General features: G+C 35.0%; 1 protein-coding gene across 1 annotated transcript; it reads right to left on the bottom strand.

Annotated features, from left to right (window-relative positions):
- Positions 1-15,664: 15,664 nt before the first annotated feature.
- On the bottom strand, positions 15,665-40,740 carry LOC149821127 (uncharacterized). The gene is made up of 5 exons (XM_089983273.1): positions 40,578-40,740; positions 38,981-39,310; positions 16,810-17,046; positions 16,488-16,705; positions 15,665-16,330 (listed from the first exon to the last, which is right to left on the bottom strand). Exons 2-5 carry the CDS (start codon positions 39,230-39,232, stop codon positions 16,075-16,077), a joined length of 963 nt encoding a protein of 320 aa, XP_089839399.1. The 5' UTR covers positions 39,233-39,310; positions 40,578-40,740; the 3' UTR covers positions 15,665-16,074.
- Positions 40,741-72,089: the final 31,349 nt, after the last annotated feature.

The raw sequence follows: 72,089 nt of genomic DNA, 5'->3' as shown, positions 1-72,089 counted from the left end.
TTTGTGAAACTAAAATTTTATTTATTTCAACCTGGAGATATTTACATAATTTGTATACATATATTTACAAAAGAATTTAGACAAAATTTGGTTGTACAGTCTATAAAATTTGTTAGAAGTCGATGTACATCATATTACTCCTGGGGGGTTGCGTCGTTCATTGCCTTCTAGGTATTTTTATCGGTTGAGTTTTTTTCTCTTCCACAATTAGAAACTCCGTCAATTTTCTGCATAGTTCTGTGCAGAATCTAGGCATATCAACCTACAACAAAAATATAATGTGACACCAATATATATATATTAAGTCCCCAATAATAGAGGGTAATAAAGAGCATACAACGTCGATGTCAGATTCTCGTCTATTGTATATTGCTTCAATCTACTTCATTACAAATATGACACAATCAACGTCATTATTTTGTAAAAGAGCATTGTGTGCTGAGCGAAAGATCCACTCGCCAATGTCGACACCCAAAACGTCTTTGACGAATCCCACCTGTGGTTAATACAGAAGAAAGTAAATTCTTGGCCACCGTATATGATACGATACCCTTATAGATGGAAACTTACGAAATGCAAAATGTCACAATGTACACCATTGTGTAAGTCCAATGAATTGTAGCACCGTAGTTGTTTTTTATGTAAATCCATCACGTATAAGACCCAATGCTTTTCTGTTTGTCAGAGTGTAAGAATCAATATCTACAAATCGATAGTACAAATCGTATTAGGACTGTTATGCCTAAACCTTACACAAGAGGATTGTTCACTTACCTTTTCACTTGACCAAAAGTCTTTGCAATGATCATTGTTACCCCAATATGGTAGTCCATCTTGAAATCCAATGGAGTATGGCAATCGACGGACGATACTTTGTTGAACAAAACAGTGATAATAGTAATATTAAAACACGAAGCAACAAGAATAAATCAAAAAACAAAATAAACATAAAAGAGAACCGATATACCATGAAATAAGGGCTGACGATGCGTCTAGTATTGGTTGTTGTGTTGCTTTGAATATACTTGACGAAATCGGATATAGTCTATTTGCAACAAATATGAACTTGTGAACATACATACCCATGGCATACGTAAATATATAACTGATAGTGGTTTCATAAGTACAAAATTAATGATAGTGTTCCCTTTTGCATATTCGTTTTGCATCCGTTTGATGTTATCTTGGAGAGATTTGTTGAGTTTTGAGGCACCGCCTTTTGTGGTTGTTACACTAACATTAGCAGAATATTCAAGAAACAATATTGAAATTTTGTTATACAGTACACAATACAAATCGCATAAACGTCATAAAAGATACAAATTTTGAAGAAAATCGATATGATGTTTAGACAATATACTTCTGATTCGCCATCACTGGTTATGTACTTGTCGTCTTCTCCTTCCTTGTCTTCTTCATCGATATCGATACCCCCTTTGCGATGAAGCAGGATATATGTTTGATTCACGAACACGTCATTTATAAAGGAACTATCGGTTTGTTTGTTCTTTGTTCACGAAGCAAAGCGAAGCCACACCATCCAGAACTTATGCGACGTGTCATTCATATATAGAGGAAATTTCATTTCACAGACCACCAGTTTTCAAAAAAATAACCTCAGTTTTTAAAAAGCGTGAGAAAATAAATTGCATTGCGCATTAATTAAATTAAAAAATATCATTTCATCTACCTTTTTGCAAAACTAATCAACGTGATAGGACGTATCAGTCAAATCACGATAGCATGTCTCGTGTGAATTTATTTTTCAACCTCTTTTTTGTCTTTTATGTCATTGTGTAAATCGTGATAGGAAAATCGTTAACTTAGACAAAGCTCATTAAAACAAATCGTGATAGGATAAACCGTTGCAGCGAAATCGATTTACAACTTTGACTTAAATCGACATGAAGTTGTAAATTGTGATAGGATATATCGTTCACATAAACAAAGCTCGTCACCCTAAACCCTAAACGCTAAACCCTAAACCCTAAACCCTAAACCCTAAACCCTAAACCAAAAACCCATAAACCCAAAACACAAAGCTCGTCAATCTCGATATTATATATCGTTATCATTCATAAAGATAAACAAAGATATATCGTTGTCACGATAGCTTCTTAAATCCTAAAACCCTAAACACTAAACATTAAACCCTAGACACTAAACTCTAAACCCTAAACCCTACTACCTAAACCTTAAACCATAAACCCTACTACCTAAATCCTAAACCCTAAACCCTGCTACCTAAACCATAAACCCTAAACCCTACTACCTAAACTCTAAACCCTAAATCCTAAAACCTAAAACCTAAACCCTAACCCTAAACCCTAAACCCTAAAGCCTAAACCGCTTATGAAAGTTTTTGCATGAGTACAAAACGCTGTAAAAGTGCACGGTCAATGTTTGTACAAATTGTTTCAGCTGTTTTTGAATGTTTGTGCAAATCTTTCCAAACTTATATAAGCGCTTGCTCGATTTAAATTTACGAAGGCCGATCATTACAACGATTTGTTCAGTGACATTTGCGTGCTACACTTATAGAATGTCACGTTACAAAAAATAACTCGTTTCCACTGTTCACAATGCTAATCACTTATAGGATTTTCATTTACAAAGGACGAACATTAAAAGGCTTTGTTCACTATGCACAACGGTAATCGCTTTACAATTTTCATTTACGAAGGGTGAGCATTACAACAATTTCTTAACAGTGCACAACGGTAATTGTTGTTACGATTTTCATTAACGGATGGCGAACATTACACTGATTTGTTCACCGTACACATCACTAATCCCTTTTTCGGTTTTCATTTACAAAAAGAGAACATTACAATGATTTGTTCATATAGACAAACTTCACAAAAAGCAAATCACGATAGGACAAATACTATTTGCAAAATGACGTCTATGTCGGAGCCAACCTACGCATGGTATACTGAGACATAATGTCTTCTTTTTTTATAAACCACACTAATGGTCTGAAAGACTTCAGATTTCTCAAATTGTAAGTAGAGATACATGTACAGAGAGTAGTCATCTATAGAGGTGACAGATAAGAGTCTAACTTATTTGCGTGTTTAGTAAAATTAAAATTTTATTTCAACCCAGAGGGATTTACATAATTTCTATACAGTCTTATAAAATTTGTATACAAAATTTGGTATACATAGTCTACAAAATCTATTAGAAATCTTTGTACATCATATTAATCTTGGGGGAGTCGCGTCGTTCATTGCCTTATAAGTACTCTTGCCGGTTGAGTTTTTTTTCTTCTGCAATTAGAAACTTAGTCAATTTTTGACATAGTTCTGTGCAGAATCCAGGTATATTATCCTGTAACAAAAATGTAATGTGACACCAATATATAAATTGAGTCCCCAATAACAGAGGATAATAAAGAGCATACAACGTCGAAATCAGGTTCTCGTCCATTGTATATTGCTTCAATATACTTTATTACAAATACGCCATAATCGATACCATTATTTTATAAAGGAGCATGGTCTGTATAGAGCAAGCTCCACTCGCCAATGTTGACACCCAAAATGTCTTTTAGGAATCCCTCCTGTGGTTAATACAGAATAAAATAAAATCTAGGCCACCGTAAAAGATATGATACACTTATAGACAGAAACTTACCAAATGCATAATGTCATATTGTACACCAGTGTGAAAGTCCAATGAGTTGTAGCATCATACTTGTTTTGCTCGTAAATCCATTACGTATAAGACCTAATGCTCAACAGTTTGACAGAGTGTAGGAATCAATATCTGCGAATCGATACAATATCTTAGAAATCGATAGAAAAATCGTGTTAGGAATGTTAGGCCTAAACCTTGGACAAGTGGTTTGTTCACTTACCTTTTCACTTGACCAAAAGTCTCTGCAGTGATCATCGTTACCCCAGTATGGTAGTGCATCTTGAAATCCAATGGTGTATGGCTTTCGGTGGACGTAAGTCTGTTGAACGAAACAGTAATAATAGTAAGGTTAAAACACGAAGCAACAAGAGTAAATCAAAAAAGAAAATAAACAAATAAGAGAACCGAAATACCATGAAATAAGGGGTGATGATGCTCTAGTACTGCTTGTTGTGTTGCTTTTAATGTACATGACAAAATCGGATATAGTTTGTTTGTTAACATGCATACTCATGGCATACGTAAATATATAACTGATAGTGGTTTCATACGTACAAAATTACTGATAGTGTTCCTTTCTGCAAATTCATCTTGCAGCCGATTGATGTTCTCTTAGAGCTCTTTGTAGTGTTTTCGCCCACCTTTTTTGTGGATGTTTCATTGACATGAGTAGAATATTAAGTAAACGATATTAAAATTGTTTTCTATAGTATACTACACAAATCGAATATACGCTATAAAAGAGGCAAATATTGAAGAAATTAGTCATGAGGTTTAGACAATATACGCCTGAATTGCCATCGCTGGTCATGTTGTTGTGGTCATCTCCTTCATCATCATCACTGGTTGTGTAGCGGTCATCATCTTCTTCATCGACATCGTTGATCATGTAGTTGTCGTCGTCTCCTTCCTCGACATCGATACCCCCTTTACGATGAAGCAGGTTATATGTTCGTTTCACGAATACATCGTTTCTAAAGAAATCATCGGTTCATATGTTCCTTAATCATGAAGCAAAGCGAAGCAATACCCTCTTGAACTTGTGCGATGTGTCATTCATATATAAAGAAAACGTTGTTTCACCTACCACCCATTTTCAAAAACCGCATGCAAATTAATTACATTGCATATTAATTAAATAAAAAATATTGTTTCATCTGCCTTTTACAAAACTAGTCACCACGATAGGACATATCTAGACTGAACATTTGGTATCAAGTTGTAAAACGATTTGTGTTTATAAAGTTACCTCAATTTTACTTTATTTAGACTGAACATCATCTCGATTTGTTTATTGTTTTTCTTTTCTTTCATTTATGAATCAGTTATTGTGTAAATTGCGATAGAACATATCATTCATATTGACAAAGCCCATAACAACAAATCGCAATAGGACAAATATTGTTAAATTATGAAACTTAAAGTATTATGATTATAAGTTGAATTGTATTTATTAAGTTACCTAGATTTGTAGTTTACAAATAAACATCGTGGCGATTTGTACATCAATTTGTATTTATGAAGTTACCTTGATTTATAGTTTATCTAGTCTGAACAACATCTCGATTTGTGTGATGGGTTTAAGTAGAGGAGTGACCTGACCCATTGTCCAGGTCTAAAACCCTAATCTATTTAACCTCTCTTCCTCTTTTTTTTCTGTAGCAGAGCAACTTTTTCTTCTTTTTTCTCCTATGCCTTTGTCTTCTTCTTTTTCTTCTTCTTCTACCTTGTATTTTTCTTTCTTTTTTGTTTTTCTGTATTCCTTCTACCTGTGCTTGATGGATGGTGTTTGATGCTTATACCGTAGTTGTTTCATGTAGTGCAGAAAGATTTGTATAATCTTTGATGATGATTATAGTGGTTATCTTTTGTGGATATATCGATATATACATGACACATATGATTGTGACATATTTGTCGTAAAGTATATCGAAGCTTACGCAGAATATAATGACCATAATCATCCTCAATCTTTGCCGCCATACCGGAGCAAGCATAAATATTTTGCATGATAGACAGGTGGGTGTTGATGACTATCTATTTGATCTATTCCTATTGTTAGACTTGTAATCATTCGCAAACCATACTTTTTAGTTGGAAAAATATATGGCTACTCTTCGATATACTTCGTGACAAATATGCTAGTCATGCGGGCTGCATCTTCTCTGCCTGTTGGGATCCATACATTTATCTGCTGCCAATATACTTCATGAAAAAAAACTTGCAAACAGATAAAGACCTCCATTGGTAGATAGATTTGCCTTCAATTGTTCCAAGTGACTAGCGAAGGTCACTCAGTAAACTGAAGGTGCTGATGCTGATGATGATGTCTATTTCGAAGCACATCATTATTGGGACATGGGTTGATGCTGATGATAATGTTTGTTTTCTTTGATGATGATGATGGTCATGTATTGTATCTAAGTCAAACTATTGGTCATGATGTATTGGAACTAAATACTCATGTAAATAAATGTGGTTGTAATATATCATTAAAATTATTTATAATAACAAGTGCTAAATATCTTACGACTGTGACTAATAATGCTAACGATTACAACGACTTACACTAATGAAAGTTAAATGCTAAAGCAATAACAATTTGTACTAAGGAATACAAAATCCTGCAACGATCATTACTTAAGAATGCAAACGATTACAATGATTTACAGTATTGAAAGTTAAATGCTAAAGCGATAACGATTTATACTAACGAAAACAAAATCATGCAACGATGATTACTTAAGAATGCTAAACATTTCAACGATTTATACTACTGAATGATAAATGTTGAATTGTATGTAACCGATTTTAAACCATCTACCTCATTTAATTGCATATTATCTAAAATGAACTTAGCATTATTTTGCTTTACATTAATTCTAGCCCACCGACTGATCTTTGGAAAATCATAAATCACAGGGCCACACTAAGGTCGCAACGCGCTAATATGCTCTCACGCCCAGGCCTACAAAATCAATATATTAGTAAGACTATAACCTTCAACAATTTTTTCTTTCTACTTTTTGTTTTTTATCAGTCATTGTGTAATTTGTGATAAGACAAATCGTTGTACATGTATTGTATCTGAATCATTATACCATATATTGTCCCAGAGCGATATACACAATGATGTCTGTATCGATGAAGTTAACTTGATTTGTTCTTTACTAAGTCTAAACATCGTGTCGATTTGTTTATTTTTTTCCATCATTTTTTAATTTATTGTGTAAATCGCGATGGAATGTATTGTTCCCTAGGACAAAACTCGTGAAGGAAAATCGCAATAGGATATTCAAACAGATTTGGGTCGATTATTTGATGGGTTTAAGTGGGATGGTTGTACAGATCGTGATAGAACACCTTCTATAAAAAGCAAATTGTGATCTCTTATATACAACTGCTTGCAAGCCAATGGTGATCTCTTATAAAAAACAAATGCGATCACTTTTATTTATGAAGGCCGAACATTACAATAATTTGTTCAGTGGCACTTGTGTGTTACACTTATTAAAAAAAGAATTAAACAATTAAAGAATATTACGTTATAAAAAATAATTATAGAATTACAACAAAGAATTATAGAATTACAATAAATAATTATCGGGATAAAAAGAATCGCTATCATTTATTCAGTGGCACTTGATGACTCAGATGGACATTGACGACATACAAATTGTCTCTTTCTTTTACTTGGTAGACTCTCTATCCTCGATGGCCTCTTGGTTCCCTCGATCTTATTATAAACATTGGTCATCATCTTTATCAGTGACTGCATTTGTCTCCTTAAATTGCTCACCTCTTTTTGTAAGCCCTTATTCTCCCTCTCCAACATCTCGAACCTTGTGCTAAAGACTACATTCTTTTTTATGAGTTGTGTTTGCTGCTCATCGTGTACTGAAACTGAGATAATCGTTGTTGTAGCTGGAGGGAGATGAATGATGTGTTTTCTATGCTAGGATGCGACATGATGGGGGACAGGAGGGAGGTATGGGTTCTCAATATTCTCAATCTTCCAATTTCGATGCATGGGTTCCCAATATTTTTTGAAATAATTGGGATCATATTATTGTTCTTTATAATCATACGCTATGGCACAGACACCTCCTTTGTTTCAGTTATCTAATTGTTCCCTATAGCGTTTGTGTCAATTTACGTTCTTGCCCCCACCACTATTCATCTTCCTTCTGACTTCCACAGGCTTCTTTGGGATAGACTGTCCCAAGCCATATTATAGGAGAACTCGACTACCATGCTGCAACTCGGCTTTATAATTGCTAAACAGCCAAATATCGTGGTCAGACAGTCTCGCACCATCAACAACAAGTTCTTGGTCCTCGTCCTCCCCATCTCCATACGGTCTCCATACAACCTGTATATTGGAGATTATGGTTTAAGTATAGACAATTATTCATGCTAATGAATGCTAAATATTAAATTTTTTTATAATAACGAGTGCTAAATATATTACAACGACTGTTACTAAGAATGCAAATGATTACAACAATTTACAATACTGAAAGATAAATGCTAAAGCGATAACGATTTGTAGTAACGAAGACAAAATCCTACAGCGATGAATACTTAAGAATGCTAAACATTTCAATGATTTATACTACTGAATGATAAATACTGAAATGATTGTAAATAATTTTAAACCATTTACCTCATTTAGTTGCAGACCATCTAAAATGAACTTAGCATTATCCTCCTTGACATTTATTCTAGCCCACCGACCGATCTTTGGAAAACCACAAATCGCAGGGCCACACTGAGGACGCAACGCGATAATATGCTCCCACGCCCAGGCCTACAAAAATAATATATTAGTAACACTATAACCTTCAACGAGCTTAGTTTATAAATACTAAATATGTAATAAACAAATACCTGAACAAATGGCCAACACCCCCCGACGATTTTTGTACCCTTACTCGCACGGTAAAGTTGATTGTACAAGTGTGCGAGCATAGCAGCACCCTATGCCCAGTTGTCGACTTCATCTAAGTCTTCCAGGAACTGCAACCACAACTTATTTTCGAACCAGAACAATCAGAAAATAAAGTAAGACCAAAAAAATAAAAAAGAAAGTCGCGCAACTCTTAGTCAGCTCTTTCAGATGGACATGTAGTGGACCGACCTTCCCATTTATTACAGAAAGAAGAAACTTTCATCAATGTAGAATTGCTTCCACCAGAAATACATTGACTTCAGTCATCCATCGACATTCCTAGAAGGGTCGTGCACTTTTTTCTTGTGTTATAGTTTGAATCCCGTAATAGGATAGCACTTGCATGGCACTTAAGGCCAGTAATCTGTGTCACATCTTCTAGGGTCATGGTGATCCCAAAAGAATCAAACTAGAATGTGTTTGTCTGATGATTTTACTTATTTACCAGGTGGGTTATGGTGTTCCAGCACGTTTCAAAATAATGCTGGTCTAGAAAACCGCCGAAGTGCATATTTCATAATTGATGCTTCTGATATTCACTCAACTGTCCATACCACGATAGAACTACAGGCCACTGATACCGCCCTTCGAGCTTTTTACCTGGTGCTCTACTTCTCTTTTGACCTCCCTATAACACAAAATAACATATTATTTAAATCAATTATAAATTAGTCTCATTTATACTTCTACACCTCGATGTACACAGTAATCGCTATAAATAATAATCGTTGCACACATGCTATCACAGTAATCGCTAAGACAGTAATCGCTATACATAGTAATTGTTGTCACAGTAATCACTATACATAGTAATACCTATCATAGTAAATCATTCACATTAATCGTTATCACAGTAATCTTTTTACATTAATCACTATCACAATAATCGTTATACATAGTAATCGCTATCACAGTAGTACCTATCATAGTAAATCGTGACAGACAGGATTGATTTACGTACCTTGGTCACATTTTTCTCCTCTTCATCCCCTTCCTCCATCATCTACCTTTCTTGTTGCTCTACTGCCTCTCATTGCTTTTCTACTTCTTCCGTCCTTTGCTCCATCGCCTCTCTCCTCTGCTTTTCAATTTCTTCCTTCCTTTTCCTTTTCTTCTCTTCCTCTTCCTATTTTTTTCTTTCTCTTTCTTTCTTTTCCTCCTCCTGCTTCTTCCTTTCTCTTTCTTTATCTTCCTCATCCTCCTTCTCCTTCTTTTGCCTTTCCTTCTCTTTCTTATCCTCCTCATTACTTTGCCTTTCCTTCTCTTCCTTGTCTTCTCCTTCATTTGCATTTTCTTCTCTTCCTCATCATGATGCTTCTTCATTTGTCTTTCCTCTTTCATCTTCATCATTTGTTTTTCCTTCTCTTCCTTCTCCTCCTCCTTCTTCAATTGTCTTTCTCTCTCCTCTCCCTCCTCCTTATTCTTTTTTTGCCTTTCCCTCTCATCTGCCTCCTTCATGTGTTTTATCCTCCTTTGTTTTTCAAAATATTCCTGCTTTATCAATTACCTTTTCTTCTCTTCCTCCTCCTTCGTCTTCAATTGCCTTTCTCTCTCCTCCTCCTCCTTATTCTTTTTTTTTTCTTTTTCTCTCCTCATCCTCCCTCTTCATTTGCATTTTCTTCCTTTGCTTTTCATTCTCCTCCTCCTTCTTCATTTGCCTTTGCTTTCCATTCTTCTCCTTTTTCTTCCTTTGCTTTTTCTTATCTTTGTCATCATTCTTCTTCTTCATCATCTTTAATTCTTCCTCATTGTTCCTTTTGTCTTCAGCCTCAATATCTGATGGATAATCCTCTGCATAATACAATTCTAATGCTTTTTCCTTGTCTTTATTATTATCAATCTTCATTATATTTTGGTACCTTTCATAATGCTCATATAGATGGGACTGGCGGATAACTTCTCTAATATTCATCCCATAGAACGAAGGGGGATTTCTTGTCTGACAAGCTTTAGACATTGCTAACCTATACAACATATAAATTTAACTGCATCATTATATGTTACAACTGACTCCCCAAGTATATAATAATACAAATTATCTCATTCGTTACACAATCACAATATTTGACTTCATAAGTAAACATTGTTGTAAGATTTAGCAAACTTAAGTACAAATCGAGGTAACTTCATAAATACACATCGCTAGTGCTTTAAATGTATAAATTATTGTTGCTTCAAACTTGCAAATCGTTGTATAAATCGCAACCTTCATAAGTACATATCGTTGTAACATTTGGCTTCATACGTATACATTGTTGTACGATTTATCAAACTTAAGTACAAATCATGGTAGTTTCATTAAATCGTTATTGTTTCAAACGTATAAATTGTTGTTGCATTGAACGTAGAAATCGTTGTAGAAATTTAGCCTTCATAAGTACACATCATTGAAATATTTGGCCTTCATAAGAATAAATCATGCTAATTGTTTTTCGACGCCCAGAAAGTGGATAGGTACAAATTGATTTGTTTCAGTATAAAAATATGTGTTATTTAGCATGAATAGTAAAACCAGTTGTAAGATTTAACATTCATATTTACAAATCGATTTGTTTGCATAACGAAACATTGGTAATCCGATAGTGGAGGAGAAACACCTAGAAGGTAGACGTAGCCGATGGTGGCAACGATGTTGCCACTACGCAGTCGACGGCAAAGGATGCTCTGACGGCAGCAGACGACGGAAAAGGGTGTTCCAACAGCAGGAAGCGACGATAATGGATGCTCCGACGGCAGCAGACGATGGCAAAAGAGGGTCAGTTGGCAGCAGACGATAACAAAGTTTGTGTCGTCAAAGGGAGCTCCTGTTACAACAAATGGTGCAAAAGTTTACTGCTTAAGGCGAAAACGGAACGTTTGGACTTTAAAGAGTTAACATCATTCTCGAACTGTCGTTTCACTTTTTTAGATGGAGGATCTCGAACCGTCGTTTCTCTTTTTTTGAATGAAGGACATTTTTGTCATCTTTATGAACCGTCGTTTCATGGCAAGAATGGCGAGAAAGGGTACTTATGTCTTTGCAATCACACCGGATTACGATGCTAAGTGATGCCGACACACATGGGGATACAAGCCCCATGAGCTTATATATGTGGTGCTCATTGGGACCCCCGAACACGGACTGTGGCTAACGGTCGTCTTTGGGGGGGGGGCATATAACCTGCTTAGCTTTTTGCCTTATGCTGCTGAAACTATTATACTCAATTTGAAAAGGTTGGCATGTGTAACATATGGACATCAACACAGTATGCACTCTGTTGCTCCAAGATTAGATGTCTTTAGGTGTTCTCCTATTCCAACTGGTTTTCTTCAGAAGTCGAATCTTGTTTTTAGCCGTGCACCTTTCTTGTTGTGCTTGCGTTGGACCTCTGTATTTTCTAAGCAATATCCTGCTAAGGATGAACGTGTCTTGAGAATCTACATGTTTTTAGTGGGAACCGGCTTTTGCGTTGCCGGAATCTGGCCTATTTACAGGATTTTCTGTCGTGCAATAAAAAAACTTATTTTTTCATTGAAAAACATGATCCATGGGTTGATTGCCACTAAATTGATCATGCCTAACACATCTACAAAGTTAGATTCAGTCAAAACAGCTTGCATCATGAGATTCCAACTAGATTGTAGTTACAAATAACTGTTTTAAATATATACTCGAGAATAAAGCACCTGTTTTCTGTACTTTTCGTTGTCTAAAGAACTTTAACATTGTTTAATCGAGTTACTGGCATTTGAAATGCAGTGCTGATTATTTTTTCCAATTTGTTTTTGTGCTAACTTTCAGTTTCTACATCTACCTATGAATATTCAATTCATAGTTACCGAAAGCTAAACGGATACAATAAGTGATGCGTAAAGCGGAAGCAGGGAAGTGAGTATTAAAAAGTAATATGAAGCGAGATTCATTTTGGAAGCGATTGTGGAAGTGTTTTCAAAGCTAAAAAGAAAACGTAAAGGAAACCATGGGAAAACTAGCATACATATATATAATAACATGAAAAACACACACAGAACAAGGGAGAAACGATAAGTGAATGGGAAACGAAAAGAATCCGAGATGAAAACAATTTGGGAATTTAATGCTTCCCGTTTCGGAAGTGCGATTCAATCAATGCAGTTTAATTTTTGGGGACCAATTACAGGCTTTATATTATCACACCATCATGGTTTTAACGTTCTTCCAACATTATGCCTTCACAGACAGCATGTTTAACGCCGCACGTCACAGTGGACACTGTCACCAAGTAGCGTTTCAGAAACAACAGTCTATAGATAATATAACATGTATTGGTGTTTTTTTGGCTTCCTCAACATATAAGTATTTTCAAGTTGCTTTCTTAAAGGAGTCCTCCAAAGAACCTCTGGGGCATTCTTATTCTTCCATAAATTGCTCGCTGAGGAAAACTGGCTGCATTTATTAAAATTTATTCGTCAATGCATCACTAAATGATGCTTCCCTTGAATAGAAGTCGATTCCGTCTGACCTAACAATGCATTTTTAGTTCAGGCATTTGAGGCTTACCAGGCCTGTCTTTCATTCTTTAAGACATAAAGGAGCAGGGCCTTAACAAAGCTTCATGTCATCATGGATTTCATGTAACCCAGTTTCATATCATCAAGATCTAGATCCGACGCATTCTAAACAGCACAGAACATTAGGAAGAAGATGCATGTTACGCTACCTTGCCCACCATAAGGGCAAATCAGCAAGACCAACCACTCATTTTCACTCATGTGTGAATTATATAATATATATATAAGGACCAAAGAAAGGTCCAAAATCTACAACCAATGATAATTGATGTGTTTTTTTCCTAACGATAGAGCTTTTCATCCAATCAAGACTTTACATTAGATTTTTATCATTCATTCAATGAGTGACATGTTTTGGATTATGAATTTTTTTTATGTTTAGATACTTTTTTTATGTAAAGTTTTAAATGCATTGTGAGAGTCGATATTTCATGTTTCTAAAAGCATGCCTATATGTCGTAAAGTCTTCCTGTAAAGCATATTTTTTAATAAATTTTTAAAAACAAATATATGAATTTTGATCTATGAGATGCTCAAGCATTGGAGGAGAGTCATCTAATCGTCGTTGATTGTAGATTTTGGACCTACCTTTGCTTCGGCGGTCCCCCTTATATATATATATATATATATATATATATATATATATATATATATATATATATATATATATATATATATATATATATATATATATCGAGAGAGAGAGAGAGAGAGAGTAATGGGTCTATGCTAGGGGTGGCAATCGGGTCGAGTTGGCGGGTTGGCGTGTCAGCATACCTCAACCGGAACCCGACCCGTTTATTAAACGGGTCGGCTGTGGCAAACACGAACCCGACCCGTTTAATAAACGGGTAACCCGACACGACCCACCAACCCATTTAATAAATGGGTTGGGTCGGGTAAACGGGTTTTCAGGTTCGCGGGTCGGGTTGGCAGGTTGACGGATCGGGTTGGCAGGTAGACAGGTTGGCGGGTCAGGTTGACGGGTTGACGGGTCGGGTTGGCGGGTTGGCGGGTCGGGCAGACGGGTCGGGCAGACGGGTTGGCGGGTCGGGTTGGCGGGTTGGCATACCCCCAACCCGAACCCGACCTGTTTAATAAACGGGTTACACGGGTCGACTCGTTTATTAAACGGGTTGGCTTAAGCCCAACCCGAACCCGCCTAAGAGGCGGGTCGGGTTGGCGGGTCGTGTCAGAAATTGCCACCCCTAGTCTATGCTAAATGAAATATGCTATATAAAACTTGCTAAATGGGTTTTTATTCTCTTTTGGTGTGTTTTTTCTTGGCAGTTTCATTCCCATGACCCTATAAATGTATTGGGCATGGTCGATTCATGAGGAATGATCATATGTTTTCGATGACAAAAAATGATTTTTGGAGCTTGAAAATTTTACAAAGATTTTACACCCATGTATAGGAATCAAACACTTCAAAAGCTGATCCCTATAAAATCAAGTACATAGATCACATCTGTATGGTCAGGATTTAAAAATAAAATATAAAAAAAACCCTGAAAACTCATTTAGCAAGTACCACACATTATATATATATATATATATATATATATATATATATATAAGAGTAATGTGTTCCTTAGGCCCCCTTTTTCATTAGGTCTAGTTAAGTCCTTCAAAAATCACTTTTAAGTATTTTTTCTAGCTTTTAACACTGTAGATGTGATCTATAGGTTTTTTGTGGGGGAACCAGCTTTTGGATTGTCGGAATTTGACCAGAATATATATATATAGAGAGAGAGAGAGAGAGATGGGTCTATGATAAATAAAACTTGCTAAATGGGTTTTTATGCTCTTTTGGTGTTTTTTTTCGCAGTTTCATCCCCATGACCCTATAAATGTATTGGGCATGGTCGATTTATGAGGAATCCACACCTAGATCATGTGTTTTCGATGAAAAAAATGATTTTTAGAGCTTGAAAAATTTACAAAGATTTTGGACCATTGAATTTTCAAACATTATAAAAACCCACCCATGTATAGGAATCAAACACTTCAAAAACTGATCCCTATAAAATCAAGTACATAGATCACATCTGTACAGTCAGGATTTAAAAAGAAAACTGAAAACTCATTTAGCAAGTACCACACACACACACATAAGAGTAATGTGTTCCTTTTTTTGGGGGGAACCAGCTTTTAGATCATCGGAATTTGACCTGCATATAGGTTTTTTCAGTAATCCAAAATCAATAGCTACGAAGGTACCAGTTTTTTCCAGCTAAGAAAAAATGTTTTTTGTCGAAAAAAACATGATCCAAGAGTCAATTCTCACTAAATCGAGCATGCTAAACACATCTAATGGTTCAGATCTATCATAAAACACTTAAAACCTATGGGGCAGAACGAGAAATGGGGCCTAATATGTTCAGTTCTATATATATATATATATATATATATATATATATATATATATATATATATATATATATATATATATATATGAGAGAGAGGGAGAGAGAAAAATGGCAAGCAATACAATAAAAGAAAAAAGTAATAGACAGACGAAGAACATAGATGCTTGGATAACTTGTATTGAATTTCCTGTAATGAATTTGACTGTACAAAACTACAAACCAACTGGAGAAATACATGGCGAGTCATTAAAACCACATTTTTATAACCCTTTTCCTCTGTCACAATATTAGCAAGCTCTCAGCTCGCGAGAGATCACAATTCACCATCGGACTTCGCAGGTCGCCACCACAAACAGCTTACAAACTTCACCAGCACCCACATTGTGATTATTTGAATACTCTCAGAAGGTATAGGCCATTCCTACCATACAATGGTCAAACTATAAGAATATACCCTCATAAGCTACAGGACATTCTTACCATAAGATGGTCGGTCAGTCTATATGTATAATCTTGTGGGCACCCATTCTGTGTACATATGTAAAGAGTATCCATCATGAATCAGCTTGTTAAAATAAGCTACTGTGATGGAGATGGCATGTCCATGTTCTTCATCTCAACATGATCAACCGAAACGGCATGGCTGCAGGCATCCTCATCGCTATTGTATTTTTCTGTCTCCTTGAGATTGTTCAAAGCTCTCCTTCCATACACTGTGAAAGCAATGGTGGTGACAATGGCGATGATAAAAGAGAGAACGTTGTACACTATCTCAACAGGTGTCAATTTGAGATTGTTGTACTTCACGTCTGCTAAAGTTCTTATTAACCGGCCACTAAATCAAAAGGCCAAAGAAGCTGTTCAGAATCAGTCAAGCTCATCAGCATCCCAATAACAGGATGCTCTAATTCAACCTAAACCTTTTGGGCTAGTAATAGTTGAGAAAGAAAAACACAGGGAAATAAAAAGCAGATGATAGAGTGATAACTGACCTATATATATAAATGAAGGCTTCAGGTATCATTCCAGTGATTGAACCACATATATAAGGTCCGAATTTCATGTCTGTTACAACTACTGCATAGTTAAAAATTGTGTAAGGGAAAGGTGAGACCCTAAAGAGGGCAACAACTCTAAATTGATGGAACCAACTCCCTTGAGCAGCCAATCTAAGCACAGCAGCTTTATCAGGCCATCTGTTCAACCATCTCTGTATTGATCACATAACAAACTTTCAGAACAGATAAGAAAAATCATATCATCCAGCAAAAGTATCTACAGGCAAGAAAACCAAAATCAACTAGAAAAGCTCACATGGATGCGCTCACGAAATAGATAGCCTATGATGTATGGCAATGCCATGCCGATGGTTGTTCCTAACATGATTATCAAAAATCCAAAGCCATAACCAAATATCATTCCCGCCAACCACATAGGAGGTCCAGAAGGAATAAAAAAGACAGGGAATAATGCCATAGAGGCAACAAGCACAAGAGCAAGAACAGGCCGGCCAAAAGCTGTCGCTTCCCACTGCATAAGCGGCAAGAGAACCTGCAAAAGAGGATAGATAAATATGAGCCTTTCTTTATTGGGTTGTGACTTCATAAAGGACACCTAATGATATGAAGCACAAATTACCATCCTTTGATATAGTTTTCATCAATAATCAAATTCAAACAGTCACATTTTTATATGCAAAATATGCACAGTATCACTAGCTCTTACCTAGCAACTACAAGTGTATTCATAATACGATCATTTGCCATGTCAAGGTCTCCCATTAGTGACAGCGTCTGATATATCAAAATATACAATTTGCTAACACAATACTTTCAAGTTATTCAAACCCTCATAACAATATAAGAAATTGATTTGAAATAACACAATGCCTACTGTATTTTTGCTACACCATAAGAAGATCTAGTCTTATCAGTTATCCTTGCTATAAAAGTTGTCAGATAAGGAATCATACTCCATATGCCATATGATATTTACAAATGACCAAATTACAACATCGTGAGAAATTGAGGGCTTGTTTGGTGGCCCGTTCCCAGCGTGATTTGGGATGGCGCGGCCACAAATCACGCTGGGGCCACCAAACAAGAGACACGGCAGATGCGCGCAACCGCGTCTCTGGAACGGTGTTTCACCGTCCCCCACCCTTATTACGCCGAGAACAGGACAGGGGGAACATACATTAAAAAAAAGGGTGGAGGGGTCTCTCTCTCCTCCTGTGCAGTGGCTGACGACGAGGACGGCTCAGACGAGCCGCCGGCAGCGAGGCTAGAGGTGAGTTCTCTCCCTCTCTCCCCCTTTTCTTCTTTTTTCCCCTTCTACATTCCTCTCTCTCCTGTGCAGCGGCCGGTGGTGAGCTCTCTCTCCCCCTTTTTCTTCTTTATTCCCCTTTGTTCCTCTCTCTATCTCTCCCCATTCTTCTTTGTTCTTCATTCTTCTTCTAGTTTTTAGGGCTTTTGATTTTTTTTTATTAGGTTTGTTTTCCTTTGATTTTTATGGATTAGGGGATTTTTCCTTGATTGTCATTGATTAGGGTTTTTTTCTTTGATTTTCTTTGATTAGGGCTTTGGTTTTTCTTTGTTCTTAGGATTTTTTTAAATAATTAGGGTTTTTTCTTTTATTTTCATTGATTAGGATTTTTTCCTTTGACTTTTTTTTTATTAGGGGTTTTTTCTTTGATTGTCAATGATTAGGGTTTTTTTCTATGATTTTCTTTGATCCTTTCTTTGATTTTCTTTGATTAGGGCTTTCATTTTAATTTGATTTTTTCTTTGTTCTTCTTAGGTTTTTTCTTTGTTCTTTGATTTTCTTTTATTAGGGCTTTGATTTTCTTTTATTAGGGCTTTGATTTTTCTTTGATCTTCTTAGTGTTTTTTTAAAATAATTAGGATTTTTTCTTTGATTTTCATTGATTAGGGTTTTTTCTTTGATTTTCTTTTATTAGGGCTTTGATTTTTTCTTTGATCTTCTTAGGCTTTTTTTAAATAATTAGGGTTTTTCTTTGATTTTCAATGATTAGGGTTTTTTCCTTTGATTTTTATTGATTAGGGATTTTTCTTTGATTGTCATTGATTAGGGTTTTTTGCTTTGATTTTTTCTTTGATTTTTTTTGTTTATTTATGATTTATTTTCTTGCATGTTAGGGTTTTATGATTTATTTATGGTTTTTGCATTTGTATATAAAAAAATATGAATTCTTTTTTTTTCTCAAATTACCCAAAATTTAAACATTTTTTTCGTACTTGGATCAGTTTGAGATCCATATTTGGGGCTAAAATCCATAAATTTTTTATAAACTTTCATAATTAGATTCAATATGACACCGATTAAAGCATTTATATATTAATAAAATATCAATTTTTATTTTTTCTCAAATTACCCAAATTTTAAATATTTTTGAGATTTTAGATCCAATCCAAGATTCATATCCAAAGTTGAAATTCATAATAAACATGTTAAAACACTCGTATGGTTGGGCGGATCGAGTCGTACGACCCTAAACGAAGTTATCCGATCCATTATTTGTGTTCAAGCTGTCCGCACAACATAAAAACCAAATGTTGGACACAAAGAACACAACTTCTTGTCCGGTCAAAACTATCGTTGGATATAGTACAGTTGTTACAAAACAAAAAGAACATGTGTTAGGTTTGTTATGTTGTTTGTTCTATCTTGGACGAGCCAAACATACCCTGAATGTCAAAAGACACTAAACACCAATTCTCATTATTGGGACATTTCAAGATTGTCAAAGTTTTGACAAGAAACATGTCCTTGACTCAATTAGTGGAGGTTCTTCAACCTCTTATCAAATGAGTGTCTTCATCAACTGTAGTTGTTGTTTCATCATTCTCTAATCTCGATAAATCTCCTTGAATTCTTGACTCAATTGCCTCGGTTCATATGAGGCCAAATGTGATAGTTTATTTGAATATCATAACTCAAGCATGCCAAATGTGTTTACAACCGAAGGAACATCTCTTAAGATAAAAGGAATAAAATATTTCAAAATTCAGAAAAGATTTTTATTCCAAAAGTTAGATATATTCCTAAATTAAATTAAAAAATTTTGTTTGTTTCTCAAATATATGACCATGGATGTAATGTTTTCTTCTTCTCTGATGATTGTTGTATGCAAGATAGCCAGTTAGGAAAGCTGATTGGGAAAGGCCACAAAGGAGGCTTATACTTGAAAACACCAAAGAATATTTTTTGTTGTAATATTTAGAAATTAGATTTGGAATTATGATATAAAAAATTATTCATTCTAATGTATCCAAAATTCAATATTTTTCAAGTTTGAAAAAAAATTGTAATTATGAAAACTTTTTATTTTTGAAAAAATGAAGAGATTATAATTTCAATAAAGAACTTTTGTTTCTTCTAAACGGCTTGAGTTAATACATTAAGACGTTTTTGTTGATTTTTCTAAACATACTTGGATCTATTTCCTTAAACATAAATTTGATGTTTGTGAGCTGAGTCACGTTCGAGTTGGCTCGTTACGAAAGAAAATATATTTTTTTAATTAGATATAATAGAATTTGGACTCTAAAGTCTAAACTTACTTAGCCAAGCTCAAACTGACTCATTTACAAAATAAATACATTGTTTCAAAGATGTAAGCAATAAGATTGAACTCATCTTGTTGCTTATAAGCCAAACAATTAAACCATGTATTTTTTTATGTAAAATGTAGTAAAAACTCATTATTCGCGTTTGGCTTACATTTCTAAGTATTTCACAATTTGGTCAAAAATAAATTTAAAAATGATATTTCTATCTTTCGCACCGATTTAAAGAGATAATTTTTATCAAAAGAATTTAAAGATTACATAAACTTACATGACATCAGACACCAAAGATCTTGTCCTTACACTCTATAGCAAAATGGTTTGGCCGAAAAAAAACATAGGCATATTATAGAAACAATAAAAACCTTGCTTATAGCAAACAAGTACCAAAAGATTTTTGGGTTGAAACTACTTTGACTATTTTTTATCTCATCAACAGAATGTCATCCTCCTCGTAGCAAAATGTGTTACCAATTGATAGCAAAATGTATCCCCAGTTGAAAAACTTTTTAAATTAATCTCTGATTATTCTAGATTGAGATTTTTCTGGTGCAAATGTTTTGTCTTTACTGACAAAAATGATAAACTTTTTTTCGTAAATAATAATCTCATAATGATGAGATTAGAGAAGAGCAATCTTGTAAGGACCAAAACTGTAAACAATACTCTAGGCGTAGGGAAAACCCCCTGAAAATTGTCTTATATCTCTTTTTCATCTAAGTACTAAGCCTACATTGCATTAATATATTCCAATATAAAACTTGTTAGAAAATGACATATATATGTATACACTTGAATATATATATATATATATTTATATATATATATACTTTTCGTAATACAAGAGTATGTATATGTATATATATATATGTATATAACTATATATTTAAAGTATATACTTATACTTTTGTAATACTTTTTTATTTATTTATTTTTGTAATTTTATTTCTTTCTTATTTTTTGTCTTTTTGTCAAACAGTCATAATTGACTAGAGCTGTTGGACTGTCAAAACAGCCAACAGCCTTTTTGTCAGGTTCTGTCAAACAGTCAAAATGTTGACTGTTTGAATAGAGCTGTTGGGCTACTCCCAACGGCTCTAATTAGAGCTGTTGGGAGTATCCCAACAGCTATCCCAACAGCTATTTTAATAGCTCCTCTCATGTAACCTCTCTATAAATAAGGGCATGCTGCCCATTGTAATTTATATACAAAGGTAGAGGGTTTTACCTCTCACATATTCAGATTCAAGTGCATTTATGCACTATTCTTATGTTTGTGCTGTGGAGCATTTTGTATGCTATTTTGGTTTACCATATTGGGTGAATGTATGTTTTGTCAAGTTGTTTGTAGACTTGATTGTGTGAAAGACTCTTTACATGGTATCAGAGCTTGGTGTATGATCAACCGTGCATTGGTGAGCTGCCTCGTAAAGCGTGCCTTCTTTCTTTCGTGATTGGTGGTTCCTTTTTTTTCTTTGGATTCATCATGGGTGAATTTTTTCCGCACAATACAAGCAACTCCAACTTCATTCCGCCATTCAAACTTGAAGGAAGCAACTATAACATTTGGGCGGGACACTTGGAGACATTCATCAAGGGTCAAGGTTTGTGGGGATTTGTAAGAGGTACTATTCTTGAACCCACTCCCAAAATTACATTAGGTGAAAATGACGTTGAGACTAGTCTTGAAGAAAAAAACAAAGCCATGGTAGAATACTACAAAAAATTAGATGAATGGGAAATGAAAAATGCCAAAATTCTTTCATGGATGCTTAGTGGAGTTGAGACAAAAATTGCCTCAAACCTTTTGTGTTACAAAAAGGCAAATGAAGCATGGGAATATCTTAGAGGTATGTTTACCGAAAAAGATATGGCTCACAAGTATTATCTCCAAGAAAAAGTTAGAAACATTAAACAAGGAGATAAGAATATAAGAGATTATTTTATGGAGTTATCTTCCATTTGGACCCAACTTGCCCAATTTGAACCCAAATGGGAAGGAAAGTGTATAGAAATGCGGAGAGTTCAAGTTGAAGAAGAGAGACTTTTCGCTTTTCTCTATGGTTTGAGACCCGAGTTTGAACAAACAAGGGCCTCCTTGCTATCATTTTCATCACCTCCTCCTATTCATGAGATTCTCACTAAACTTAGTGGAGAAGAGACTAGGCTAAACATGAGTAAAAATGTTAGTGTGCTTGCTACTTCTAGCAATGGTCAAGAAGAGTATTGCGCACTTGCCGCATCAAAACCAGGACACTATATCAAGCCATATAAACCTCCTCATTTTAATAAGAATCGAGGAGAATCAAAAATCATTTGCCATAATTGTAATGAGCCCGGTCATATTAGGCCTCAATGTCCTAGATACAAATATAGGCCTCAAGAAAAGCGTGTTGCGGCTGCACCATCAAAACAAGATGAAGATACTTTGAATCTCAAAGACCTCACCAAATCATTATCTCAACTGACGGAGGCATTACAACCACTGCTTAAAGGATCTACCTCAGGAGCGGCCATTGCAACCTCTTCTACTCCTGGTATGTGCTCTTGGCTTCTTGATTCAGGAGCTTCTTTTCATATGACCCCACATAGATCTATACTATCCGAATGTCAACCTAATTCAAATGCATCATTTGTTTCCACTGCCGATGGTACTGCCTTGGAAATAGAGGGTGTTGGAATTTTTAAAAATGATTTGTCAAAACATAACTTTTATATTCCGAAAATAAGACTTATACCAAAACTTCATCTTAATCTACTTTCTGTTTCTCAAATCTCGGATCATGGATGTGATGTCATTTTCTCATCAAGTAAATGTTGGGTGCAGGATCGCCAGTCCGGGAAATTGATTGGGGAAGGTTCTAGGCAAGGAGATCTCTATTATATGGATTTCCTTTGTATTCCAAAGGAATCATTTTGCAACACTGCCCAAACAAAAGACATACGGACTTGGCATCATAGACTTGGGCATCCAAATATAAGAAAATTAAATTTTGTACCTATTACCAAGAATCTTTGCAAAGATAATTTTGAATGCAAAGAATGTTTACTTGGTAAAATGAAAGTCTTGCCTTATGGTCAAAGAACTTTTTACTCCTCAATGCCTTTTGAATTAGTTCATTCGGATGTATGGGGTCCTGCTCCTGTAGCCTCTAAAGGCGGATTATCCTACTATGTTGTGTTTATTGATGACTTCACTAGATATTGTTGGATTTACTTTCTTAAGTATAAATCAGATGTATTTGCAACCTTCAAAACATTCCATAACATGATTAAAAATCAATTTGAAAGTAAACTCAAAATTGTCAGAACTGACTCTGGAGGAGAATACTTGTCAAATGAGTTTAAACAATTTTTAGAAAATGAAGGAATTTTACATCAAAGATCATGTCCTAGAACCCCACAACAAAATGGAGTTTCAGAAAGGAAACACAGACATATTATGGAAACTACAAGAACTCTTCTTATTGCTAAAAATGTTCCAAAAAATCTTTGGGCTGAAGCTGCATTAACCTCAGTATATCTTATAAATAGGATGCCTTCCAAAACTTTATCTAATGAAATTCCTTTTGAAAAATTATTCAAATATCAACCTGACTATCAAAGACTGAGAATCTTTGGTTGCAAATGTTATGTTTTGAATGATAAAGGAGATAAACTATCTTCTAAAGCTATTTCCTGTGCGTTCATTGGTTATTCAGAAACACAAAAAGGATTTAAATGTTATGATACCAAAAATGATAAACTTCTCATTTCAAGGAATGTTAATTTTGTTGAAAATGAAAGTGGATTTGAAGAAAACATGTCGGAAGACATAAACTCTGATTATTCTTTCTTGTTCAAACTATTGTCTAATGATGAAAATATTTATGTAGAACCTCTTATTGAAAATAGAACAATAGTTGAACCAATAGTATACACTAGAAGAAATCGAAATGCATTCAATGAAGGTGTAAATCAAAGTAATCATGAAGCATCAGAAATTCCTTCAGAACAAACCACTATTCATAGATCAGAACGAACCTCAAGAATCCCAAATAAATTTGTGTCTTATGATTCATTCTCTCCTAAACATAGAGCATGTCTTATAGCTATCCACTCATATTTTGAACCCTCATGTTACAATGAAGCAAAAAATTTACCTGAATGGATAAAAGCTATGCACATAGAATTAGAAGCTCTTAAAGATGCTAATACTTGGGAAATTCTGGACTTACCTATAGGAAAAAAGACAATAGGTTGTAGATGGGTTTTTAAAGTAAAAACCAAAAGTGATGTATCCTTGGAAAGGCATAAAGCCAGATTAGTTGCCAAAGGATATTCTCAAGAATACGGAGTACATTACGAAGAAACTTTTGCTCCTGTTGCCAGGATGACCACTGTTCGAATGCTTGTAGCTATTTCAGCTATTAAAAATTGGAATATATTTCAAATGGATGTTAAAAATGCATTTTTAAATGGGAATCTCAATGAGGAAGTATATATGGATATTCCACCTGGATTAATAATTCCTTCAGGTAAAGTGCTTAAATTAAAAAAGGCATTATATGGCCTCAAACAAGCACCTAAAGCTTGGTTTGATACTTTTAACAATGTTATTACAAGGTATGGTTTTAAACCATGCTATACTGATACAGCTTTATTTATCAAGAACTCTTCTGCTGGTATTATAATTTTACTTTTATATGTTGATGATATGTTAATTACAGGTAGTGACAAGGAGGGAATCAAGAAAGTAAAACAATTTTTGAAAATTTCTTTTGAAATGACAGATCTTGGGTTTCTAACATACTTTCTTGGTATAGAAGTTTCATACTCTAACCGAGGATACATATTGTCACAAACAAAGTTTGCTTCAGATATTATTGACAGGTCAGGACTTTCAGATGATAAAGTTGTTGATACTCCAGAGATTGTTGGAATGAAAATGCGAGCCGATGATGGAGTTCCTTTGGACAATCCAACTCCCTTCAGACAGCTAGTGGGATCTCTTATGTATTTAAATATTACAAGACCAGACATAGCCCATGCTGTACATATAGCCAGTCAATTTCAACATGCTCCAACATCAGCTCATATGAGTGCAGTCATGAGAATTATTAAATACATCAGAGGCACTATAAATAAGGGAGTCTTTTTGTCCTCTTCTTCCTCCTTAGATCTTATTGCATATTCTGGTGCTGATTGGGGAGGAGATCCAAATAACAGGCGCTCAACAACTGGTTTTTGTATATTTCTAGGTGAATCTTTGATTTCATGGAGGTGCAAGAAACAACAAAAGGTGTCATTATCATCTACAGAAGCTGAATATAGAGCAATGACAACTACTACTATGGAAGTCGTGTGGCTCAAACAACTGATTTCAGATATGGGGATTCACCTTCAGAATCCTACAAGATTGTGCTGTGACAATAAGAGTTCGATATACATTGCTCGAAATCATACATTTCATGAAAGAACTAAGCATATAGAGATGGATTGTCATTTTGTTCGTGAAGAATATTTGAAGAAGACTATTGATCTTTCCTATGTGACATCAGAATATCAACTTGTTGACTTCTTCACCAAGGCACTATGCTCACCAAGATTCAACTTTTTACTTGACAAACTTTCGGTGATTTCACCATAAGTTTGAGGGAGACTGTTAGAAAATGACATATATATGTATATACTTGAATATATATATATATATATATATATATATATATATATATATATATATATTTATATATATATATACATACTTTTCGTAATACAAGAGTATGTATATGTATATATATATATGTATATAACTATATATTTAAAGTATATACTTATATTCTTGTAATACTTTTTTATTTATTTATTTTTGTAATTTTATTTCTTTCTTATTTTTTGTCTTTTTGTCAAACAGTCATAATTGACTAGAGCTGTTGGACTGTCAAAACAGCCAACAGCCTTTTTGTCAGGTTCTGTCAAACAGTCAAAATGTTGACTGTTTGAATAGAGCTGTTGGGCTACTCCCAACGGCTCTAATTAGAGCTGTTGGGAGTAGCCCAACAGCTATCCCAACAGCTATTTTAATAGCTCCTCTCATGTAACCTCTCTATAAATAAGGGCATGCTGCCCATTGTAATTTATATACAAAGGTAGAGGGTTTTACCTCTCACATATTCAGATTCAAGTGCATTTATGCACTATTCTTATGTTTGTGCTGTGGAGCATTTTGTATGCTATTTTGGTTTACCATATTGGGTGAATGTATGTTTTGTCAAGTTGTTTGTAGACTTGATTGTGTGAAAGACTCTTTACAAAACCATCAACCTAGGCTTAAGCAAAAGAACATTATAAATGGGTAGAAGCCATGAGGGTAGAGCTAGAAGCTTTAGAAAGAGCCAATACTTGGCTGCTATATAGTCAAAAGCGCTAGGCTGTGCATAGTCGGTAGACCCCTAAAATGATTAATCAAAGGCTAGGCAGGACTAGTCGGACTAGTTGGTACCCAAATTAAAATATAAAAAAGTATATAAAATATACATAGAAATGTGTTTAATTCTTTTACCAATAAGATGTTTTAATTACAAAAGTACAAAATTACACATGCTTTTACAAAATATATTAATATACATAACCAAAATATACATATATAATTATACACATGCAGATAAATATATAGATATATATTCAATTATTCATAACATATTCAGTATAATCAATAAAATATGCTTTCAGCCTTTCACAAAAGCACAATAACATGTACATGTATAAATAACATATATACATTAGAAACAAACACACACATATACAAAAAAAACATAATCAATTAAAAATCCTGAAAATAAAGTAACACACATACATATGTAAAGTAACTAAAATATGTAAACCAACAAAATATGTAACCTGGTATGAACTGAGATTTTCATGGGTTTTTTTTTATTTTTTTCTAAAATTTCACCATACGAATGTGATCAGTGTTGTGAAAAGCGTTGAGGCGTATCGAGGCGCTCCACCAAAAACCGAGGTGAGGCGTAAGCCTCGAGGCGTAAAGCGTAAGACTAAAATTTGTTTTAAAAAAACTTTAAAAAAAATTATAAAAAACTATCTAAAAATACAAATAAATAAATAAATGCTTTATTGATGAAATAACAACCAATAAGAAATAGAAAATCTCAAATAAGTACTAAAAAATATGAGATTAACATATAAAAGTAACTAAAAACTGATTACATAACTGGAAAAATATATGAGATTAACCAAAAAAAGTTAAAATATACTAAGAAATTGATCACATAACTGAAATAACTGGAAAATATATGAGATTAACCTACAAAAGTTAAAATATATAAGATTATTCTTAAAAATATGAGATTAACATATAAAAGTAACTAAAAAAATGATTACATAACTGGAAAATATATGAGATTAACAAACAAAAGATAAAATATACTAAGAAACTGATTGCATAACTGGAAAATATATGAGATTAACCAACAAAAGTTAAAATATATGAGATTATTCTAAAAAATATGAGATTAACATATAAAATTAACTAAAAAACTGATTAAATAACTGAAAAATATATGAGAATAACCAACAAAAGTTAAAATATACTAAGAAACTGATTACATAAGTGAAATAACTGGAAAATATATGAGATTAACCTACAAAAGTTAAAATATATGAGATTATTCTAAAAAATATGAGATTAACATATAAAAGTAACTAAAAACTGATTACATAACTGAAAAATATATGAGATTAACCAACAAAAGTTAAAATATACTAAGAAATTGATTACATAACTGAAATAACTGGAAAATCTATGAGATTAACCTACAAAAGTTAAAATATATGAGATTATTCTAAAAAATATGAGATTAACATATAAAAGTAACTAAAAAACTGATTACATAACTGGAAAATATATGAGATTAACCAACAAAAGTAAAAATATATTAAGAAACTAATTACATAACTGAAATAACTGAAAAATATATGAGATTAACCAACAAAAGTTAAAATATAGTAATATACTAAGAAACTGATTACATAACTGAAATAACTGAAAAATATATGAGATTAAGCTACAAAACTCTTGTTGATTATGTCTCAAAAATCTTGTTGTAAAAAAAACATTTTTTTTTGTGCCTTGAGGCACAAAGGGCCGCACCTCAAGGTGAGGTGCACATTTTTTATAACACTGGATGCGATCTACATATTTGGTTTTATAGAAACGAACTCTTGGATCATCCGATTATGATGTATAAGAAGGATCTTTTAAGGCTTGAAAATCAACGGCTCAAAATTTGCGTAAATATTCAATTATAAAAAAACACATTTTTTTATCCGATTAAGATGATCCAATAGTTGATTCCAAGCAAATGAACCACGCTGAATGCATCTGCATGGATAGATTTGCAAAAAAAACTATAAAAATCACGGTTCATACCAGTTTACATATTTTATTGGTTTACATATTCCAATTTCCACATATATATATATAATAACTAAGCATGTTTTCATCATCTCACATATATATAATTGTATATACAAAAAATAACATAATATATAAGAATAATAAATGACTAAATGCCCTCGTGCCTTGGCAGGGGCAGCTTAGTTGTTGATTAGGCGCCTTAGTCAGTGCCTAGTCGGAAAAATTGGTACATTTTAAGTTTCCCACCTAGGAATTGCAAAGCCTAGGCATTTTACTTAAGCCTAGACCAACTAGGCGGACTAGTCGGGGCTTTTGACTACATAGATACTATTCAAGACATTCTCCAAGAAAAAAAACTTATAGGTTGTAGATGGGTGTATAAGGTGAAAACCAAGAGTGATGAAACTCTGGAAAGATACAAAGTTAAATTAGTTGTCAAGAGATACTCCCAAGAATTTAACATAGACCGAAGAAACGTTTGCCCCAGTTGCTAGGATGACCACAATTAGGACCTTAGTAGTCATAGCCTCTATTAGAAGATGGCCTATATATCAGATGGGCGTTAAGAACGCATTTCTTAATAGAAACTTAGTTGATGTTTATATGGAAGTGTCACCAGGCGTAATTATTCTTAAAAGAAAAGCTCCTTATTTGGACAAAGCCCTTTTATGGTCTTAAACAAGACCCGAAAACTTGATATGACAGGTTTAGCCAAGTTATGCTTAATATTGGATTTCGATCTTGTTTGACCGACATAACATTATTTGTTAAAAATTTTGATCCAGGTATTCTTATTATTATTATTATTATTATTATTATTATTATTTTCTCTATGTATACGACATGATCATCACTAGAGGGGACAAAAAGAGAGTTGAAAACATTAAGAAACTCCTCAAGAAACATTTTGAAATGACTGATTTGGGTTTTTTTTAATATTTTTTAGGAATTGAAGTTACTTATTCTCATAAAGATTATCAATTATCTCAGTCTAAATTTTCTTTTGATATTGTTTTCAGGTCTGGAATCACAAAGGATAAGAAAGATGACACTCCTTACAAACAGCTTATCGAAGCATTTTCTTATCTTTCAATTATGATACCTAATATAGAACATGTTCACACAGCCAATCAATTTCAGCATGCTCCCACTTCTGTTCATATGGGAGTTGTTTTGTGCATTATTAGATATATTAAGTCTTTTATTTATCGAGACATTTTCTTGTATGCTTCTTCTACATTAGATTTAATTGTTTATACTAATGTCGATTGGGGAGGTAACCCCAATAAAAGACGCTCAACAACGGGATTTTGTGTCTTTTTAGGTGAATCTTTGCTTTCATGGCGATGCAAGAAATAACTGAATGACTCTCTCTCTTCGACTGAAGTTGAAAACTAAGCCAATGGCTACAACAACTATGGAAGTGGTCCGGGGCTCATAAGATTGTTGGCAGATATGAGAGTTCAAGGGACAAGAGCCTCACGAATGTATTGTGACAACAAAAGTTTTATCTATACTTCCAGCAACCGGACGTTTCGTGAGTGTACAAAATATATTAAAATGAATTGTCACTATGTATGAGAAGAGTGTCTACATGGCACTATCGATCTGCCCTATGTTACATCAGACTATCAGTTGGCAGATTTTTTAACCAAACCTATTATAGCTCCTAAATTTCACTCTCTTAGGCAAACTTTCAGTTATCCAATCATAAGTTTGAGGGAGAGTGTTAAACTATATATAAGTATTTTATATGTATATATATACATTATCTATGTATAGAGAAATGGAAACCTACCACATAGAAAATGTACCAACTCTAACCAGTAAGAATTTTTTCAGTGTTTTTTCGAAATTCTGACCTTACAGATGTGTTCAGCATGATTGATTTAATAGAAATTGACACTTAGATCATGCATTTTGGATGGAAAAAATGGTATTTGAAGCCTCAAAAATTTATGAAAATTGTAGACGGTTGATTTTTTAACCTTATAAAAACCTACCAATGCATCATAATCAAATGATCCAAGTGTCAATCTCTAGTAAATCAATCATGTTGAATACATTTGTAAGGTCAAAATTTTAAAAAAACACTCAAAATTGATGGTCCCAAGCAATCAAGTACCACCTGGTAGGGATGCAGTAGCTTCCCACAACCCTATATGTATATATAAATTTTTTTATTATTGTAAATAATTTTCTTTTTTTTCTTTTCTTTTACTTCTTTTTTTTTTGTTCTATTTGAACTAGTCACACAAAGTTGACTAGTCAAATATAGCATTGGAACTAGTCCATCGACTACAAATAGAATCGTTGGACTAGTTTCAACGTCTCTCTTGCTCTCCCTTGTATATAAAAAGGGGTTCACCGCCCTTGTCATTTGTAATGCTTCTTGTATATTTTGAACATCAATAAAATATTAATTTTATATTCTATGAGCCTCTTTTGTGTGCTGATAAAAACCCGACCCTAGAAAGAGAGTTTTTATAAATCCGTCCTCAGCAGTGTTGTGAAAAGCGTTAAGGCGTAGCGAGGCGCTCCACCAAAAACCGAGGCGACGCATAAGCCTCGAGGCGTAAAGCGTAAGCCTCAAATTTTTTTTTGAAAACTTTAAAAAATTATAAAAAATATCTAAAAATACAAATAAATAAAGAAATGCTTTATTAATGAAATAACAACCAATAAGAAATAGAAAATCTCAAATAAGTACTAAAAAATATGAGATTAACATATAAAAGTAACTAAAAACTTAATACATAACTGGAAAAATATATGAGATTAACCAAAAAAAGTTAAAATATACTAAGAAATTGATTACATAACTGAAATAACTGGAAAATATATGAGATTAACCTACAAAAGTTAAAATATATAAGATTATTCTTAAAAACATGAGATTAACATATAAAAGTAACTAAAAAAATGATTACATAACTTGAAAATATATGAGATTAACAAACAAAAGATAAAATATACTAAGAAACCGATTGCATAACTAGAAAATATATGAGATTAACCAACAAAAGTTAAAATATATGAGATTATTCTAAAAAATATGAGATATACATATAAAATTAACTAAAAAACTGATTAAATAACTGAAAAATATATAAGAATAACCAACAAAAGTTAAAATATACTAAGAAACTGATTACATAATTGAAATAACTGGAAAATATATGAGATTAACCTACAAAAGTTAAAATATATGAGATTATTCTAAAAAATATGAGATTAACATATAAAAGTAACTAAAAACTGATTACATAACTGGAAAATATATGAGATTAACCAACAAAAGTTAAAATATACTAAGAAACTGATTACATAATTGAAATAACTGGAAAATATATGAGATTAACCTACAAAAGTTAAAATATATGAGATTATTCTAAAAAATATGAGATTAACATATAAAAGTAACTAAAAAACTGATTACATAACTGGAAAATATATGAGATTAACCAACAAAAGTTAAAATATACTAAGAAACTAATTACATAACTGAAATAACTGAAAAATAAAAGAGATTAACCAACAAAAGTTAAAATATAGTAATATACTAAGAAATTGATTACATAACTGAAATAACTGAAAAATATGAGATTAACCTACAAAAATCTTGTTGATTATGTCTCAGAAATCTTGTTGTAAAAAAATATATATACTTTTTTTTTGCGCCTTGAGGCACAGAGGGTCGCGCCTCAAGGCGAGACGCACCTTTTGCGCCTCAAGGCGCATTTTTTATAACACGGGTCCTCAGGAAGGCTCTGGCATAGGGAAAAGCTGGGAAAGAGAGAACTTTGTTCTCGATCCGATAGGCTCTGCATCAGATAGGGACAACAACAAGGCAGAGGGATAATATTGATCCCTCTGGGTGGGCTGTTGCTGAAGAAAACGTAAAAGAAGAGAGGGAGAAAAGGCGTTTCCTCTAGGGCTAGGGCTTAAGAACATGAAGAACAAAAAAAGAATTAATTCACTAATTTCATTCATAATTAATCAAGAATAATAACACTTATTTATAGAGTCTACCAAAGAGTTCTAAAAGAAATAAAAGACCAAAAGTAAGAATCCAAATAGGAAAGGATATCTTCTCTTGGGAGGATCTAGATCCAAAACGATTTCTCGGGTCAGATCTGGGACGGTTTGTAACAATTCACTCCTCTCAAACTCGCCTTGTCCTCAAGACGAGAGCTCTTTGGAAATTGCTGCCATAATTGATCTTTCACCTCCGAAGTCAAACACTATGTGTGTGGTTTTCCCACGTGCCCTGACGGGATCGGGTTTGGGGACAAGTAAAGTATGGGTCTGATCTTGGCTTGGACATGAATTTGGTGGGGTTAAGGTTAGGATCCAGTTTAGATTCTAGATTGAGTTGGAGCTTGGATAAGTAGATAGATGGGTATAGGTAGGATCCATTTAGTTTGAAAAGAGTTTTGGGTAACTTAGGTCATTGTGGGTCATATTTTGACTTGAGAGAAGGGCTTGGGGTTGGGATTGAGTTGGGATCCTATATATATATATATATATGTGTGTGTGTGTGTGTGTGTGTGTGTGTGTGTGATATTGTACATGTATACATATATATTTTATTTACAATTATATAATAGGTAATACCCTTCAAAGGTAGTTTCATCATTTCACAACCTTGTAATAGAAAGTGCTAGTCTTTCTTTCTTTCTTTCTTTTTGTCTTTTTGTTTTGAGCTAAAGGCATTATTGTCCATAGCTCTTAGAGCCATTGTTACCTCCCCAACGGCTATAAAGGCTATATTTATAGTCATTGGGGGTGGTCCCAAGGGCTCTAAGGGTTCTCCTTTTATCTATATGAAGGGGATAATTCTCCCTCTTGTATTCAATGCTTATCTTAAGCATTCATGCTCAGTAAAATGTGTATTTTTTATGTTTTTGTGTTCCTCTCTTTAATTCTTTGATGTCTTGAATGCACTTAGTGCTTGTCTAGTGTCTTTGTGCTCTTGTATTGTCCCTTAGTTGAACTTGTGTATGTGTATGTGTATGTACATGTGCACTTTGTGTTTATGATCTTGTAAGCCATTAGAGGCTCTTGTTTTGTATTTCTGCATATTTCATTACATGGTATCAGAGCAAAGAAATCCTTCTTGGCATTTTGCTTTTTTTGGGTCTTGGGATTCTTTGGTTCAAGTTCGTGGTTCGTGATCGTTGTATCGCTTGGACTCAAGAGAGATCTTGACCCGGTATGTATCTTAAATCATTAGTATTACTTGAGTTATTTATCTCATACAGTATGCATGAGAAAACACTCATTTTTTTTATCTTTTGAAAGGTTATTTGTTAATTTTATTAAAAACTAAAATCATTAAATGTTTTTCAAAATTATTGTTGGATTTATTTTAATTAAATGTTTTATAAGGTTTATAAAATTTGTTTGATCTTGTGAAATGATATATGTGTATGCTTTTATGAGCACTAGTTTGAATCTTAGATTTTTTGAACTTGATTTATTTAATATGTACGTATATGATCTAATATTCTTGAGCATGTGTTGTTGGCATTTAGATGCTTTATTCGAGAAATAGATGGTTATAAATATCAAATCATGTGCGTATTTATTGTTATATTGAAATTTATTTTGTTTTTGAAAATTTGTCAAATACTTTAAAATTATTTAAAATATTTATTTTAAAATGGTTTTGTGTATTATTCACAAGTATGGTTTTATTAGAGTGTTTGAATTTTTTTTCTTTTCTCTTTGATGTATTCTTATGTGAAACACAAAATTTTTGTGAAAGTATTAAAAATTATATGTGGTTAGGATCTTGAACACCTTGTTATTTTTGAAATTTGAATAAATAATTTTTACATTAATATATGATCCTTGTGCACTTGTGATTCTAACATACACATTGATGAATAAGATTGTCTATTGCACGATTTTTTCTCATGGAAATTATTCACTTTTATGAATGCCTTTTTAAATGATTAAAAATAGTTATGTTATTGGGAGTTTCTCTTATTGACCATTTTTTGTGGCTCTTGTGATTTTATTATTTCTTAGTCTCATGGCTCTTTAATGAACATTATCTTAGATGTTTTTGCATAGGATTTAAGTATTATGCTTTTTGCATACATGGTATTAATAAAATATTAATTTGAGAATTATGAGTCTTCTTTGTGTATGCCCTTTGTAGGTGTTATAAGTGTTTCCTTCGTGGTGCACTTTAGTACTTGTCCATTTTTCTATTGATAGGCATGCTTGTTCGTAATTGAAGACTCTCATTGGTGGACATTTTTCTAGTCGTATGATTGCATTTGCATCATGATACCTCAGATACGCTTTAAGTGTTAAGTTTCTTTGGCACACTTGTGATATTGAATGAAATATTATTTTTATGTTGTGCCTTCTTGTATGTATTCCTTTTGTGGGTTTGTGAGTGAATCTCATAGTGGGTTCCTTGCTGATGTTTGTCCACTTTTGTATTTATTTGGTGGACTTTGTTTGTGATTAAAGGCCTATTCATTCTAAGTTTTTCATCTACTATTATTGGATTTGATTTGAAATTTTGTTTTTTTCAAATCGGTTCTTATATATGAACCCCTATATTTAAAAAATAATTTTCATGTACTTGTATCGCCTTTTTATGGCATTTGATAAAATTTTATATGATGCATCATTTATTTTTGGCCTTGTTGTTATTCAGACAGGGTTAGCTGTTGAGATGAGTTATGTGTGCACCTCATGTCATCTTATCAGTCTAGATTTTCAAAGGTTATGAGTGATATATTGTCACTTGTCTTGGATCTGATTTATAGTTGATTGGTCTTTTCATCCATGTTTCTTTTGTTGAACAATAATTGTTTGTTGGGGTGAGTTGTGTGCACCTCAGTTTTGTTAGTTTAGATTGTCGACTTATAGTTTGGCTCTAACTGACGATTGTTTGATCTCTGGTTTCGTAAGTGTGTTGTATTACTCATTTGTATATTTGACCGTTATTATTATGGATGCTATAATTATGTTTATCTGTGATGGCTATTTATTTTTTGAAACCATGGTGTTTTAAAAGTTTGTAAAATTTAATATCTTTGCCTTGATTTGTAATTTTTTCCTTATCTTCTTGATGACATTAGTTTGATTGCATTACAAATTTTCTTACCTCATATGTTTCCGCATATTATGCCACATATTTAAGTGCTATTTATGTAGACAAAAGATGTTTTTTTAATGTGGTAAATTATGTGCACCCGTTGATGTTATTTGTAGTTTTACAATCATTCCTGAGGTGAGGTATGTGCACCTCTTGTAGTTATAGTTGGTTTGTATTGTCAAAGAATTTGTATTGCCTATACATGGTCACGAGAATGATTATTGCCGACATTTGTGTTCAGTTTCGATTACTAGTTGTTGGTGCATGGTCATTGGTTTGATAATGGCTGACATTTGTATTGTGCTCTTGTTCTGGTAGCTGATACACTTGAATTTTGAGGTTTGAAAGTCTAGTGAGGTGATTGCTTGTGGTGGTCGAACTATTGTTGAGGTTTGCAAAATATCATTTATTGATATTTGTGGGATTTTAAATGTCTTCATATTTTTTGTAAGTAGTTTTCTCTTGAAAGGTTTTTTTTTTAATTGGTCCATAAGTGACATTTTCATTTATTTTAAACTATTGCATGGTTCATTCATATATGCATTACTTGTAGGGTTAATATTGCTTCTAAAATGTAATAGTTGATTGATCCATGTTTGTTATATTTGTCTTTTCTTAATCTTTATTGAATGATTTGAATCCTAATGGGTTGTGATTCGAGAGATTGCTCTCTTTCATTATTATGTGCATTAAATATGTTTTAATTGAATGTTGGATATATATGTTTCATATTGATTCACATTGTTGTATGCATAAACGCAATTAACTTCTCTTTTCTTGAGGTTTTTTTTTGAACTGTTATACTTTATATGCATGGTGTATAAATTGATGATTTGTTTTATTTAAAGTGTTTTTCTAAAACTTTGGGATATTATTAATGCATGATTGTTTATCTCTTAATAATTTATATGTTTTTTAGTGATTAAATTCTCTTGTGATCAATATGTTTTCTTGAAAAATATGTTGATTTTGGTCTTATGATTGTCTAATGTTGATTTCATAAAGAATTATCTTTGAGGTATGCACCTCTTATCTTGCTTGAATTGTTACTAATGTTTCTAAAAATCTTAAAATTATTGCTACTTTGTTTACAAATTCTACTTTAGTGTTATTCTTGTTCAAAATATGCATATTAGTTTTGAAACTGTATAAGTATTTGGTTAGGGTATCTTCTTTTGTGTGGTTGGAACCTTTGTTTTGTTCTCTTTGAAGGTTCTTAAAGATGTGATGGATTGAGAAAGAAATATATTTGATGCATCATAACATGAAGACGGAGAAAGTCGATGAAGGCGTTTGGGGATTATCACCAATGAAGACATTCGAAGACTTGTATTTGCAAAATTCTCTTATGTGTTCTAAAGATGGAGCTTTCCAACGAAGACACTTAAAGACTTGGATCCTTCCCATTGATTCTTTTTTTTGTATTTCCAAACTTTAAGTATATCACACCATATATATATATATATATATATATATATTCATATTATACATATATACATATATATTCATATATATATAATGATGTAATAGGTAATACCCTTTAGGGGTATTTTCATTATTTCACAGCATTGTAATAGAAAGTGCCTATTAGGGGCACTTTAGTCTTTCTTTCTTTCTTTTTGTCTTTTTGTTTTAAGCTAAGTGCATTATTGTCCTTAGCTCCTAGAGCCGTTAGGGTGGTCCCAAGGGCTCTAAGTGCTCCCTTTTTGTCTATATAAAGGGGGTAATTCCCCGTCTTGTATCAAATGCTTCTCTTATGCATTCATGCTCAATAAAATGTATATTTTTTATGTTCATGTATTCCTCTCTTTAATTCTTTGATGTCTTAGTGCTTGCATAGTGTCTTTGTGCTCTTGTGTTGTCCCTTAGTCGGACAAAGGCATCTCTCCATCCCATCGGATTAGTCATGGAATGCAAGATCGTCAGCAACGCTCATTCTACTCTGTTGAACTCTTCATCTACAGTACTCATGAGATGATCCATGTTACTCTTAAGATTGTTGAGGGACTCGTTAATCTTCTTCATCGTTAGAGCAAATTTCAGACTCTCTGACACTTCAATTAATGTGATGATAGGAACCTGAACAAATTCAAGAAGGGTATGGGCTCTTTCTGTGTAGACGAGGGTAGTCTGGTTGGTCGACACGGTTTCTCACAAGTGATGTGATACCACTGATAGAAACCCAATCCTAGGGAAGAACAGTTTCTACAAATCCAGCCTCGAGAAGGCTTTGGTGCAGGGAAAAGCCAGAAAAGAGAAATTTGTTTTCGATCTGGCTAGGCTCTGTGTTAGATAAGGCCAACAGCAGGGCAGAGGGAGAATATCGATCCTTCTAGGTGAACTGCTGTTGAGAAAAACATGAAAGAGGAGAGGGAGAAAAGGCATTCCCTCTAGGGTTAGAGTTTAAGAACTGGATGAACAAAAAAAGAATTAGTTCATTAATTTCATGCATTCTTAATCAAGAATAATAACACTTATTTATAGTCTACCAAAGAGTCCTAAAAGATATAAAAGACCACAAGGATCCAAATAGAAAAGGATGTCCTCCAGTCCTTGTCAGACTGGGTCTCTTGGGTGGATTTGGATCCAGAACCGCTTCTCGAAGTCAGATCTGAGACGATTCGTAAGATGTGTCCTTTGGTGAGTTTTGTGAGTAAACCCTTTTATAGCTATTTTGTGTCCACTTTGGTGATTTGGTGGACTTTGTTGGAGGCCCTCATTTCTTTTTATAAGCCTCATTGGAGGCTTCAGGAATGACAGCCCGAATCGATCAACTAAGTCTATAAGGAAGTTTCATTCATATTCAAATGTCCAAGATGAGACTTAAGCATCCTTTGCAAGTAAGAGAGACCCACGCCTCTTAATAAAGGCCTAAGCCTCTATGAGGGGCTCAAGCCTCCATAAGAGACATACTTATCTCTTCCTTGAAGAGGATGCTTTCCATCTCATTGAAGTATCAACTATCAACTAGAGGTCCCTTTTCGATTTGTTTATCTTTTCCTTTGAAAGAGTTTTTCATTCTTTTCTATTTCTTACAGATAAAATAATATTTTTTGCAATTTTAGACTTCTTAAACACTTTTAAAATTTTACATCTCAAACCAGATAGAGACTTACAGACCATTATGCCTCAAAGCTTATGCTTTTCTTATATTTTCAAAAATGCCTCGCTATGCTTCATGCCCTTAAAAACCTTAGGCTTACAATGCAACTTGGCATGTAAGGACATCAATGTCATCAAATACTCTGCAAAGGAACACCATTAGATGCACCAGATCCATCATGCACACTATGTACCTAAAAATAGAGAAAATCTTGCTATACAAATGCAATAATGCAATGCAAGGAAGGTTAGTACCTTTTCAAAGAGGAAAGGTACTCCATAAATGATGAGAATGGTCAAAGCAACTAGTGAAATCACACCATAGAAGAAGGCCTTGAGCCACCAGAGCAGTCTGTTTCCTTTAGAATTTTCTTGAGGAGGTAAAACATCACAACCATTCACCCTTGGCTCATCTGAAAGAACCAACCTCACGTATTCACTTCTACCAACCACATCTCTCTCAGGAAGTGCATTTCTTTTGTTTGAATCAGCTAATGGGCCTGACATCTCCTTCAGTACCCCGCACAACCAAAGACTTATATCAGTTGCTGAATGATTCAGATTGTAGACCACAGGAAACAAGACCTACACAAGAAATCAAAAGTCGAGATTGAGGAAGAGAGCATAATCAGAATTTGATGATTATGAATAAAATAAAGGCTAAAAAGGATGAAATATTGACAGCTAGAATACTACAAACATGTAGGGAAATGGATAATTCCTACGACAAGCTTTTGGTAGTGAGATAATGACAAACTTTTTATCCGCAAACTAAAGCAACTCAGCCTTATGCCCCATTTGGATCACATGTTTGTCAAAAGTTTTCATTCGGAACCCTATTTCCTGAAAACATAATTTAGTGATTTTGATTAGACTATACAGATTGCTTCTTTTTGGAAAGGACTGAATCTTGTGCACCAAGAGAGAGAAAAAAATCTGTACAAGCCGTTGATCTCTTCCCTACTTGGGTTCTCAAATCCGAGTTCATCTTACAATGTTAATCTCTCCTAGAAAAGATCAAATGCATGTAAAAAAACTGCATGATTTTTATTCCATCCAATGCTCTCCATCAATTGCCACTACATTTTAGGTCCCCAACTATAGAAAAGAGAGATCCCTTTTTTTTTCCTAGAACGCCCACCGTTTTCCCTTTCACACCAAGAGGTGCCTGAATCGTTTATCGAACACACACACACACACACACACACACACACACACACACACACACCATGCGGTACAGTTCATTCCCCCCCAACATGTGATCCTTGTGCGCCAAGAAAACAAACAGAGGCGATATATACAAGCCATTTTTTCTCACTTGGGTTCTCGAATCCGAATTCATACGGTTCCAATCTCCCCTACAAAACATCAACGACATGTAAAAAAGGCTCCGTATTTTCCACTCCAGTTTGTCAAAAGAAACAAAGAATCTATTCCATCCAACTCTCTGCATCAATTACCACCATAATCTGATTCATTACAGAGCACCCCAAAACCCCAACCTCACGAATAATTCCAACAGTTCTCCAGCAATTTAGTCCTAATTGTACCCAAAAAAATAAAAAGGCAAAACCCCAAAAAAAAATCACTACAATAGCCATGGAATGCAACAAAGAACTCCCATAAACTTCAAGAGAAAGAAACCCATCAAAGCCTCAACCAAAAAACAAAAAAAAACACTTAAGAAAAAAACCCATAAAAGTAACAAAGGATCACATATTCGATCATAATCACGAAAACCCACAAAAGTTCCGACAACAGCGAAGGCAAAAGCTTGAAAAACTGAGAAAATAGAAAGCAGAAAAAATTGGAAAACACAAAAATGGTGAGAAAGAAAGGGAAAGATTGTTACCTCCTGCTAATCAAAGAACGGTGGGAAGACGAGAGAGAGAGAGAGTCTTCCTCTGCGGCATGAAACAGAGGAGGGAGCTACGCCCGCCGTCCCATGAGGATCGTTCCGACGGAGGGAAACCGGTAGGCAGTTGGGGCGAGGTTGCTACGTACTAATGCCGGAAGTTTACCTGACGCCTTAACGAAAAGCAATAGAAGCAACGCAGACCTAGAGGGGCTGCAGGCTGCTTTTTACCTTTAGGAAATGACGAGAATGCCCTCATCGACACTTTATGGATGATTGACTATATCCCAATAGGTAGAAGACCACTATTCAAATTTTGAAGGTTCGAGAAGACGAAATTGGCCCTCTTTTTTTTATCAAATAACTGGAGTGCACCTATAATTCTCATATCCAGTAAAACACGATATTTTGAAAAAAAAAAACACTTTTTGCAAAGTTTTATACATTATTTTACATATTTATGTTTATATTTTTGGTATATTTAAATTTTTTATATCTGATATTTTCTCGGGATTTTTTTTTTAAAATATCGTGAGATTTTTCCTTGCTGATAGTTCATTTGATGATCGATTGTGGGCCTGATCATACTTAAATGGTTCAATGAGTCATCTTCCACTCCATGCTGACTTGGACACTTATGGACCTTTGGATTCAGCTTCATCAGAAGCACATATCCGAGCAAAGTAACCAATTTACCTATAAAGTTTGATTTTAATCATATCTACAAATCTCATTCTGGGATTTATCTTATTTTTTTAGCAATGGAAAAGCCCACTAGATTTTTTAAAAAAAATGGTATTTCAAAAAAGTATCAAGAAAATCTTTATTTATATAAAATTTGGAATTTGAAATAAATGTATTAAAAGTATAAATTAGTGTGCAAATATGATAAATTTGAATATCACTGGATGAAATGAGGATTTTCATGGCCCTGCAATAATATTCATGTTTTAAAAAATCTTACCACAGTGGGGGTCGCCAGCATGGCCAGCAAGGTATGTGTTAAGTTGAAGACGCTGGATCCAACACTCGTGGCATGCGGTTGTGCCCACAACTTTATCATGAATGGCAAACTTAAGGCAAGGTGGTTGTGTGCTCATCAGCAGTTTTACCTCACAGGGGTGGTGGTTATGTGGCCTAGTCTTTGGCGAAAAATCTCAATATTTCAGACTATGTGTGTGATGTTGGTTGGAGTCCAGCACTACATTGGATCTAGATCTGCAGCTGACAGAGAAAAACCCAATTGATTGACGGTCACAAAAAAAGGTTTCATATATTAGAGCTAGAGGTGGCCAGTCCAAGGTCTAAGCAAAGAAAGAATTCTTAGTCAAGGTTGTTAAATGCGATGAGGCGAAGCGAGGCGTTGAGCCTGCGCTTCGCCTCTGAGGCGTACGCCTCAGGTACTGAGGTGTACGCCTCTCACAACTGGTATGGAAGTGAAGCGGTGGGAGGGGAGGCAGGGAGCGGCGGAGGAGCAGTTGGCCGGCAAGTGGCGGTGGATCCACCGGCACTTGGGGTTAGCACAGCCGACTAATCGGGCGGAGGAGGAAGACTTGGGGATGAAGGAGGGGGTTCTGGAGGTTGATGAGGGCCAGTTTGCACATCACAGCACGCCTCAGTACCTTGAGCGTGCGCCTCGCCTCTGAGGCGTACGCTTCAGGTACTGAGGCTTACGCCTCTCACAACACTGTTCTTAGTGAACACACACACTCACAAGAAAATCATCCGCTGGTCAATTCTATGTCCACGAGTAAGCTTCATCTCTTTTCTCTCACCGATTTTCAGATAGTGGAGGTTACTTTACATAGAGTTTTGGAGGTATATCATATATATGAAAACCTCTTTTACAAAATAGAATCCTTCTCACAAGATCATTCCTTGACAGTTAAGGAGTCTTCTCTTTTAGTATAATTTTCTTTGTTTTCAATATCACCTTTCTTTTTCTTCTCTTGCTTATCTTGAATAGATTCCTTAATATTGGAGTCTCCTTTATCGTGTGAATTGGTTTTCTTGTGAGAGAGGATTCTCCCAATGTGTGGACCAAATCCGTCTTGAGTTGGATTGGATGCAACTTGAAATGCAGATTAGCGAAGCGAGCTAATGCCAACAGCTTGGTAAGAATGTTAGCGAGTTGATATGTTGTCGAGACCTAAGGAACACAAAGTTTTCATTTGATAATTTGATCTTGAAAAAAGTGAACATCTATCTCGATGTGCTTTCATGTAGGTGGCACTGATATTGTCACACCAAACTGTAATTACAAAGGAGAAAGGGCTTCACTTCTCATTCGAAATGCACAAACGCTCATCCCAATGCCAAGATTCCAAACAGGGACCACCAAGGTAGTTTGATCAAGATTTTACCTCGGGACCACCAAATGCATAAACGCCCATCCGAGCGCCGAGATTCCAAACAGGAACGTCTCATAAAGATGGCAGAGCTATTTCAATTTTCAACCACAGTTCAAAGCTACACAGCTGGGTCAAGAAATCGTTTCTTATATTTAATTTGTTTTCTTATTTATCGTGTTTGGTAAACCAAACACCTCACCAAATCTGTCAGCCATGTGCCTCAACCTTAATTGCATTGACTTGGGAACTTTCATATTCATTTGTTTCATTTTTTGATGACTTCATATTCATTCATCAAGTTACCTCCTTTCCTATGTCTAACCATAGGCCCAGCCGTACTTGCATGAGTCTAAGTAATAAATGGATCGGGCATGACTAAATCTTTGATCTGAATCCGCCATTTTATTTTTAATTATCAAATTTAGAATAAAACCCTATATGTATTTTCATCAATTCAGGCTTATTTAATATGATCTTTTTATATTCATAATCATATAAAATTTGTTGTTAAATCTATGCACTGATCCAAGACAAATCCAATCATGTTAAAGCTTGATTCGGGTTAGATGTGGCCAATACCAGATCCGATTATTCAGTTATTAGCTACACAGATTTCAATTCAGATGGAGAAAAGCCAATACCCGATCTGATTAAATACATGTTATCAGATTCAATTATCCATTTAGATCAGATAGATACCCATCGAATTTGGTTAAGAAATGCTAAACCAAATGTTATCAGATTCAATTATTCATTGAAATCCTAATCCCGAATTCAATTATTAATCCATTTTAATTTCAATTATTGAATCCCACTATTCAGAGTTGAATTCGGGTCAGATGTCCGTTAATATCCGACCCGTTGGTATGAGGCTCTAGGGCTGTAAGAGGTGTTTTTTTAATTAGGGGAAAAAGTTTTTTTTAGGCGAATAAAAGGTTTTACTTAATGTCTGAATATGAAAATAAGGGGCGTATTGGTAATTTGGCTTTCTTCTTGAACCTTCATCGTTTGACCCGAATTCATAAGAGATGTTTGGTAAAACTTGTAATAACTTCCAAATTAAGGATCGGTCACGTGGCACTGTGGGGCCCATCGTGTCATCGACCCCACTTCGAGCAAAGACAGCGGCAACATCATGTTTTACCCTTTCCCATGTGTACTTTCAAATCTCTCGAATTTCTCATCTTCGAGTCGAGCCCACATGTCTAGATCCAATATCAGTAGTGGTGGGCTAGGGCTGTCCAAGGGTTGGGTCTGTATTGGGCATTTGATGGAAACTAGGGATGGCAGTGGACCCGGGCCCAGGGCTTGGGACAAGGTCTCCACCTCCACACTTATCAAAATCCTGCCCTCCATCTCTGCACGGGTTTTGATTTTAACCTTCATCCCCCCGCCTCCATCATCGTTTCATGTCTTCCATCCCCGGTTCAAATGAGGCGAGGTTTTCGGCATTGTTCTCGTTTTCCATCGGTTTACTGCCATCCTTAAAGAACGATCAAGGATGGAGCGGGGCAGGGTGAGACAAGGCGGGGATTGGAAATGGGGACGGGGTGGTGTGAGGAAAAGCGTAAGTCCATCTCCGCACGGGTTTTGATTTTAACCTCCATCCCCGGTCCAAATGAAGGATCCGGCGCACATAAAAGTGTTAGATTCAAATATTATTTGGGTGGACCTGGTTGGCATTTTTGTTGGACATTGGATCTAACTTGGACACTTTTACATGTACTTTTATTTAAATAAATATGTTTTAAATGACCACTACCTCAGTGGTCACCCATGTGGTCAGTGAGGTCTTTTGTCAAGCTGAAGGCCTAGATCGACGCATGGGGGCTGCCACCGTTGGGGGGCATGCAAGGAGGCTGAGTGGTCTTGTCCTCGGCCTTGAGTTTTACATCGCAGGAAGGCAGGCACATTAAGTGACCCGGTTCCGGTGAGGGTTTTCCTTAGTCACCAAAAGTAAATATATGTTTTCAATGCTTTTTTAAAAATATGGTTCGGGTTCCGGTTCTGGTTTCATTATCGAAAGCCAAAATAACCGAAACTGAACAGGGCTACATGCTATCTCAAACAGTCACAGATCTCATTCTCAGGAAGATCGCAAGGAGTTAAATCTAAAATTTTTTCGGAATTCTCGGGGTTTTCTGTAGAAATCTTCAGAAAATAAAGCATATATGAGAATACAAATTATACAGAATTAAGAAATTAAATAATATAAAAATTACCAAAAAACTTTTTATGACGTTAATAATATCACAATAAAAATGTGCCAATTTCATATCATGTTCTTTTTTCAGTAATTAAGTACATCGGTTTTGACAAAAATATGATAAAAACGGGATATTTTTAAAATATCGCCTATAGTTGTGACAATGATCTGTGCTGGTTAAGGTGCACCCTAATGGGTCAGATGCCGAGACAGCTGAATCAGGCTGACAAATGGGTTGAACCAAGGCCTGGGTCTTATCAGCCCAATGCTTGGTCCACAACTCACTTTTCTTTCTTTCTTTTTATGTCGAGGAACCTTAGCCGAAAACCGGACCACTTAATGGACCCACCACCCAGCGAGGCAATGGTCCACAACTCACTCGATATGATCAGATAAGCAAGGCATGGTCGAGCTGGAAAAAATCAGGACTGGACCTTATGGACCGGCCTCAACTCGATCCACTCCAGTACTTCTGGACCTTTATCCCGAGTTCTTATGGGGTCCAGGCCCAAAAAAACTGACCTTGATTTGGTTTCCAGGCTAGCTATACGTAACATGGACATGCTTATGATAAACACATTAACTTTACGAAAGTTAAGACATGAATTTTAAATATCAAAATTCTTGGAAGTCTTTAATTTTTAATATTTTATATAATATATTCACTAATATTCATCTTTTTAAGTGTGCATGAGGGAAAATGCTGACCCTGCTTAAATTTACCTTTATACCTTCCAGCAGCTACATGATCAATCTGACCGTACAGATGCATTCAACATGATTTGTTTATTAAAAAACCAACTTCAGATTGGGTGGTTTTGACAGAAAAGTAAGATTCTTTTCTATCACTAATTTTGGTGCATTGTAAGCCGTTGATGTTTGAAACTATTGAAAAACCTGTTATGGAACACAATCAGTGAACATGACGAATCTAAAATATGTTTTTAACCATTTAAATCATATCTGTGGCTCTTTTTTTATTTTATAATAATGAGGAAATCAGCATCGAATCACTTGCACATACAATCTAAGTAGAAAAAACTAAGTTATTTTACTTATTATTATTATTGTTGCTGCATATGCAAACTTATAGATGCGATTCAAATTATTTATTTTAGTATAAATCAAGTTTTGGATCACGTGTTGGCAACTAGCAAGCTGGTCTTTTTTTGTGGGCCTAAAAAATAAAAGTCCCACATTGTACCAAAAATTCATGACTCAACGCGAATCAAATTTTTATACTAGTTAAGACATATTCTTATATTAAAAAATATGATCCAGGGTGTTGATCCTTGTCAAACAAACAACGTTGAACATGTCTACGAGGTCAGATTGAGCTGATGCAACTTGCGCCCATGATTTTTCAACTAGATTCAACACACACATGGAGCTATGAGTAGCTCATGAACAATATTATATCCTATATAAACAGTCTTAAACAACTTCAAAAGACAAAGTTTTGGATGTTTGTTTAATTCGAACAAATAAAGGCATTCTCTATATATAGATTACTTAGTAAAAAACATGAATTAGATTAGACAGTTTGTACCATCTTTTGATTGGAAGGTCTCTCTCTCTCTCTCTCTCTCTCTCTCTCTCTCTCTCTCTTTTGATTTCTCTCTATTTCCGGTGCCACCCCACTCCCCCTCTTTCGATTGGTTCGCCGGGCAATCCATCCGACCATCACCGGTACATCTCTCTCTATCACACTCTCCCTCTCTGCAAAACCCTAGCAGCAGTCACTCGACACCCAGCTCTCTCTTCTCAGTAAAACCCTCACCCAACATCACTTCCTCCCCCTTCACCCGGTTCCTCCTCCAACCACCGGTGCTTTCCGGCAGACCACCGCCCGTTACCACCACCATTCTGATGACATCCTCAACCGGTGCATCTCTCTCTCTCTCTCTCTCTCTCTCTCTCTCTCTCTCTCTCTCTCTCTCTCTCTCTCTCTGCAAAACCCTATCAGTCACGCCTAGTTCTCCCTCTGAAATCGAGCACCTCACGACCTTCCACCACGCCATCCTCTGCCAGGAGAGCGTTCAACCTCGATCGCACCACCAACCCCACTGGCTCGTCGTTGCGACCCTCGGTACCCCAAGAGCTCATGTGGACTCCTTGTTCCTGTTCAAGAGGAACAGTGTCTCGTCTCCCACCTTCAGATCCTTCTGCGCCTTCATCTCGAAGGCATCCTTGTCGAAGACGCATGGTAACTCTTTCTCTCTCTGCTGATGATGAGAGGCAAGTCGCGGGGGTCCGATCGATTTTGGAGTCTCTCGTGTAGTCGGTCAATTTCTCACAACAAACAAGCTCTCTTGGAGTTGGCGGAGGGTATTAATGCTTGGGCCTTCACAATGTCGCTCCAGAAGTGGAGGGTTTCAATTAGGGTCCCGTTTAGGCTATCTTAGGGATTCTTCGCATCATTATTTGGGTTCTTGGTCCGCGGCTTGCGTTGATGAGCGCTTGATATAGGGGACGTCCGGTGGTTTGTCAAGTCTCTTCACAGGAAACCTCTGGAAGAAAACGAGATTTAAGGGTCGCTTAATGCACCTTTCTTCCGATCGTGCTCTAACAAGAATGTATTAGAGGGGTGGAATCTAGTTAGGCCGGCGTGGCAACCTTCTTTCTGCAACATTAGGCGACGGGCGGATACGTGCCAGGCGAAGCCGGGAGAGTGGTGGTGTACTGTCTGTTTCAATCGCAACTTTCATTCAAGAGTTTTCTGTCACAGGTGTGGCTCGAAGCGTTCGAGAATTCGGCGTATTATTTGCCTCTCCGGCGAGTCTCATATGTCAGAACCTTCATCACAGGTCAGGCACCGGGTCCATGCTCCTCGTCGACCTGTTGTATCTTTCTGTGATGTGGCGCAAGTGTGTACCATGGAGGCAGGTACCTCTCAATTTTCGGCGGTTAAGATAGGATCGCTCTGGTTACCGTTGAAGGCATCCAGTGTTGTTTGTTCATCCTGTGATGCCGGTCATTCATCAGAGTTCTACCGCTCGTATCCCAGAGCGTCCATCAGGAAGCGTCCTTTCAAGTCGGCAAACTGTCTTATTCGCCCTGATGAGTTAATGAGTATGATTGTTCTCGTGATGGAGTGTGGGTCCACTTGCGTTGAGAATTCTTCGGGCTCTATATGTTCATCCGGTTTGCCTCTTGGACTATTGGACTACCGCCACGATCTTGCTTCTGGGAGTTGTGCTGCATCTATCGCCCATGATGGATCCTGAGCCCGTTCATTTTTTGATCACCATGGGATCTTTTGTTTTGCCGATTCTATAATTCATATTCTTACGATATTCCTACCGTGCAAAGGCATCGTGGTGTGCATGGAGTCCGCCCCGACGTGTGTTTTGGGTTTTACCTGCATGGTCTCGTTGTCATCTTGCATGTCGCAACAAACCCACTTTCTATGTTCGGCGGACTGCCTGCCCGATCAAGACAGGGGATGTCCCATGGAGGTTATCGGAGCATCTGTTTAGGGGACCTTGGGGGCCTCCTGCTTGCAACCAGTGCATCCACAAACTTGCCCAAATTCGTTAGGTTCGGGGGGTGGGTCGCAGGGGATCGATGACTTGTTTGACATATGGGGTATGTCATTCGTTGAGACTGCGCAGGCACTAGGAGTGTAGATTTCACTCGGGCAACTTTCTTTGATCCAACAACAGATTGTTCCTTGAGCATGTTCGGCGGCCAGGGTCACAAATAGTATTCGTAGAGCTAAATCATTGGCCCGTTCGCAAGCCCAACTTTAAGCAGATGGCTCCAGCTCAGTTCATCGCTCAGCCAGACAAAGGCGTACTAGGGTGTTGTCTGAGTATTTATCTTGAAGATGTGTATTTGGAATATTAGGGGCATGAATTGCTCCCATAAGCGATTGTTTTTAGCCAATTGGATTAGGTATGAAAGTCCGTATGTCATTGCAATTTGTGAAACCAAAATGGAGGATATTCCGTTATCAGTGGTATCTTACTTATGGAGAGGTGTGACATATGCTCTTAAGTCATCCGTTGGGTTTGCTGGGGGAATTTTGGTTCTTTGGAAAGCTTCTCTTAAGGTGGCGATAGTGGATATTGGTCTTTATTCAATCTCTCTTTCTGCAAACTTGCTGCTGTCGCTACAAGATGTTGTCTTCACCTTTGTGTATGACCCTATCGTGTCTACTTCACGATCAATGTTCTGGGCCGATTTGGACCGAGTTTTGGATACATTTGAAGCTCTTCAGTGTTTAGGAGGAGATTTCAATTGCCTGTTGTCTACGCAAAATTATAGTTTACCGGTTCTTCTCAACCCCTCCATTAGGGGGTTTCTGGAGTTTGTTCGGCGGAACCAACTTTACTCAGTACCTCATGTGAAAGAGCAATTCTCGTGATCAAATATGAGGTCTCGCCCTTGCTTGCGAATTCTTGATCGCATTTTTCTCTCCCCAAAACTATTTCACGCAGTTCCGGATGTCACTGCTTGTTTGTTGCCGCAGATCCTGTCCGATCATGGACAAATGACTATTTTTTGGGGCGCATGCTTCAAGGTGTGTCGTAGGTTCTTCTTTGAGGATTGATGGCTTAGAGTGCCAGACTTTCAACAGTTGGTCGGACAATCATGGGCTCAACCTGCTACGGGATCTTGGGTGGCCATCCGCATCCATGCAAAGCTTCTTCGTCTTCAGCAACATATTAAGGAATGATTAAGCTTTAATAACCTGAACAAGTTTAGGTTCATCGACCAGTGGGAAGCTGAGCTCTCTTATTTGGCCTAACGTCAGGTTGATCTTATTGGTGTACCGGAGGGTCAAGTGCTTCAGTTGCAGGAGCGTATCGCCGTCCTCTCTGCCCTCGTTGCAGAATAAAGAGCACGAGATGAGCTTAGATGGAAGTTGAGGACTAGAGTTGCATGGTTGGCTAATGGCGATGATAATACACACTTTTTTCATATGAACGCATCAAATAAATACAATAAGAACCAATTATTCTCGATCGAGATCGATGGATGCCAGTTTGGTCTGTATAATTGTCTGTCAGCTATTACTTCTTATTTCTCGAGGTTGTATTCGGTCGACTTAGGCGTCGGGGGGGTCATCAGCGATATGGGCTATAAGCGGTTGGCGCCAAACCAATATGTTTCTGTGCAGGCTCGATTCACCGAAGTTGAGATTTTGAATGCTATTAGCGGACTATCAGGATGGAAGGCCCCAGGCCTTGATGGTTTTCACGTCGACTTCTTCAAAGCATTTTGGCCAAGTGTTAAAACTGACCTGCTCCACTTGTTCGATGAATTCTATCATAATGCGAGGTTGCCTAAACCATATCATATGACAATCATCTCTTTGATTCCTAAGAGGCAAAGGGCATCAGACATATCCAACTTCAGGCCGATTTCGATGATGGATACTCTGTATCGCATTATATCTAAGGTGTTGGCTAATCAGTTGTGCACTGTCATTGATCAACTTGTCTCTTTGAACCAGGGTGCTTTTATTCCAGGTCAAAGTTTGCAAGGGTCTTTTATTTGTGCAACTAAGCTTCTTTACTTTTTACAGTCGACTGGATCACCGCACTTTATGCTAAAATTGTATTTTCACAAGGCTTATGATAGTTTGGCATAGGATTTTCTGATTGAATATCTAACAAACATGGGGTTTAACAACCGATTTATAACATGGGTTAAGGAGTTGGTCACAAAATCCGTATCATCAGTTTGCATCAACGAAATGAGGGGAAGAATTCAAGTTGGCTAGAGGTGTATGACAGGGTTGTCCCCTAGCACCTATCCTTTTTAATATCGCGGCAGATGATTTACCTATTCTCATGAAAAGGGCAGAACAAACATGCTTCTTGGAATCCTTGGGCATTCCTAGTTTTGTTAGTTACACAATTCAATATGCAAGCGATACTTTAATATTTAGACATGTGAATGTTAATCAAATTTCCAGGTTGTGCTTCATTATTAAAGTCTTCGCTGCAATTTCAAGCTTTCGCCTGAACAAGAGTAAGTGCGCTTTGGTAATTCTCAATGTTGACCCTCGTCTCCAATCGGCTGCTGCAAGGATCTTCAACTACCCAATATCTGACCTTCTTATCAATTTCTTGGGTCTACTGTTGCACTCTTTGCAGCCAGAGGGAACTTCTTCTTGGATGTCTACTATAGAGCGGATGCAAGGGAAATTGCAGGCTTGGAAGGCCTGATATTTATCTTTTGCGGGATGATTGACGTTCATTCGCCATGTTTTGGCCTGATTACCAGAGTTTCGAATGAGCATGTCCATTATACCGACGACAGTAGAACTGACGATTAACCGTTTGCTTTCGCACTTCCTTTGGTCTGGGAATATGTCGCACAAAAAGTATCTGCTTGTTTCTTGGCAACAGATCATTCTCCCGAGGCAGCGAGGCGGCTTGGAGATTCCAGCTCTGAGAAAGAGGAGCATCGTTTTAGTCTTGAAGTGGGCTTGGGAAGCTTCCACATCTCAATTTCCTTGGGCTACGTTTGTTAGGCAAAAATATGGTAGTCTACCTGACTCCCTTCTTTCGACGCCCAGTTCAGTGTGTCATTCATCCCTCTGGCTGGAGTGGCGGAAGACACTTCGGTCCATCAGTGACAGAGATCTTAGGCATGTCCATGGTCGGCCATGGCTTCACTGGGCCATGACGAGCGGAGATAGGTTCTCTATTAAGCAAGTTTATCATTCCTTGTTGCCATTCGGGATGGACTGGTTTCCCAGTGATTGTATGTGGGGTAAGGGGCCTGCCCCAAGGGCAAAAGCTTTGGCGTGGCTTGTGGCTCTGGATCGCGTTTAAACCCAAATTAATGTCAAAAAACGGCAGATTCAATTTCTCAGCATGTGCGTTCTTTGTGAGAAGGCAATAGAGGACACGACTCAACTATTTTAGCTCTGCCTGATCGTTCTAGACTTATTTTTTCAAACTTGGGGTGCAGCGCCTGTTCAAACTCGTTCGTGTTCTGTTATTCGAGACCTCTTGCTTGGTCCCATGATTGTACACATAAAAAAAATGGAGATTATTGTGGCGGGTTTGGTTGCTTTCAGCATGGTGGGTGATCTGGACTGAAATAAACGACATCTTCTTTAGAGGCATCAAATTCGATTTCGGAAGGCTTCGCCGACGGGTCATGTCTAATGTGTATCTGACTCTTAAATTACATAGTAGGGGGAGGGGTTGATATGCTTGTACTCTGAACTATGCACAATCACCATCTAGATTGTGGCTGTTTTGCTCTTATGTTTCTCTCCCATCCAATATTCTATTGGATGTATTTTGATAATGTTAAATGGTGAATGTTCTTCTCTCTCTCTCTCTCTATATATATATATATATATATTTGCTACTAATGAAGGTAAGGAACTAATGAGCTAAAAATCATAGGTGCAAGTTGTAACGACTCAATCTAACCACATAGATGTGTTCAACATGGTTTGTTTGCTAAGGATCAAGCATTAGATCTTGCTTTTCTGATGTAAAACTGTGATCTTTTGAGTTATAAAATTTTTGCTGGTTGTATACCATTCATTTTTGAACCCTTTTAAAAACCTAATTACTTGTCATAATTCTTATGATTCAAAACAAATTTTCTATTAAACAAACCATGTATATCACATCTGTAACATTTGATATACAAAAAATTAAAGAAAAAGTAATTTCTACACATTAGTTAGCCAATATTTTTCACACACACACACACACACACACACACACACATATATATATATATATATATATATATATATATAGAGAGAGAGAGAGAGAGAGAGAGAGAGAGAGGAATCAATCGTTTAAGCTAAAAAGATCAAAAACTGAAAATGCATGCAACATTCTGGATGTGTCGTATCTTGTCTGTAGATACGCAAACCAATGTAATGTATCCCTGCGTCAGAAAAACAATAATGGCATCTAAGAAGATGGTGTGTTCTTACTTTGAAGTTCATTCACGGGTTACCTGAGCAATAACACAGCGCGATGGCGATGCAGTTTCTACTGATAATGTCTACAGATCAAGGTGCCAATCTACTGCTCCCACGTATACAAGGGGATGTTTTTACCTCAAGGAGAAAAAGGCAATGTCTTTACTGGGATTCTCGGGTCTTGATTTTGAAATACATATTTGAGTCAATAATATGAATGTGATCTCTGGCAAAGTATGAAAAAAATATCCAAACTCGTTCAAATAACAAAAAGAATTCATCAACAATTTAACAAAAGTCCATTAATATTTTCAAAATAGACATTTTTGTATATAATATTGGTTTTTGAAATATCACAATATTTTCAATATATCAGCAATATTCACGTACTATATGAACGGTAGATCAGTTGGATTCGTTCAAGGAATGGAAATAGCTTGAAATTGGGTCTTTGCTATCAACTTTATTTCCCCTACTTATTTTTTTTCTTTTCGAGTGAGAGTGCTCAAATCATCAGTATAGGAAAATCCAATTGAGACCCTTTTCAACCATTGCGATTTCATCAACGACAAAAACCAAACAATCCCAATTAGACATTTAGGGCTGGTAAACAAGCTGAGTTTTTTTTTTTGATTTATTGTTCAAAGAAATTGCATCTGGGATCGAAGACCTCGTCATTCTGACTCAGCCTGCCATACCTACGATTGTCATCCTAGATGCGTAAAACTCCAAGGCTCAGATCCAGAGCTGGACTTGTAAAGAGGCCAATGAGGCTTGGGCCTCAGGCCCCTGAGCCCAAAAAGATTTAAGGGGCCCATTGTTTGGGTAGTTTATATAAATATTATATATATATATATTTATTTAATATAATATAAATATTTGGAATATTATATTTGTTTAATGTGAATGCAAATTTTATTGTTATTTTGATTCTTTAAAAAAAAATCGGAGGTGCTGCCCCCGAACTCCTACTATTAATAGGGGGCCCATTTTTTGCCTCCAACTCAGGCCCCATAAAACACAGGTACAGCTCTGCTCAGATCCTCACCCGCAGGGCCTATGCTGTGAAATTCCACTAGAGGGGGGGGTGAATAGTGAAATATAATAAAGATCGATAATATAAAAATTAAAGGCAATCAGGCACAATACATAAAACACAAGATTTATACTGGTTCAGTCGAGTTACTGACCTACATCTAGTCTCCAAGCAAAACACTTGAGCCTTTCACTATAACATCCGAGTTACCGGAGAAATAGTACAACACCATCTTCCTCAGAGGTCTTCTTCTCTCAACAGAGAAACAACACACCCTCTTTCATAGAGGTCTTCTTCTCTCAACAGAGAAGGAACACACCCTCTTTCATACAGGTCTTCTTCTCTCAACAGAGAAGGAAAACAACCTTTTTCCCAGAGGTCTACTTCTCTCAACAGAGAAGGGATACAGTGAATAACAGAAAGTTACAATACTTCCTATAGAACCTTCAGAATGATATGAATGCACAAATGAAGGATTCTCAGAATATTCTGTTCTTTTCACTCAAATAATACTCTTTGTCAAAGAGTTATTCTTGACTTTTTCTCTTTCTTTTTCTAAGCTCTCTTTTTCAAATATCGAATAAGAATTTTTCTCGTTGTAAGCTCATGTGTCTTATTCGAAAAACTATTTTGTTAGTGTATACATAGCCTCAAGAAAATAGTCGTTGCCTTTTTGAAATGATTATCCTTTTGGGATGTGAGATGTCAAGTCATTTCAAAAACAACTTTGTGTAAAAAGATATGTGTACTGTATTGTATTTTCGAAAAGTCTTCTTTCTATAAGTGTAGCATTTGGGGTACACTATTCGTTGCAGTATTTTAGGTGTGATACTTTTTGTAAAAGGTCTATTCTTATAATAAATGATTTGTAGTACATTGAACGTTGGATTATAAATCATCATGCAATTTTGTCTTTATTCAATTTAATGATTTGTAGTATATTAGTATTTTTATTATAAATCGTCACTTCTTTACTTAAATGCATGTAAGTTCAATAAATGCTTTGTTGAGTACTTTATTTGTAAATGGTCACTTCTCAAAATGCTTTATGAGGTGTTATTTAATGTTTACAAAAAGAATGATGACTTCAAGTAAGTCGACATTCTTGAGAGAGGATTAAATAAATAGTTATTTCTTAAATGCTTTTGAGGTGGTATTTTAATGTTTACAAAAAGAATGATGACTTTAAGTAAGTCGACATTCTTGAGTTGTATAGAGTAACTAAAGTCTTTTCCAAACACAATATAATAATATTAGTTTTCTTACATTGTCAATTCAAGGTAGACGATTTTGTATTATGACTTAAATTCATTTTGTCTTTTTCTTTCATACTTGAAATCATTAGTTTTTATTTCTTTTCAAGTTATCTTATTCATAAATGCATGTTAAAAGGTACAATTAATGCTTTTGAAATCATGAGCTATTATATATTGTCAAATACCTTTTTCATAAAAGTTTGTAAGAAGGTACAATGATTAGTTTTCAAAACGGTGTTTTTTGAAATATCGTATGCTTTTATGAAATATAGCTTTTTGTAAATAGATGACTTTGTATGATAAAACATGCAATATGAAATATGCACTATGCATCCTTCTAAAGGTTCTGTTACATATTACTCTAAAGAAGAAAAAAGTTTTCATCTTGAAGTAGCCGATTTACTTGGATGATCTTTAAGAATGAATAGCTTATCAAGTTTTTTCTTCAGAGAGTATGATTATACCAAGGGTTGTATTTGAGCAGGAGGTCTCCATCCTTTTTGGGTGAAATAACCTTGCATCAAATACTCGTTAAATACATGACAAATCATATCCAGTCATAATATAACATTATTCATAAAGGCATATTATCATATCATATTAAAGCCTATATGACAGTATATCATACTCTGTGTCATCAAAACCTAGTTTCTCAACATGCTAGTCATCAGCTTGCGCAGGAAGTAATGCCCAAAGGAATTGAACCTGACGAACAAGGGCCAAGCCTACTATGTGAACCCGGCCCCTTGGGGCTAAGCCGAGCTTGAAAGTGTTCAAGCTTGGCTCTTTCTTGTGGCAAGCTGAGCAGCTTTTCAATTCATAACGAGCTTGAGCTGAACGAGTTGAGCTCAAGCTGGCTTGTTCGCAGTAAGAATAAATTGTTTCAGAGTTGGAAGTAATAGGATTTCAAAAATAGACATTGCTTCAGGGCTATATGAGTAAATATGGTTTTATTTCTAAACCTATTCCTCGCAAACCAAATGTTTCAATCATTTGTTCTACACTATATTATATGATGTAACATGTATCCAAGAAATATTTATTACTACTTAATCAGGTAATATGAACTGAGCTGAGCCCAACACTTATTATTTGTATTCACCTTACTGAACCTATTTTACAAGTTCTTTCCCATCCAAACATGAGCCGAGCCATGAGCAGCTCACTTGTTCCCCAACCTTTGGCATCATGCCCAGTTTCTTTGTTGAAAAGAGAAACCACAATTTGTAAAGATCATGCCGTTTTATTTAGTAAATTAATGCCATAATGTCAGCATGCATGATCATGATATAACTTGTTTTACACAATGCCAAGGGGATTAGGATTTCATTTATTCTTGTCTTGCCCTAATGTGTTTGAGATGTATTAATTAACATATTTGTTTAAGATTATCTCAACATTTGCAATACAGATTTGTATGAGCATGTGCTATTATGTCTGAACAAATAAAATAGAATAAGCTTATTTTTTCCCTGATGTAGTTATCTGGATTTCATTTGTTTTCATAAGACTTGACAACCTCTTAACTCTAATATTTATTTTCACAGATTATGCCTAACTAAGTAGAAGCAGACTTTGATCAAACCAATCAGAAAATTGGGATTAGGTGTGGCAGCACCTATGTCACATAGACATGCCACAACACCAGGACATGGGTATCGGTACCGGATATGGTGTGGGTAAGCATTGGGTCGGGTCCAACATCGAGCCAGGTTGGGTTCAACTTGACCCACATATTATTTTCTCTTGTAATATGTGGGCTAATCTAACATTAAACTAGTTGGGTTTAACATTAGATGAATTCAATCTTATTAAAATGACTAACAATATCCTTAAAATAATAGCATCTTTGAACATAGGTAAAAAAAAAAGAAGTGACTTTGATAGTTTCATTTATTTTTATAGAAAAGGTGTTTTAACTTTTCAATTTTCTTCAAGTACCTATCATGCAATAAAAAGTAACCATGCAGTTTAAAAAGTAGCATTCTAAGGTTGAATCAATCTACTATTAAGCGCAACTAGTTAGATTAACCATATATATATATATATACCCTCGTACCTAAACCGATGTGATATAGGAAAGCACACTAAAAGTGTGCAATCACATTGAACCTCATCCTCCCATATTGTGTGCCGCTCAGCCCACTATTTCACACATGAGACTTAATTTGGTCCTTAATTTATTGTCTTCCCTGATGTAAGCACGTGGTCAACTAACCAAGCTAAGTTTCACACGTGACATAGTTCGACCATGTAGGGCTTAGAAGGGAAGGTTCTTTCATGGAAAGGGACACACATTTCTGAAAACGGATGTCGGTATTGGCTTTCTCATGAAAAGCCATTCACGAGGGTGTGAATGGGTTACTAAGAGAAGGGAATTAATCTGGTGCTAGCACCAGCTAGTGTATACTTTTCCTTCTTAGTTGCGGTGCTTGTTTCACCTATAGTGCACTTTTCCTATGAAAAGACTGAAAAAAGCAAGTCCTAATATTAAGATTTGAAAATCCTGACCAAAATTATTTTTTTTCTGTACGAAGCGTGATTGCTTTTTCATATACACTTGGAACATGGATCCAGTGATCAGAACAATCATCTAGTACTAATATGCCCGTCCCTATTCTAAAACCAAGTCTCAAAGATACAAGCATGCAAATCTTGGTATATATTACATTTAAAAATTCAGTAATTATTATGGCATTTTGGTGATATTTGGAAAGGTGAGGGTAACTATGGTAAGAGAGAGATTTTGGTCAATCCGGGTCTGGGTCAGCCTAACAGCTTATCAATAAAAAAACTGTGGTAAGAGAGAGATTTTGGTGATATTCAAAAATATGAACCATGTAAATCTTGACATGCCCTTTCTACATGGACATAGGTCATGTTAGATCGAACCACATAAATCGTGAGTTTTGTGTTTGCCTACGTGTGTGAATCTCTATATCTAAGCTTTGGTATGGTATCAAGGCCAACATCCACATAAGCAATCATGTGTTTTTCTTCAGCTTCCGTAGCTTTGTCAAACAATGAAACGAGTGAGACCAATCTATCTTCAAGCTCCCTCCTTTCAGTATTACTTATCTTGAACACTTTTCAATATTTTCTCAGTACCAAGCTTACTGTAGACAACTGTGTTTTATGGTAGTCTTAATTTAAGCCGTTACTCATTTCATATGACCATGATAGGTACAGAGATAGGTCTAAACCCAAGCCAGACTAGTTCATTGCCAAAGATGATAAGAGGGTTGTTAATCATGGATTTGTGCTACGACGAAGACATGATTAACTTCTTTTGAGCCAGATCATATCATCCTTGACTGAACCTATTCATACTCAAATTGTTGGTTTAGAGACCTGGTTTGAAGTATGGAAGGCTCTTTGAAATACTTATATTGTACACTCTCATGCCAGAGTGATGCAACTTAAAAGGGCAACTCCAATGTCTTAAGAAAGGAAACAAAACCATTGATGAGTGCATTCAAAGATCCTAACTTATAGCACATCAGCTTCTGACCAACAAATCTGTAGATAATGACAATTTAATTGGCTATACTTTGAGAGGTCTCCCTGCTGAGTATGATTCATTTAGAGTTTCCTTCTCTCCTTCTCTATTCATGTAGAATCATTCTTATTAACAGAGGTTTCCAACATGTTATTAACTCATGAAGCTCGTCTTTTTGAAAATAATGAGAATAGAGGAGGTTTTGTTCATGAAGCTAATGTTGCTCAATGAAGCAACCAAGGTGGTCGTGGTGGTCGATTCAGGTGTCGGGTTCGTGGTTGCTCAAGACGACCTCCTTTCTTTAATCAAGGTGGTAGGCCGACTCCCATGAATAACAGCTTCAGGAATTCGCAGTAGCAAGTCTGTGTGCCAGCTCATTTTTATCATGCTTTGCCTTCCTTTAGTGGTGACAACTATTAGTATCCAGATTCTGGTGCATTGCATCACATATCTTCTTATTTGAATTCATTGTCTCTCCACTCAGATTATCATGGTTGATTCATTGAAAATTAGTAATGGTATAAGTTTAAAGATTTCTCGTGTTGGTAGTTCTGTTTTTGGTTTAGGTAGTAATAATTTTGTTTTGAATGATATTTTTACATGTTATTCATATGACCAAGAGATTGCTTTTTATACAAAGATTCACCAAAGATATAACAAAATAGCTTTCCAGTTTCATCCTACCACTACAAGAAATTTCATTTTTACTGGTGCAAAATTCATGCCAGTAAAAGGCTTGTCGATACGTCGATAAGTGCGCCAGAGTAGGCCTTGCTAGTAAAGCCCGATGCTACCTTGTAGCACCAATAAACATTGTATTTATTGGCGCTAAATTTGCACCAATAAAGATATTTTCCCTCATTTAATTTTTTTCTAAAAAAATATTTTTTGCATAATTTTTGTGCCAATAAAGTTCGCTTTTATGGTGCATTTTTTTTGCCAAAAAACATCACTTCATTGAGGGTTTTTTTATGCCAGTTACATCACTTTTTTGGTGCATTTTTATGCCAGTAAACATAACTTTTTTGGCACATTTTAATGCAAAAAGTGATATTTTCTTGCGCATATTTTGTGCCAGTAAAGTAATGTTTTCTGGCACAAAAATGAATCAAAAAAGTTATTTTTCTAGCTCAAAAATCATACTAATAAGTATAATTTGTTTTTATTTTCTCATTATCAATATGTTCATACATACATGCATACATTCATTTATTCATAACTTGCTTATACATACATTCAATAATATATATGTTCATACATATATTCATTCATTCATTTACTAATTCATTTATGAACCTGCTTACACATTCATTTGAATACAAAACCTGTTTATACATTCATTCATTGATAACCTTCTCATACATACATTCAATAATATATACTTGTTCATAGATTCATTCATTTATTCGTTCATTCATTCATAAATCTACTTATACATTCATTGAATACAAAAATTGCTTATACATTGATTCATCCAATCATTCAACATTCATACACACACTTGTATATCTCTTCCTTCAACCCTTCATAACTACATCCTGTATAACTCCAACATTCATAATTGAAACATTAAAAACAATATAACATGTAAAGTATTCATACACACACTACTATATTTTTTCCTTCAACCCTTCATAACTCCACCATTCACAATTACGACCCTACAATAAATACAACATGCAAAGCATTCATATACACTTCTTCCTTCAACCCTCTATAAATCCAACATTGACTATTAAAGTTCTACAAGAAACATAATATGCAAATCATTCATACACACACTTATATATTTTTTTCTTCAATCCTCCATAACTGCATCCTTAATAACCCCAACTTCATAATTGAGGCTCTGCAAGAAACATAACATTCAAAATATTCATATATACACTATTATATTTCTTCATTTAACTCTCCATATCTCAAACATTCAAATGTATAGACAAAAAAATAAATAAGTTTTATCTCAAATATATACATATAATTTTAAAGTTCATGAATTGCATGAAGAAGAGACAGTTTGAGAACCTAAGGTGCAGTACACTTGTATACGAGGCTTGCAAATAAAAATAGATGAAAGAATTATAAACACATACATGCACACACATATATATAGAGTTCGAATAATTTTATAGTTCATGAATTAAGAAAAGATAACAAAAAATGCACTAGAGGACAAGGCAGTAGTTTCTTACATGGTCCCGAAACCATGTTTGAAAGTTGACCTTATGAATGAGCTTAAGTTCACGCTGACCCCTTGAGTGTTGACTCCGAAGTGATACTAAGTATTGCCTATACTTTCAAAATTTTGTCCAAACATTAGGAACCTATTTAAAAAAATTATAAAAAATAATTAAATATAAAATCAATCATAATCTTACTGAAATATGACACTATAGTGTCATAATTGAATGAAATATAAGTATGGATTTGTTGCCATGTTGAGGGAGAGGGATCAAATAATTCACTTGTGTCCAATGTAGGACCCCTTCGCAATATTGAATTATTGTTAGCTTCAACACCAACATCTTCATCATAAATTTTTTTAGCCTATTGAATCATGTCTCAACACCTTGTAAATACCATGAGCAAAATGTTAAACTTTCTTTAGCCAGGTACCCCTCAATGATAAAACCTTCAATCTGACTTCTGTTGCACACATATGCTTTCAACTTACATAAGTACTTGAAATATATATACATTGATTGTAATTAATGATAATGCATGATTAATTAATTAATCATAATAATATTGCATTTACAAAGTACTATTTTTTGTACCTTTTAATGTGATACATCTATCGATATTGAACTGGCCCACTTAACCTAATCTCTCATGCTAGATGCACTAGTAAATGCACCATGATATCAAAAAATGAGAGGGGGAAAATCTTTTCTAGATTATATAATATCAAAACAATATGCTCTTCTAATTATTGTAGCTCATCCTCGTTCGCAACCTTTGAGCATAGTTCCTTAAAAAACTCACAATACTCAATAAGCACTACACTGGCCTTCTTTGGTAATGTCTTTAGTGCCAAAGGAAGAAATTGATGCATTAACACATAATAATCATTGACTTTTTAGGCTTGAATATTATGCTCGTTTATGCATACACATCGAGACATGTTTGTTGAATAGCATCTATTGTTGAGAAATTCGGTTTTGATGTCACATAATATGATACACTGTCTCATTTGATTTTATATGATATGATAATATGTTCTCTTGAAATAATGTTATATTATGACTGAATATGTTTTGCCATAAATCTAACGAGTATTTGATGCAAGGATATCTCACCCAATAAGGATGGAGACTTCCTGTTCAAGTACAACTATGGTGCAATCATACTCCTTGAAGAAAAAGCTTGATGAGCCATGCTTTCCTAAAGTTCAAATGAAGAGATCGGCTACCTCAAGATGAAGACTTTTTTCTTCTTTAGAGTCATATGTAACAGAACCTCCAGGAACTTGCATATTGCATATTACATACTCATTCATAAACACTATATCATAAAAGTATACGATAGTTTCAAAAAGCTCCTTTTTGAAAACTAATAATTGTACCTTCTTACAACCTTTCATGAAAAAGATATTTTGTCATATAATAATTGTACCTTATACTATATACAAGACAACATGAAAAAAGGAATGTAGGAAAAAGACAAAAACATAACATCGACTACATGGAGAAAACAAATATAATATGTTTTTGAAAAGACTTTAGTTTCCCTCTTTAAAGAAATATTTTTTATAAGAAGAAGACGAAAACATAAAATCGACTACATAAGAAAAACAAATAAAATATGTTTTTTTGAAAAGACTTTAGTTACCTTCTTTAATGAAATGTTTCTTAATACAAGAAGAAGACAAAAGCATAAATCGGCTACACATAAGAAAAACAAATAAAATATGTTTTTGAAAGGACTCTAGTTACCTTTTTTCATAACCATAGAATGTCGACTTACTTGAAGTCATCATTCTCTCTACAAAGCATTAAATGCCTTCTGTAACAAATCCTTGTTAATATCCTTCTCAAAGAATGTCGACCTTCTTTTGGTCCTTATTCTCTCTGGAGACTTTGAAAAACACAACATAAAGAAAACACTTGACATGACTATGTACAAATAAATATCTCAAAACACTCATAGTACTTACACTCATTTAAAGCAAAGAAGTACTAATGTACCTCAAATCATTAATTAGAATAAAGACAAAACTACAACCCAACGTTCAATGTACTATTGTAAGAAATAGACTTTTTACATAAAATATGTATTACCTAAAATAATACAACGACTAGTGTACCCTCTATTTTACTCTTATGGAAAAAGGCATTCTCGAACTTCTCTAAAAGATATTTTTGAAATGACATAACATTTCACATTTCAAAAAGTTACAATTCCAAAATGTAACGACTACTTTTTAAAAGGCTATATAAACACACTCAAATAAACTATTCACACAAGGAAATTGAATAGACGTGTGAGCGTACAAAGAGAAAAATTTCTATTAGTGATTTGAAAAGAGAGCCTTGAAAAAGAAAAAGAAAAGGAAAAAGAAAGAAAAGAAAAAGTCAAGTCCAGCTCTTTGACAAAGAGTATCCTCTGAGTGACAAACAGATCATTTATGAGAATCCTTCATTCGTGCATTCATATCATTCTGAAGGTTCTATAGGAAGTATTGTAACTCTGTTATTCACTGTATTCCTTCTTTGTTTAAAGAAGTAGACCTCTGTGAAAGAGGGTGTTGTCCTTCTCTGTTGAGAGAAGAAGACCTCTTGGAAAGAGGGTGTGCCCCTTCTCTGTTGAGAGAAGAAGACCTCTTGGGAAGAGGGTGTTGTACTATTTATCCGGTGACTCAGATGTTATAGTGGAAATCTCAAGTGGTTTGCTTGGGGACTGGATGTAGGTCTGGATACTGACCGAACCAGTATAACTTCTGTGTTTTATGTGTTGTGCCTTATTGCTTAATTATTTTTATTTTATCGATCATTATCATATTTCACTATTCACCCCCCCTCTAGTGGAATTTCATCTATAACTTTTATATTCTTCAGCACTTTGCATAATGTATTCTTGTCCTGCTTGATCATAGAAAAGCATGCAACAAGTATGAACACTCTAGTAGAATTAGCATGTCTTTGTGGATAAAGTGAATGTCTTATATTCATTGCCTACAAATCGAGTCTAGCATTGAGATGATCTTTTGACTTCTTATCTATGTTCAACAATATTTCAATGATCTTATCACATACATTCTTCTTGATGTGCATGACATTCAAGTTATGATGAAGCAAATTATGCTCTCAGTAAGGCAATTAAAAAAAATACTCTTCTTCTTCTAGTTTTAAGGGTGAGTAAGTTCAATAGCAGTAGAGATATGTGCATCTGTCAGTTCCTGCATTGGGAAGAACATCAAGCCAAGAAATGAGGTCTTGTGAGGAATGACTAAGAATGGACTTTATTCTACTAAATTTTTTTATGATAGTAGTAGTTCTAATTTTGTTAGTATTAAAACTACTTTTATTGGTGAGAAAATCAATCTTGAGACTTGGCATCATAGACTTGGACATGTATAAACACCTCAATTTTGATTAGATAATTGCAAAGTTTTATTAACTTGAACTTTCTTTTTGGCTTTCAAAAGAGCATCTTTTAGACTTTTTTTCAAAAGATCAATTAAACTAGAGAATCTTAACTTTTCAAGAAACCAAAAATCATGTCAATACGACATTAGAGTAGAAAGTTATGACCACAACAAGGTAACTTGTTTAGTAAAAATCATATTTTTTAGGTAGGGTCCAATTTGAGTGCATTTTTTACAAACAAAATGATTTGGTTTTGCACTAAAAAAATGAATTAAAGTTGAAAATGTTAGCTTTTCAATGCACCAAATGATGCCTCAATATGATATCCAGATAAAATATTATGGCCAAACAAGTTTCATGTCATGATAGATTTTAAAGTGCGACCCGATTTTAATGTGGAGATCCAAAATTTCCATATCCAATTCATAGAAAGCTTCTAAAATCTCCATTCATGTGCATCATTTAGAGAGAAACTACCCAAAATCCTATCTTTGTCTTCTTAGAACAAAAAATAAAATAATCCTAAATCATAATCCCCCATTATCCTATTATATCATATCGATACTTCTATCCCAAGCAAAACTCTTCTTAGATGAGCTCTATCCCCTCTTTGAGATAAGCACATATCTATTTGGGTTGGATTTGAATTCATAAAACTCTTAACCCATACCCCATCCATGATTCTTATAAATAGGGGTTGGCTCGTAGAGCCTGAAGGATCTAGAAATCCCCTGTTTGAGCGTTGGCCTCAGAGAGAATGCCTACCCTAGCTCTGCCTTCACTCTGACCCTCTCTTAGCTTGATTCTAAATTATAATACTTATGCGGTGGTGCTGTTGAAGCCATTGCAACAACCATCATGCCTATACAGAGGTGCTGCTACACCGAAGAGGAGCCTAAAAGATAAACGAACCCTAAAGTCCAAAAGATGTGATTTTTCTAGATTGATTTGATAGTTTGGTCTTTTGTTTTAGTGTTCTTTATGTTCTTTTGTATTTTTCACTGCATAAGTGCTTATACACAGTTGATTTCAATTGCATATCTCATTTGGTGAAGAGTTAGCATCTCAAATCTGGATTTTCTCAATAGTGAGCTTTGAATTGCGGAGGTTGAACTTGCTTTTGCTTTGCCTTCTCATGGAGAAGGATGATAGAGGCTTCAAACATGTATCCTACATCTTTTTAAACGAATTTAGAAAATAGTTTTGCGAAATCCAAGTAAGTCTTATTTCTTTATACCATAAATTATTGTTAACAATTTTTAGCGATCATGGTGGGACGTTGTAGTTTTCATCTTTTATAGTTTAAAAATTTATTATTTAGGAGATTTGGGGTTTAGTGAGGTCAAAATCATAGATAGAATAACTTTGTTTTAGGATTCAAGACATTTTAGATCAAACAATGAACAAACTTTGTTGTTAGATACTAAAACTGTAAAAAAATATGCCATCAAAGGTTGAAACAACAAAACGTTTGCCTTTAGGGGCCCAAACAATAAAGTCTCTTAGTCATCAGGGAATGAAATGACAATCCCTTTTTCCATTTGGTGTCTGTGACCTATTTGTTGAATTATTTGTCTTTCAAAGGTTGTATCTCAGTGCTCCGATATCAAAATCGAGCAATTTTTGATGTGTTGGAAAATTTAGATTCTCAATTTTATTTTATCTTTTGGGTGTTTCTCCTGAAATTGTTTATTTTTACACCAAAAGTGCCCAGAATGTTTCTATTCATGTTTAAAAAAAAAAATTAGACAGTTTGCATTTCGAGAAGGGGATCTCTTCTCTCCGATATTGAAATTATGCAATTCTTGTTTTTTTCTAAAAGATAATTTATTTTATCATATGTGACATGATGTGTGACCCTCATGTTTGGGTACTACAATGAGTTATGCATGCTATTAATTGCCATGACTGCAAACACTTTGAAATATTATAGCATGTTTGGGTTCCATGATTTTGACACCCATAAAATTGAAAAACTACTTATCTCTCTCTTTGTTGGGGATGCAAAGATTGACCAGGATTATCTTTAAAATTTTGAAAATTTTGAAAGAAACATCCAACTCCTCTGGAACATCCTCTAACTCTACTTGGCACATTACTTTTGTCACGTCTTCTTTGAGAAAAGAAGGCAGTAGTGGATGTCTCCTCTTGAGAGGGTTGCTTATTACTCATATGCAACTTATTTTATTGATTCAACAATTCATAAATCTTCACAAACGTGAGTAGTCTCATGAGTGGATACATCAATAATAAAATTCTCACAGTCTCTCAAGAGACCATTCAACGTGTAATAAACCAAATTTTCATCAAAGATAGGTTCACTGACAACATATAAAGAATCCACAAGAAATTTAATATGGTTTAGATACTATATCATACTTTTTTCCTCATTTCTGACATCTTGAAGGTCTTTCTTCAGCTGAAGGATTCAAAGACTGGATTGGAAAGAGTAAGATTGTTCTAATGTGACCCATGCTTCATAAACAATAGAAATACAAATAATTTGACCCAGAATAGGCTCTATAATAGAAGCACAACTCCAACTTATGGTCAACTGGTCAGCTCGTTTCTAGATCATGTATTGTAGATTTGGTTTTATCTCCTCTCCTTCTTAGATATACTGACTTAGAGTAGGAAAGGACCCATCTGCATACTGTTACGACAATGAAGCCATACATGATACTTCAAGTACAAGGTTTTGATGATGAGCAAGTGGAATCAACTGCATTTCAGCTAAGGCTATGAAGAAAGTGAAGAATTCAGTGAAGAATCTTTGAAGACTAGTGTGCAAATGTTTAATTCATTAAAAGTCTTAGATTCTTGTAAGAGCCTTACTTAAAGTGCATATTTAGGTTGCATTTCACCTTAAAAGTCTTTAGAAAAACTTTTCTAAAAGAAACACTTTTGAAAAACTTTTTAGAAAACTCTTTTATTAAATTTTCATGTTTATTAGTCGACCAATAGACTTAATAGTCGACTAATCCTTTCGCGCCATATTTTCTAAAAAGTCGTTCTTGTCAAATTAGTCGACCGAAGATTTTATCAGTCGACTGGACAGAATGTCTGTTTTCTGGAAAATTAGCAGCAGTCGACTAATGGTTTTATCAGTCGACTGAACAGAACATGTGTTTTCTGAAAATTTAGCAGCAGTCGACTAATGCTTTTTATCAGTCGACCGAACAGAATGTTTGTTTTTCAGAAGCTTTTAGCAGCAGTCAACTAAAAGATTTTTCAGTCTACTGATGATATTATCAGTCGACTAACTTTTCTCAAGTCGACTAAGTTTCAAAATTTCAGATTTTCAAACGGCTCGATTAACAGATCAGTCGACCGACGATAACTGTCAGTCTACTAATAACTAACTATTAGTCGACTAACTGATGTTTCAGTCGACTAATTTTGCCGTTTTCCTGAAACTTCACAAAGGCGTGTCTTTTCATTTTTCAAACGTTTTGATCGTTCGAAATGAACTGTTTTGACACCCTTTCATACTCTCAACGTATGAAATCTTTTAACTATAAATATGAGTGCATTTTACACTAAAAAACACAGAGAAACAACAAGAATTCAATTGATTTGAATCATTTACTTATTGCTTTTCACTCCTATTCATTCAAGTATTTGTTTTCTCACTCACGTGATATTTTCACTTCAGTTTTTCACTCAAATCACTTTGAGAGATAGTGAATTCGTGAGTAGAGTGTTTCAACAACCTCAAAAGCCAATTGCATCTCATTTGCATTCAAAAGGAAGGCTCATAGGTTGTATTGTAAGTTGTTATTTCTTTTCTGTAAAAAGGACTCCTTGGTGTAAAGGAGTTGTTTGCTTTCAGTAGGATTGTTACTGAAAGTGGGACCGGTTATGGTCTGTGTGATCGTGTAGTTTACAAGGTTGATAGTGGAAAATCTCAAGCGGGTTTTGCTTGGGGACTGGATGTAGGTCGGGTTAGACCGAACCAGGATAAAATCTTGTGTTCTTTGTGTGTTTGCTTTTCGATTTGCAAAATCATTCTATATTCCGCAGATTTTTTTTTAAAAAGCACTATTCACCCCCCCTCTAGTGCTCGTTACCTCGATCCTAGTGCACTTTCATTTGGTATCAGAGCACAGGTTTGCTATTACTTTGATTTGATCATCAACTAGCATGGCAACTACAACATCTCAGCACAAAGAAGGAAGCTCCTCTGTTCGTCCTCCTCTCTTCGACGGAACAAACTATGGATACTGGAAAGTAAGAATGACAATATTCTTGCAATCCATGGATCTAGATATCTGGAGAGTTGTTTCAGAAAAGTACCAAACTCCATCAACTGATTTCAGCCAATGGACCGATGATGAAAAGAAGACTGCTTCACTGAATGTCAAAGCCATGAATGCATTATATTGTGGCGTTGACAAGGTAGAATTCAATCACATCTCTCAATGCTCTACAACAAATGAAATATGGCATACTCTTCTCGTAACACACGAAGGTACGTCAAAGGTAAAAGAATCTAAAATTGCTTCTTTAGTTCATAAATTTGAATTGTTCAAAATGAAGCAAAATGAATCTATATCGGACATGGTAACTAGAATGACCGATATAACTAACACTTTGAAATCCCTTGGAAAAGAATATTCACAAGTGGATTTAGTCAGAAAGATTCTAAGGTGTTTAACTCCTGAATGAGAGAGAAAAACCACTGCTATTGAAGAAGCAAATGATCTCAATACTCTCACTCTTGAAGACTTAGTTGGTAACCTAATGGCATATGAGGTCCAACTTCAAGACAGACAAGAAGAAGAGCCTAAGAAGAAATCTCTTGCTTTTAAGGCTACTTCTGACTCAGAAAATTCAGAAGAAGATGAAGATGAAGATGAAGATATTGCCCCCATCACAAGGCAATTCAGAAGATTCATCAAAAAGGAAAGATTTCAAAGAAAGGCAAAGAAAGCAGATTCTTCCATTCCCAATGAAGTAAAGTGCTTTAACTGCAAAAAGGTAGGACATATAAAGAAAGATTGTCCTCTTCTCAAATTCAAGCCCAAGGACCAATTCAAGAAGAAAAAGGCATTTCAAGCCTGTTGGGATGATAGTGACTCCTCTTCCGATGAAGAATCAAATGAAGAAGTCGCCAACATGTGTTTTGTAGCACAAGAAGATTCGGTAAGTCAATTTGACTATGATGAGTTATTTGAAGCGTTTAATGATTTATATGCTAAATTTAAGAGTCTTAGTTCTAAAAATAAAGAGTTAAAAACTGAAAATTCAACTCTTGACTCTCAAAATAAAGTGTTACTTAAAGAAATAGAAGATCTCAAGAAGGAAAATTCTTGCCAAGCACTTGAGATAAAAGAAATTGGAGTTAGAACCAATCTCTTACAAAATGAAATATTTAGTCTTAAAGAAAAGTCAAAAGATCTTCTTTCTATAGTGACCAAATTCACAAATGGTCAAGAGAATCTAGAAAAACTTCTTGGTTCTCAAAGATGTTCGGTTAATAAAACCGGATTAGGATATAGCTTCTTTGATACTCAAAATAGACCAAACCTTGTGGTGAAAAATCAAAGACATTATTCTCAACCTTTTGTTCATAAAACTAAACTTTCTAGTTCTAATAGAAATGCATCTAGAAATGATTATTCTAGAAATGTTTATTCTAAATCTTTTTATAGAAAGAATATCTATTATCAAAGGAAACCAAAATCCAAATGGATATGAGTTCCTAAGACTAACTCTCATGGACCCGAAAATAGAAAGGGGTCAAATGCTCTGTTTTCTGATTTTGTTGTAGGTACACAACATAAGGAGCAAATGGATATTGGACAGCGGCTGTTCCAAACATATGACTGGAAGGCCGGAGTTATTTTCCACCCTTTAAAATAAGGATGGAGGAACCGTCACCTTTGGTGACAATAACAAGGGAAAAGTAATAGGTATTGGTAATAATGGTAATCCAAAATTTCCCTTGATAGAAAATATTCTTTTAGTAGATGGTTTAATGCATAATTTAATATCTATTAGTCAATTATGTGATAAAGGTTTTCATGTTTCTTTTGAAAATGATTTATGCTTAATTTCTGATTTTCAATCTAAAAAGATCATTTTTAAAGGTAAAAGAAGAAACAATGTGTATGAACTATATCCAGATGAATTACCCTCTTTTAATGAAAAATGTCTTATTGTTTCAAATGAAATTCAATGGTTATGGCACAAGAGACTTGGACATGTTAACTTTAAAATTATTTCAAAATTATCTAAGAATGATCTTGTAAGAGGCCTACCTAGAATACCATATAAAAAGGATCACTTATGTGATGCTTGTCAAAGGGGTAAACAAATCAAGAGTTCTTTTAAAGCAAAAGATATAGTTTCAACAAAACGTCCTCTTGAACTTTTACATTTAGATCTATTTGGACCATCTAGAATTCAAAGTTTGAATGGTAGCAAGTATGCTTTTGTTATAGTAGATGATTATTCTCGGTTTACATGGGTGATTTTTCTAAAAAGCAAAAATGATGCTTTTTCAGAATTTTCTAAACTTTGTAGAAGAATTACAAATGAAAAATCTACATCTATTATTAAAATTCGTAGTGATCATGGTGGTGAATTTGAAAATGAATCTTTTCTAAAGTTTTGTGATTTACATGGTATATCTCACAACTTTGCTTTTCCTAGAGCGGCTCCACAAAATGGAGTTGTTGAAAGAAAGAATAGAACTTTGCAAGAATGTACTAGAACCATGCTTCAAGATAAAAATTTACCAAAATACTTTTGGGCTGAAGCAATTAATACAGCATGTTATGTCTTAAATCGTGTTCTTATTCGACCAATTTTACATAAAAACATGTTTTGAATTATATTATGATCGTATACCAAAGATCTCATATTTCAAAATTTTTGGTAGTAAATGTTTCTTGTTAAATACCAAAGATAATCTTGATAAGTTTGATTCAAAATCAGATGAATCAATATTTCTTGGATATTCTTCTAGAAGTAAAGCATATCGTATTTTCAATAAAAGAACATCTTGTATTGAAGAATCTTTAAATGTTGCATTTGATGAGAATTGTGAGCAGGTTATACCTCTAAGCGAAGGAGAAGAAGTAATACTTCAAGAAGAACCCTTGATAGAGAGTACTTCTCAAAAAAATATTCCTCTTCAACCGGTTTGGAAAGAAGTTCATAATCATCCACATGAACAAGTTATTGGTGAAATAAAGAGTGGTGTCCAAACTAGAAGGCAGTTGGAAAAATATATTGCAAATGTTGCTTTCATATCTAAATTAGAACCAAAGAATATCAATGAGGCATGTGATGATGAATTTTGGCTTTTAGCCATGTCTGAAGAACTTAACCAATTCACTAGGAATGATGTTTGGGATCTAGTTGATAGACCAAAGGATCATCCGATAATTGGAACAAGATGGGTCTTCCAAAATAAGCTGGATGAAAATGGTGAAGTCATTCGTAACAAAGCAAGGCTAGAAGCACAAGGCTATAATCAAGAAGAAGGCATAGATTTTGATGAAACCTATGCACCAGTGGCTCGATTAGAGTCAATTCGAATGATGCTTGCTTTTGCTAGTTACATGAACTTCAAGTTATATCAAATTGATGTTAAGAGTGCATTCTTAAATGGACACATCAATGAAGAAGTTTATGTAGAGCAACCTCCAGGC

Source organism: Nuphar pumila, chromosome 12 (assembly GCF_984573655.1).
Source record: "Nuphar pumila chromosome 12, dmNupPumi1.hap1.1, whole genome shotgun sequence".
Lineage (NCBI taxonomy): Eukaryota > Viridiplantae > Streptophyta > Magnoliopsida > Nymphaeales > Nymphaeaceae > Nuphar > Nuphar pumila.
This window is presented reverse-complemented; position numbering and strand designations above follow the sequence as displayed.

Bases quoted from the DNA above. Each gene is read 5' to 3' on its own strand.
- LOC149821127 (XM_089983273.1), bottom strand. From the start codon at position 39,232: ATGTCAGGCCCATTAGCTGATTCAAACAAAAGAAATGCACTTCCTGAG. The intron at 17,047-38,980 runs GTACTAACCTTC...CCTCTTTTGCAG, and splicing joins TACCTTTCCTCTTTGAAAAG to GTTCTCTTGCCGCTTATGCA. The intron at 16,706-16,809 runs GTGAGCTTTTCT...TGATCAATACAG, and splicing joins TATTTCGTGAGCGCATCCAT to AGATGGTTGAACAGATGGCC.